The following is a 71,111-nucleotide window of genomic DNA, read 5'->3' as shown; positions in this document are numbered from 1 at the left end:
AAAAGTCCCATTCTTTCCTACAATGAATAGTTGCTTCTATTTAATAATCAGAAAATGCAGAATTTTTATGAAAGTACAAATTCTGACAAAACTTCCCATCTTCTACTTGTTTAATTACAAAAGAGACTTCATAAGTTGTAAGGAAACAGTGAAGGAAAGAAAGGCTATTCCCATCAAAGAACCCCTGGGGTGGAGCTGGGGAAGGCAGTGGCCATGCCTGTGATCCCAGCTGCATGAGGCTGAGGCAGGAGGGTGGAGAGTTCAAGGCCAGCCTGGGCGACTCAGGGAGATCCTGTCTCAAAGTTAAATAAAAAGGCCTGGGGTTGTAGCTCGGAGGTAGAGCACTTGCCCAGCACATGCAAAGCCCAGGGGCCAACCCCCAAGAGCCCAAAGAAGAAAGAGTTGGGAGCGACTGTATAAGTCTATAACCAGAAATCAATGAACAATGAATGGAACCCTTCTGGACCTAGAGTTTACCATCAGTTTCATGAATTTCCAGTAAAATCACAACATAAAAGTACCCTCCAAAATCTAAATTGGCCACAAATGTTCAATTCATAGAATTAAGCCTTCTCAGATGGTTGGAGCAGGTGCCAAGCAGCTTGCCAACCCACCAATACACTTCAGGCACTCAGGTATCAGTACATTCTCCATAATGATAAAGAAAGCCCAAATCCTTTCTTAAAGGCAATGTTTTCACAAGTATAAATTCCATGATGTACAAATGCTGGTCTGCCTCACATGGAGTGGACGAGAATGAACCACCCAGCCAGTCACCAACAACCAAGTTGCTCTTTTCTGGTAAATTTAGGTTCAGCCCCAGTTCCTCAAAGTGAGGCTCTGGGAAAAGCAGCATCAGGGTCACAAGGGAGCTCAGAGACAAGCAGGATTCCCGCCCCAGCCTAGGCCTCCTGAATCCAGGTCTTTTAACATGGCCTGGGAGCTATAGGGCCTGCAGGGCAAGGTCCCAGGCTGGTGCTCTGGGGGTGCTCTCAGGTGTACGGTGACACGCCAACGCTGCACCTGGGCATCAGGCACACACTTCTCGGTCACTCCCTTGGGATGCCAGATACAGCTCAATGCACCTCATTAATTCTTACCCTGACCACTGCTTCTTTGGACAGGGAGAAGCGTCCACTTTCTGTCATGCCTGGGCTCTCTCATACAGGATCCAAACAAATCCTCACCTAGTCCTGGTCTAGGTGCCTCAGGCCACGCCTCAAACACCTCCTAGCTGGTCTTGCCAGCCACCTGGCCACCTCCAACTCTGGGGCTCCCTGTTCCCATGGGGACAAATGGCAGCCCCATGTCACAGGCTGGGGTGCAGTGGCCACAGGGAGGTCAGGATGCAAGGTCCGGGGGCCTGTATTTTGTGTCTTAGATTTAGGAATGCACAGGTGTGGTCACACACACTTGAAAAGGGTGTGACTAAATAAACCATAGAAAGCAGGCTCCAAGAGAGGAAGGCCCAGATCCTTCAGAACCTGTGCCCAACAACCTATGGGCATCTGTCCCCACCCAACAAGCAGCGGTGCAGCCTGCTGGGGGCTGGCTGGGCTGAGAACACGAAGATGAATGCTGACAGGACAGGCCACCCAGGGATGCTGCCTGGGAGGGAGAGAAGAAAGTAAACAATGACAAGGCAGCTACAAAAACTGCTCCAGGCAGAGGAGGAGTTGGCATGGGTGCAGACTGAGCCTCCTCAGCCAAGCCAAGAGTCGCCCTGTGGGACCAGGGAGGAAGGGCTGTGTTGCAAGTGCATAGATGGCTGTGAATAGCCAGAGCTTAGTGGATGGGCATCCCAGGTCAGTGCGAGGCAGGAGGGCCAAGGGGCTGGAATGTGCTCAGAGCTGGAGGAGGAACATCACGGTGCTATCAGCGTGTGTGTCAGGACCAGAATCTTCCCTCTAGAAAGCTAGCTCTCAGTGGGGGACAAGATGGGAGGAGAGAGCCTGGCCATTTTCCGCTATTTTCCAAAAATTCTTTAAATACATTCTTCCCCTCGCTTTTTATTTCTTAACCGAGTTGCCAACTCATTTGTGATTGAAGATGTATCTGAAACTGACATCTGTCAATGTGATGCAACTGTCAGAACAGACGTCCTGAGCTCCCAGGGCTGTTCTGCAGGTGTTCATTAGGATCTTCTCACTTAACTATTTAATGTAAAAAATGTAAATCACAACCTTTTTCAAATGTGAAGGTGCTGATATCATTAGTCATCAGGGAGATGCAAATTAAACCATTAATGAGATACCACCCACACCCACCAGAGTGGCTAAAATTAAAGACTGACAATACTAAATGCTGGCAAGGGTGTGGGATGCGTGTTCCCAGGGGGTGGGGGTGTAAAATGGAACAACCACACTGGAAAACTGCCAAAATGAATCATTGAATACACACAACACTGGAAGAAAATATAGATGACGACTTGTATAAACTTGGCTTAGAAAAAGCAACTGAAGCATGATAACACAGCCAGAGACCACAAAGAATAAGACAGATAAATCTGACTCTACAAAAATTCAAACTTTCTCAGCAAAACACTGGAAAACAGACCAGGGACTTTCTCTTTCAGCCATAAGACACTAGTTTCAATCAGACCCTCTGCCACTGAGATCAAGTAACAGCACTGACTCCATTTGTTGAATATCCATTCAGAGGCATCGAATTTCCAACACAACCAGGCCTCACAGCCCCCTGACAAGGAAGAAGGTCACAGCCTGAAAATGGGCTGCCATTCTGGTCACTATCCCCAGGCGGCAGTTGTGAATTCACAGGGCTGTGAGGCTCAGAAACCACACAGAGAGCAGCAGGGAAGCATCAGAGCTCTGCTGAGCCTCCAGAGAGACAGTCTGAAGATCAGGGAGTTCACGGCTGCATGTGCAATACATGGCATACATTATTTTGTGCTAGGGTTTATCCTATTATTTTAAAACACATTTCAATTTCAAATAATAATTATAGTAACTTTTTAAAAACTGAACAATATGTTATAGAAGAAACGTGTTGATTATAGATGCAATGTTTTTAAATAACTCCATATAAGCATATAAAATATATAAAGTAAAAATGAAAATTTATTTTCTCTTGTTCCCTAGTCTCACAGATGTACACATTCTTAAATTTATTTGTTTTGAATACTAAAATTTAAGAGATAATTTCATCTGTTATTTGATTCATTACAATTAGAAATCATTGATGCTCCATTAAAAATGATAATTTACACAGTTCAATTGGGCTCCATTTTTCTTTCTCCTGCTCCTTCAATTTTCCCTAGCTACACAATTTTTAATAATATTGTTTTAAAATATTTTAATAGACACCAATGTTTTAGGTGACTAATTAATATCTGGTTCTTAACATGTCTTATTTAGGTGGTACCTAGTGATCCTTGATCATGAAAGCTTTATACACAAATGCCAATTTTTATTTATGAACATTTACTTTATATGATAGGGCTACATTGCTATACAATTACAATAAGTTTTGTATTTTCTTTCTATAAATTGATTACCTATAAAATTGATAAAATGTGATAATTTTGGTATGTACATATTATTTAAGTAATAAAGCATGTAGCACACTCGCCTGGCATGCGTGCAGCCCAGGTTCAATCCTCAGCACCACATGCAAACAAAGATGTTGTGTCCACCGATAACTAAAAAATAAATATTAAAAAATTCTCTCTCTCTCTCTCTCTCTCTCTCTCTCTCTCTCTCTCTCTCTCTCTCTCTCTTAAAAAAAGCATGTAGTGAAATTGGTCTCAAAAAGAAAATGCAATTCAATTAATAAATAATTTCTGAATAAAAAGAAAATCTTAAGATTCGAGGTTTAGTAGACATTCTTTTTAATTTAATTTTCCATTCCCTTGCATGTGAATTTTCAATGCAGTTTTCTGATATAACGTTATTTAAATTTTGAGGATATCAGGCTAACTTTTGAATCATATTGAACATTTTCATACATATCTCCATTTCTTATTTTGAAATCCTCCTTAGGACAAATTGAGGGAGTAGAATGAATCAAATACTATTTGAAAATACCTTTCATACTCAGTCTACCTATTACTGAATCCTATTAAAAAACAGTTTAAGCAAAAATGCTTCTAGAAATAAATATATGTATCTGTTTATCACCTTGCTCCCATCATTTGATTTCTTTTGAAAAATATTGGCTATATTAGTGAATATGTTATTTCAAGTTTATATTGTATTTACATACCAAGTATGAGTGACTATTGGAGATGACAAGGGGAGTGACTTTTGGTAAATGTATTTACTGTAACTTTCCCTTTGGTATTTGCCTTCACAATTGTAATATTCATTTTGAGAATATATATAAATCCTAGTGATGTCAGAGGCTTAAAAGCAGAAGCTAATTTCTTTTTAAATTGAAATGACTTAAAAGATAATTTCATTTTTTTTTGATTCACTACCTTTAGACGCCATTTATGCCCCATTAAAAACTGTAATTAACATTCTTCATTTGAAGTTCATTTTAACATTCTCCATTGCAATTAACATACTTCATTTGAGCTCCAACTATAATAAAATAGAAAGCTAATACTCACCAAGGAAAAATCATGAGTGATAATATCATGCTGACTCTTTACATTTATTTCATTACTAAAACCTATTTCACTTCTTTTAATAATGTTTATATTATATGTCAAATTGCTGAGCAGCCATGCCTACTTAGATATCCATCATGCATCACAATCTCAGTATTCTAAACAAAACTTGTCATCTTCTAGTAGTTTTTTCTTATTTTAGATTCTCTGTCCCAATGACATAGTTATCAAAATAATTTTCTATAAAGCCCCTATGTGTCATCCTTGACATTTAACCTCCGACAATCATCTATCTCAAGTTCAAGAAATTCTACTACTAAATAATTTCCAAATCTATCTCTTCTATTTTAGTTGCTAGTGTTTTACTCCAGGACCTAATAAATGTTTTTTTTTTTCAGAATCAGTGCAATAACATTTTAAAAGTAGTCCCTCCTCTTATTTTGTTTCACTTAATAATTGCTCCATATTGCAGCAAAACTAATCTTTCCAAACTAGAATGAGATTGTGCTTTGCTGCTTCTTTACAAATTCAAGGTAATTTAAAATGCATTACCATCATTTATTTAGTTCTTCATGATCTGTAGACTGGCTATGTTTATTGTGTACCAATTTCCAGGACACTATAAACCACCCCATCCCCAAAATATTACTTTCTGCCTAATGAATCTGATAAGTTCTCACAGGTAAGTTTGTGTTTTATTATACTTCAACCAAGTTTAAACAAAAATCTACTCTACAATCTTCTTCATCTTGTTTAGGATCACTATTCTTGTGATTTAAAAGGAAAATGATTTTATACATTTCACTTTTTGCATCTACAAAGTCAAATTGGTTTGATGCCTGCAGTTACAATGTAAATTTTCTTTCCATATTTTCATTCTTTCTAAATGAGCTGAGGAAAGCAAACATGGTAAACTTCTTAGAGAAAAAACACCTAGTTTGCATTTATCTAATGCAACCAATTTATTGTAAAATAATTTCAAGACAGAATTTCTTGATAATGAATTTTACCCTCAAAAGTCAATCACAAAAATACATCAGTGAAGGAAGCACCTGCCTATCAAGAAGCTGTTCTATATTTTCTTTCTATTATAACACATTTCTCTGAAAGAAACTTTTTAGCAACCCTAAATATTATTATTGCATACAATACCATCTCCATTAAGTTTATTATAAAGTACCATATGTTTTAGTTTGGTGTTTTAAAGCAAAGAGAAGAGTACTTTTTTAAAAAAAAAAAAGTAATGTTTTTATAAAGTAAACTTATGGACAATTAAATTTAATTTGTTATTTTATTTTCAAATATTGACAATTCTTGTTTCTCAAGAATTATATTTTTTCCATTTTTAAATTAACCCAGGGAAAAAGTGTATATAGTGGGGCTATACACTTTACTTGGAGTATATAAATACAACTCTAGAGTTCTTTTAAAGTCTATCTTCTTTAATATAAGTTCATTAGTCTTTTAATTCAATCAAATTTCAAAGATGTCAGAGCATAATTTTAATCAAACTGCATGCAAACTGAACTGAACTTCCCATTGAATCCCAAGAACTACCAACTAAAATTACTCATCTGGTTAAAAGCTGAGCTCAATTTCCAGCACATAGAAAGTATTTACTGAATGATGAATACAACCATTATTAGTATGTGCAACTTGGCAACCATTACCACTGCTACTTGATGACCAAGGAAAAAGATAAGGAAAAAGGAGAGAAAATATGAAGAAAAGGGAGGAAACAGTGGTGGCAGAAAATAAAAGAAAAAAAAGTAAGAAGCAGGGTGAGGAACAAGAAGGAAAAGGGAAGCAGGGATAGTAAAAGGGGACAAGAAGAGAGGAAACAATAAGTAGTACAGTCAGTGTTTCTTGAGACAAATTGTTTTGGGGATGAGGAGAATTAACAAAATTTAAGCTGGAATTTGAGTAAGTATTAATTTTTCTCCAGTATTTGCTTTTTTGGCAGTACCAACACAAGATAATGTGCTCAGGTTAATGCTTTTGTGTATGTACTTCATCAAACATATACTTTTCCATTAATTGCTGTATTTGTTTTAGCCAAATCAATATGGGGTTTTGGGTGACTCAGTGGTAGAGCATGTGCCTAAGCATGCACAGGCTCTGGGTTCAAGCTCAAGCACCATAAAAATAAAAAATGCTTTGGTAAACTAAAATGATGTTTGGAGGTCACTTATGCTATAAACTAAGTAACAATTACCAGTATTCAATTTTGTACATAAAAGAACAAAAATTTTGATGAGACTTCAAAACTCTTTCCAAATGCTGCCTATTGACTGCAGGTTTGAAATTTGTGACTTATTTAAAAATTGCATTTAAAATTTTTTTGTTTGGTATTTTCACACTATATGAAGTGTCCTTTCAAAGGAATTTATAAGGTCATCTTTCAGAACATATATTTTCATTGTACATGGAAACGTTTTTCATTGTAAAATAAGCAGATTTTAAACTGTACAATATTATCTAGCTATAAAAACCATATATACTATCACTGAATACAGAAAATGAAAAAAACCAAATGATTTAAATGAAGAACATGAAGTATAGTAAAGGTATCAACCTTTACAAATATATATATATATATATATATATATATATATATATATATATATATATATAGAGAGAGAGAGAGAGAGAGAGAGAGAGAGAGAGAGAGAGAGAGAGAGAAATCCCTTATATAATTAATATATACTGAATATAGATACAAGTTCAACATGCACACACATCTGTATATATTCCCCCAAGATAGCAGGTGTTCAACAAGATGTCCAACTTGTATAGGTTACTGCCTCAAAAAATGATGCCAAGAATCCACAGGATTAGAAAAATGGACTGCAAGATCTAAAACAACAACAAAAACACTAACAAGTATATTTTAAACTACTCTGTTGAGGGAGTGAGTGGCCAGCTTAGGGCAGAGAAGAGCTAGAGGCAACACAGGAAGATCAGTTCCAATTATTCTTTAGCTCTCCCCAACCCATTTCCCACCTCTTTGCATTTGGACTGTTATTGCCTATCCTTTTGCCCTCACATCATTGCTGTGGGGATATTCTTGGGCAAGAGTTCTTCTGGGTAAAGTTAAAGTAGGTGGAGGCTGACATGCTTTGGGCATTCAGTCCTTTACTTCTCTAATCTAACTCCCAGTGTTTGTAGATTGCAACCTGGCAAAACTGTCTTCTATCTACATTCCAACATAAAAAAGAACTTGGGGTGCCATCTTGACCATAGTTATTTTCTGCTGAGCTATTTCAAAATCAAATGATAGCTGTCTTATGATGCACTGCATGGGACTTTCTGTCAAAAAGTCCATGTCCATGCCCTGTCCCACACACAAGATTCTTCAGCTTTCTTACAGAGATAAACACTATGTTCTGGCCTTTGGTTCTTCTCCAAACCCAAAGAACCAATAAAGGTAGTGGAATAATTTTAAATAAATATAATAAACTATGATTCATGAATATATAAATGTAAGAAAAGAGAAAGATTACTCATGTCACCAGAAGTAAGTAATATTCTGGGCATCATAGAGATGGTAAAGACATGAGGTTTACTAATGCTCTTCTTTTCTAAGAGGGAAGATACAGCCACTGATATATTAGGGAAACAAGTATTGTTTGTGTCTCTAAAGAGAAACAGAAATAAAATTATTGTATAAAACTTTAAACACCAGAAGAAAATATTATAGAAGTTAATTAAAAGAGCACAGGAAGTACAAGAAATAAAAAGAACATTAAATAATATGGCAGAATAAAAACCTAGTTAGAAATTAAAACAAATGAAGATGGATTAAAGTAACCAAATAAAATACAAGGATCCATAAATTTCACAAAGGAAAATAAAATCGAACAATGTGTTTTCTGCAAGAAATAGAAGACTTGGAAATGCTGAAAAGGACTAAAAACATATGCCTTATAGATACAAATCAAATCAAGGGAAAGCTTGAACAAAAGTCTTATGTTCTCACAAGCAAGCAAAAGAATCTTGCTTTGGATGTTTCACAGCTTTATGTGAGTTTACAGGTGATTTTTATAAATGGTCCTGATCCAATCTAAGTGAAAAAGCAATGATCCAAGAAGAGGGTGGCTAGTGGGGGCGAGGAGAGAAAAAAATAAAAGAGGAAAAAAAAACACGTGAAATAAATAATTAATAATCAACATTCTGCCATCAGTACAGATGTAATAGTAGGCCAATCCTGCTTTCTAAGAGTAAGTCTAATTATAAAGAACCATCTGCCTTGTGGATCTCTCATCTTCAGAGTTTATGATGTCAATAATAAAATATGTTTTAAATAATTGTATTTAAATCTATCCAGTGTATTTAAGAGAAAATAGAAAGGGGAATTTTTTCTTTCAGCTTGCTAAGTGATGTTCATTAATAAAACATGTTATATGGAATGTAATGAAGGAGATCAGATAGAGAGAGTGCCATTGGGCAAGAAAGAAGTTGATGTGACCTTGTGGACTACTCTCCTTACAGATTCTGTTGATATTACCTTTTCAGGTAGGAATTATACTGTTCAATGATTTATCATAATGATATAAGTTGAAAAGTGAGATTTTAGAACAAAAATCAAAATTGTTGATCAGTAAAAGAAAAATGCCTTGAAAAAGGAGAGTGAACATATGGTTAATCTTTATACTTTTTTTAACTACAGAGAAATGAAATACTTCCTCTTAGCATGGATTCAAAAGAAATCACTGATGAAAATAAATGCCATGTTTAGCCATTGTACTTATTTTTTCTTCTGATTAATCATGCCACTTGAGAGTAAAAAAAGTATTTTGAATATATTAGCATGCATTAAGGAGGTCCTTTCTCTGAGAAATATTTTGGTGTTAGGGAGAATTTATAGCATGCAGCTGATGTGTTTAAATCCATGATCTGTCTTTATCAAAGTGACTTTTTTTTAAGAATGTATTTCTATTCACCAATATTTTAAAATTTTGTAAAAAAACCTTCAAAGAATATATATGTGTATAATACAGGACACCAGAATTATATAATGGTAGTATTTTGTTCTGAAAATAAAATTTTAAATAAACAATGAAGCAAGAATCAGAGAGGAAGATAGGCAAGGGTTAGATCAAGAGAATGGTGGGATTGAAATGTTAATGCCTTGAGAGCCTTTCTTTCTCCACCAATATCAAGAATAACCCTGCACCTGTTCCAACCTGTTGCTAAAATAACCTGTCCCAGAGATTATCCCTTCCTATAGAGAGTTGTTAATTGCCTTCCGGCCCTGATGGCTCCAACTTGGCCCCTCCATCCCATCTACTGCTCACATTTTGGCCATCACAGTGAGCAGCTCCTGGGCCTAGTCACATAAGCAGGAAGGAGAGAGATAAGGGGAAGAGAGCAGGAGAACAAAGGAAGCCTAAGTCCAATAAAAAAAGGCAGAATGGCCTCACTTCTAGAAATACCATCTATGGCCCCCTTCTCCCTCCTCAGAGAAGCCTATGCTATCCCTTGTTAAATAAAACCTGCTTTATATGCTTGCCTTAGTGTGAATTTTCTAATGTTCTACTTCAGCATGTGAGGGAGCAGAACTTGTCACTGGGAACAGGCAGTATCAACAACATAAAATAGAATTATTTTTTAGAAGACTTGAAACTGTAATTAACTGTTTGATTAATCATTTACAAATATCCTTTATCTAAAAATAAACTTTAATCTCAGTATGTTACATCTATATTTTAAATATATTTATAATTTTTTTTCAACTTAGCATATTTCCTCACTTTAGCATGTTTACATCCTCCCCCTTTTTTCTTTTTCTGTTTTAATTTCAAAATAGATTATATGATGTGGTAAAATGGTTTGTACATGGTAAGGGTTTCCCGCAGATATCCATCAGGATATTATTATTAATATATTATATAAAGCAATTATGTTAATTTAAGTGCCTTATTTATGATGATGATATGTATACTAAGAAGATATAAATAACCACATTTTTTCAGTGTTTTAACAACTTTCTTATAATCTCTGTCAACATTACCCTAGCTAGTACACCTCAACATTGATTTACATTACTTTTCTAAGGTTTAGTTTTCCTCATAAAATTGGGTTTGTGGCATATTATTTCCCCAATAAGAAGCTTTCAAGAACATGTAAGGAGAAAAATCCTACTAGATTGTTGTACACAGACTGTCTAAAGAGGCCCTCAGTATTGTCCTGCCCATCTCCAGAGTCTGTCAATATATGAAGATATCATTCTGAAGCTTATCTTATGTTTTATGGTACAGATCACCCTTAAGTAGGAAAGTGATCTAGAAGGCCTAACCAGTCACATAAGCCATTCAAAGCAGAGTCCCTTCTCTGGCTGAGACATAAATAAGAGATACTTGAAACATAATGAATGCTATCTGGAAAGATGCCATAGAGTCCCCCCATTCCATCCTCTCACTTTATCCCTGGAGGGGGCATTCAGGAGCCAAAGTGACTGACAATCGGGACTCAGGTCTCTGAGGTACCATGCTAATATCCCCCACTCACTTTTATCTGCAGAAGAAGACCAAGGAAAGACTGGGTCGCACCCAGGACAAGTCATGAGAATCGCATCACAGAATGCCCCTTTTCATTCGAATTTGATTTTGTGTTATTTTTTCCTTGTTCAAGAAAGTTGAGGGCTGAAGTAAGATTTTCAATTTTACTGCCTAATGAAAGTCTTGCTGGAAGGACGTGCTTGAAGCTGCAGCCTTCTCGTTAGCTGATGCTGTGTCCTCTTCTGGATGTGTGCTGGATGGTTTTTGTTTCTAGAAAGCCGTTAAGTATTTGATGATCATTCCTATGGCTACTGTAAATTTCATTTCTTAGGAAAATACAAGTTCTTGTATTTGAATACTAAATTTACTTCATAACTGATACATATATATATATACACACACATATGTGTGTGTGTGTGTGTGTGTGTGTGTGTGTGTGTGTGTGTATTTTTTTTTTGGCCAGTGCTAGAGATTGAACCCAGTGTCTCAGGCATGCTAAGCTACACCCCAGCCTGGGTAAGACAGGGTCTTGCCAAGTTGCCAGGGCTGACCAGGAACTTACCTTCCACCTGCCTTTGCCTCCCGAGTAGCTGTGGTTACAGGCATGTGCCACCCACGCGGCTTGCATAACTGATTTTCATGCTGAGGAATTTGAGGCAGACACTGAATAGGACCCGGACGAATAGAATTCCTTGCTCAGGACAATCCAGCTCAGCCACAAGCACCAGTCTGGAGTCCACGGAGGGCAACAGCCTGCAGGACGGGACCCGCTGCATCCGTGGAGCGTCCTCCTTGGAGAACTCAATCAAAACCAGACCCAGAACCACGGCCAGGAGCGGGAGGAGTTCCTCGGGCTGAGTAGGACATGGGAGGGCTCGTTCCCGGCACTGTGCCTGGGAGGCCTCTTGGTCTGCCGAGCCCAGGATGGTGGCTTGATTCTGAGTGTCAGCATCATCCGAAGACCTTCATTTTGGTTCATAAGACGGTCTTGCATTATATCATTTAGGGCAGAAATTTCACACTCCACCAAAAGCCCTAGAGACCAGCACAGGTGAGCCCTTTCCTTAGGCTCCACCTGCCGGTGCCCGCCCTGTGGAGGGGAGGAGGGACAGAGGCCTGCGCTGTGTGGCTGCTCTAGGGCTCAGAGTGGGCCAGGCACAGGGGCACAGGAGACCACTAGGATGTGGGCCCTCAGGAGTCCATCACACCACAGGCTCTACCCTCACAGGTGGGACTAATGAACCTCCAACACAGGTGTGAAGGATCTGTCTGTCCTTCTGCTGCATGAGGACATAACATTCAGCCCTTCCCAAAGATATAGCTACAAACGGTTATCTAGGAAGCAGGAACAGCACCCTGACCAGACACCAGTGCTGCCGGCACCTGGACATTGGACTCCAAGCCTCCAGAACTATGAAAACAAGTTTTTAATCTTTATAAATCCCCTAGTCTCAGGTATTTTGTTATAGCAACAGGAACAGAAATAGTGGTGGTAGTATATCATGGAGGGTGATTACCAACAAAATCTTCTCGGTTGTCCCTTCCACTGGGTACAAAGTCTGTGCCAAGCCAAACAAGTGGCACTGCAGGTAGCTGCCCACTTTGACATCTCCCTTAAGTCCACTCTCTCGTCCCCAGCAGCAAATGTACCCCCCCACCACTGCAGTGAGGTGGGGCCGATTTGTCCCCCAATCTCACCAGCAGTGCTGAAATGAATCCCTGCCCTGCATAGAAGATGCAGCCTGGTCTGACTTTTCCCAGGAACCGAGTCACTCCATTCTCAGTGGCTGGGACCTCACTGTCATGCCTCTGGGCAGGAAGAGCTCTCCCTCAGTATCTTCCTGACCTGGGCCTGGGGCCCTCTCTGTGGAGATCAAGAGTGACTGTGGGCCAGCACACTGGCCCTCGAGTGTGTCCCCCAGACCCACAGTCTCAGCATCACCTGGGAATTTACTAGAAACACCTATTTTCAGGCTCCAACTCAGATCTACCAATCAGAGGTCTGGAGGTGGAGCCTGGGATCTGTGCTCAGCAGGCCCTGCAGGGGCTCTGGGGGCTCTGAAGCAGGAGAGCCACTGCTATGGACCACAGCACCTTCCCCGTGGCCTTTGGCTTCTGATACTGCACTTCGACTTCTTCAGACTTCAGTCTCTAAGCTGGTTAAGTGACTTTTCTAGGCTCATAGGGCCAAGTGGTGCAGTGTCAGAACTAGGGTGTCACTGTGGACATCCCCTGGAGCTTCCTCAAAGGACTAGGCATGGACCCTCCCGATGACCCAGCCAGACCACTCCTCAGTATTTATCCTGAAGAACTGAAGTCACCTGACTACAGCGATACTGCACAACCGTGTGACAGCAGCACAGTTCACAACAGCCAAGGAGTCCATGAGCAGGTGACTGGATGAAGGAAATGTGTATATATGCACAATGGAGTTTTATTCAGCCACAAAGAAAAATGAAACTATGGCACTTGCAGGAAAATGCATAGAACTTGAGACCATTGTGTTAATAAAAAAAACCAAATTCAGAAAGTCAAGAGACATATGTTTTCTGTCATGAACAGAAGCTAGAGAAGAATAGGGTTAAAAAAGGTGGAGGGCAGATTTCATAAAAATCCAAGAGTGATCAGAAGAGGGAGGGACCAGGGAGAGGGAGGAGGGGAGGGAGTGGGGGAAGTGCTGGGGAGTGATATTGGTCATTGTTATGTGGTGTGCACGTGTGAGTGTGTAACAAGGAGTCCCACCAGTGTGTGTAACTATAAGGCACCAATAAAATACTGTGGAAAAAAACAGATAAATAAATAAACCAACCCTGATCTCTGAACGGGTGGACATGGCGCTCTCTAGCAGTCTCTAGAGGTGCTGTGGCCAGACTGCAAGAGCTGCCAGCCCCCACAGCTTTGCTGTTGCAGACCAGGCTAAGGGCCCTATTGGCCCCTGGGGTTCTGAAGAACACAGCCAGGACCACCCAACGAAGGCATATGGGTGGTTCCCTGCCCCCTCTTTATGGAGCATGCCAGGTAGCCAAAGACATCAAATGGGCACCTTTTTTTTTTTTGATAAAGAAATCTTGGTTGGATGAGGAAATCAACTGTGTGAACTGTAAAATTGACTTGGCTCTGATTCTTGCACCAGGAATGACAGAAATGCCCAGAGTACAGGGCTCCAAGGAGCCTGGGCTGGAGGGACCTCTCACCCCTCCCTAGTCACACCCTGAAGCCTTTTCTTAAGAGAAAAGTGAAGCCAGCTCGTTTCTAAGCTGGTTCCTCCCTAGGGAGCCACTCATGAGCATGAGAGACTTGCAGGTCTGGGTCTTCACCGTGGAGTTGCCAACAGAGAAGCCTGTGGTGACCAAACAGCTCTGAGAAACTGGTACCGTGCTCATTTGCCTGAAGTCATAAGAGCCTGTATCAGTCAGCCCCAGCTGCTATGACAAAATGCCCCCGCCTTGGGAGCTTAGTACACAGAAACTTACATTCTCTCAGTTCTGGGGGCTGGAAGGCCAAGGCCAGGCATTTGCAGGTATGGCGTCTTCCAAGGCCTCTCTCCTGGGTTGCAGGTGACTTCTCTCTTGCTGTGTCCTCACATGGCCCTTTCCCTGCACACAGGCATTCTGTGGGCCTCCTGTCCTATTAGATGGGACCCACTTCATGACCTCATGTAACCTTGTCATGTCTTTAAAGACCTCATCTGGAAAGCAACTGCACTGGGGTTGGGACTTGGACACATTAATGTGTGTGTGGGGGGGAGGCACAATCTAGTCCACACAGAGGCTGCAGGAGTGAGGGCGGGGCTTGGACTCAGGACACCTGGCCCTCCATGGCATGCTGCAGTTGCTGCCTCCTGTGGGCTCAGCCCCAGGCCTCCCTCTGCCTGGGTTAGTCCTGACCTATTCTTCAAAGCCCTCAGCATGATGACAACTATGGATCTGTGGGTGCAAATGCTCCTCCATTCCACCTCACACGGGGGCATGTCCATTGTCCCCACTGTATTTCCAGTGCTTGGCAAAACCCCAGCATGCAGTGGTGCTCCATACGTCCCTGTGCAATGAATTCACCCATTACTGCTTACTTATTGATAAAAGAAGACACAGAATCCATCTGGGCAACGTTCAGGATGCACTTAATTAAAAAGCACCAAGAGATCTGTTTAAATCCACAAGTGCTTCCCACCACCCCGCCAGGCGCAGCCGGCCAGGCCATCTTCTGTCCCTGACAAACACCTCAGTGTTTGACGGATGCCTGAAGACAGAGACACATGTGCAGGATCAGCGGTTCCATAATTGGATATTGCAGGCAACACACCAAAGGGCAGTATCAGTTCAGGGCAGTGGGGGCAGGCTCGGTACAAAGTCACACGGTAAGATTGGGGACACAGAGTGTGATGCTGGCACATGCTTTCTTTGGTCACCTGCACTTGCTAAGGTGGCCAGCCACCTTGCACAGTCCTGGTGTGTCTGCCTGGACACCTGATGTTGTCCAGCCATGCACACCTGGACAGACAGACTCTAGCCCTTCACGCTCCTACCAGGGCTTCCTACCTTTTCACTGGCTCACCTCAAATTCATCACTTAAATATCACCCCATCAGATTCTTGCTTTCTTCAGCTGTTAAATCGCAGCCTCGGCACTCACAGGATTTTCACACTACAGAACGACAGTTCTAATCTCCAGACAGATGCTCCTGTCTCACGATGGGCTGCCTCCCGTAAGCTCATCGTAAACAGAAAACATCACACGTCAAAAATGTGCTTCACACACCTGCTCTGCTGCCGAGGTCCAGAGCACCTGCCAGGTCGCTGATCACCCTGTGATGGAGTGGCATCCGGGAGCCCGAGCATCACAAGGAGGTATCGCACTGCACACTGTTGGTCAGGGAAAAGATCAAAGTTCAGAGCACAGTTTCTAAGGAACACTCACTTCTTTGGCACCATCCTAAAGTAAAAAAGCCCTAAGTCCATCCATTGCACACTGGGGACTATTTGCACAAACTTTCCTATCATCTTGACACACTGCTGCTGATCCAGCTGCCTGGACACCACCCAGGAGTCTGTTAGGAATATGGAGTCCAGGCCCTGTCCCATGTGACCACATCAGAGCTTGGGCTCCACAGCATCTCCAGGAGACCCAGGTGCACCCTGAAGTCTGAGCAGTGCTTACCTGCAGCAGCTTCACCAGAAAGTCCCCAAAATGTGGTTCCCCTGGTGAACACATCATCAGATCTCACTGCTACCCCTCAGGGGTGACCTTGTGCACCAGATTCTATGCCCCCTCTCCAGTGTGAACCTTAGAAATCCTACACCCCAGATGTCCCCAGGTGTGTTCCCCTCATACATGTAGATAACATCCCAAACCCCTTAGAGAACTAGAGAAAAGCTCCACCGGCCTGCTGAGTGTCTTGGGTGACAGCGACCAATGTCCTCAGAGCCATGCCAGCTCTCTCCACAATGACTTTTTATTTTCTGTTTGTGTTCCCTCATTTCCTACCTGTGTTCTCACATTTCAGGGCTGGTTTTCGAGCTTTGAAAGGTGAACAACATGGTTCATCAAGAGCGAATGGGTGGTGTGACTTGAATAATGACTTCCAGACCTCTCAGTGCCCATACTCTGGGTTTCAAAGAAGGAAAACCAGGGACATTAGCACCTGATTGTCACAGATAAGACTTCCAGGAGCATTTTCAGATACTTAGCGAGATTATATAAAGGACACAGAGCTGGCAAGTGTCAAACCTGAATGGAAGCCCAAGGCAGTCTGGCAGAGTCAGATAAAGCCCGTCAGGGCTGGGGTGCACTCAGTGTGGGTGCCCTCTTCGCCTCACAAGCCCTGGATTTGATCCCCAGCATTGCAAAACCAAAGTGTGCACTGAATTTAGAGAGGGTGCCCTCTCTGTTGTCACCAGATGGAAGTGTAGCCCCCAGTGTGGCCCCTTTAAAAGAAGGAGGTCAGAAGAACGGGTTGATTTAGGCTGAGGTGTATTTGCAGCCAGCAAAATCCCTGGCTCAGAACTGCTGCAGAGGACCTGGGCAAATTCATCCACCCATCTCGCAAGCTACTAGGACTGCGTGGGAACAAAGCTGAGGTGCTGACAGGTGGTGTGAGGTAGTCAAGTGGTTTCTCCTAGGAACCCTTATAGGCTTCTTCACCCCAAGGAGATAGGCAGACACCTTTGTGGAACATATCATCCCACACCAGAGATGTCCCCAGATACCATCTGAGGAAACCAGAGCTGCGAGGCTGAGACCCTCATGTCCTGTTGGGTCCTGGTGCTCCCTGGACAGGACTAGAGAAGTCCCCCTGGGAGACGCTCTAACACAAAGCTAGGATCCCTGACTTGGGATGGGACCGCAGGCATGTGAAGACAGGACCCACCACTTGCAACTCGAATTACCACAACACTCTGGGTCTTACCTGAACGATGAGTACGAGACATGGTACCCATCTCAGAGGGCTGCTCACTTGTTAATGAAGGCTCACCTCAATGCCACAGATACAGACGTCGATCAACTTCATCAGCATTATTACCTACCAGGCTCTGAGCCTTATGGACAGAAGCCAAGTCTAATTTGTCTTTGCACTTTAGTTCCAAGCCTGTCACCAGCACGTGGTAGGTACCTGAGGAGTAAGTTAATGAATGAAGAGCCTTCTCTTCAAGCCAGGGAGCTGGCCCAGGGGTTGCTTGGCATCCCTTGGCCCAGGGATTGGCGTCCTCTACACACAGAGGATTGAGAGGAAGATAATAGATGAAAGGAAGTCTGAAGTGTCACCATTAAAAATAAAATGGGTCTGTTGAGGAGGATGCTTTGAAGACAGGCTTAGAAATTCCATGGGTCCAAAGGAGATGAGGACAGGAAGGGCCAAGACATCCACAGAGGGAGGCCTCTGAGGCCAGGTGATTCAGGACAAAGAGCTCCATGACCCTCTGGTGCCTCAGAGGAGGCCCGGGCCACCACAGGGCCAGATGGGCAGGACATGTCGGGTGGAGGAGACCACCCCCATTCTGCTTTCCTTCCAGGTCTTTCCTGCCCTCCCGAGCCCTGAGATGGTCCTGGGTTAGCAGAGAGTGGATGGCAGTGTGAAGTGGGACAGCATGGGACAGCATGAGTCAGCGCGGGCTGTCCCTGGTTTATTATTATTATGGTAGAACAAGCAGGACCTAAACCACACATGGTGACCCAGCCTACTCACCCGCTGTGCTGCCCGCACCACCATCTGGGCCCAGAACCCTTCTGCGTCCCCACTGCCCAACTCCCAGCCACCTGCGAGCTCAGGGAAGGACCGTCACCCAGCCCACACGGGAGGCCAGAGGCTGGGCAGGGGACGAGGTGACCCACGGAGAGGGAAGCAGCTGCCGGGGACCAAGACCTTCTGGACGCAGATGTTGGCTCAGCTCTACGAACACGCTGAATGCCAGAGAGTGGTGGGCACCGCGGGGCTGCAAATCGCCACCGCGAGGCTGTGGAGTGCAGGGTCCGGAGCCGCCCTGGGGCCACGCTGCCCGGTCCCGGAGCTGCTTCTACCTGGGCTGGCCCCTCCCAACTCCCCACCCACCCTCCGGAGGCACTGACCCTGAGCTTCTTGGGGTCCTTGGCCCCGAGGTTCCAAGATGCTCGCCTCCAGGGGCTCCACGGCTCCTGCTTCCTAGCGACTTGGGACAGGCTGCTCCCCTGGGCTCCCTCCGCCATGGCAGTGGCACAATGGCCCGCCAGAGACCTGGGCTCCTCCTCAGTAAGAACTTCCAACCTCTTAGGACTATTCCCAGAATAAAATACAACATGCAAAACATGTTTGCAAGCAAAAGCATCCCCAGGGCAGCCTGCGACGTTGGGCTGGGGCTGCCCAGCGTAAGGACCAGAAACCTGTCCTGAGGGGGGCATCTGAGATGACCTTTATTGGCCTGAAGCCAGACTGGCACTCTCTGTTGTCAAAGCCAAGGCTGCTTCTCCCCCAGCTCCCCTACCACCTCTCTGGGCACCAGACACCGTTGGCCCCGTCCCCTGGTTTTCCACTGACCTTTCTGGACTGTCCAGCTGGCTCTTCCTCCTTCTCTTTCTGTTCCCCTGGTGTGTGCTGGCTCCAAAGACCTGCCCTGCTTTCTCCTCCTCTACCACTGTATGTCCTCTCCTGGGTGGGCTGCTCCCTCTGGGCCCTAAAGACTTCACACTTTCCCCAAACCTCTCATAGTATCCACCAACATGTGCAAAGCCAAAAGACAGTCTTTTCTAGTCCTCCTCCCAGGGTCTTATTTTGATGGACAGCACATTGTCTTCCGATTGTCCATCCATCTGTGACACCCACTGCCAGCTTATCTCCCCTACTGTGTCAGCATCCTGCTCCTCATTAGGACCGTTTCTGCCTTCCTGTCTCTTTCACTGTTCCAACATCCTCTTGTTCTGCTTGTCTATTCCTGCATAACAATCAACTCTAAATTTAGTGGCATTAAACTGCACTATTCTGCTGGCAGACTCTGTTGAGCCAGACTCCAGACCAGGCACAGTGGAACCGAGGTTCCCCAGTGATGGAGTCTTCAGCTGGAAGACAGGAGGACCGCAGTCATCTGAGGACCCTTCACTCACCCATCCAGCGGTTGATGCCACCTGTCAATGGAGACCTCACTGGGCGGCCACTTATGGGGCCTGTCCACATGTCTGACTGGGCTTCCTCACAGCATGGCCAGGTGCTGGAATCCAGCTTCCCAAGAGAACCAGGTAGAAACAATGACCTGACCTGGGAAGTCACATAGTGACATTTCTGCCATGGTCAAGAGAGTGCCCAGATTCAAGGGGAGGGAACTCAGACGCCACCTGGGCAGAGGTGGGAAACAGGATCTGCTATCACTGCACTGGAATGCCCACGGGGTCCCTGGAGGCAGGCTGCAGTGAGATTAGTGTGGAGAGACTCTCCCAACACCTGCAGCCAACACTAAACCTCTCAGAAAGAGGGCAGTGGTTCTCCTCTGTGCTGCCTGCTGGGCCCTGCGGGACCTGCCCACACCTGCCCCGTGTCGTTCTGACCAGACCATTGCTGAACTTGAACTTGCCCTGGATCCTAACTGCTGCTCTGCCCTCCCCTAGGCAGACTCCTGCCCAGGATTGCCCTAGAGAAGAGCAGTGGCCCATCTCACCTTGGAACACAGAAGGGAAAGCACTGCCTAGGTGGAACCTCCCTGGTGGAGGGAAGAACAGCCCACCCCAGAAGGCGGCCGGATCTCACCACAAATGAGCCCTGAACTTTGACCTGACTACCACCCCTCTGCATCTTCCCCTCCTCTGGAAACCTCCAGACATCCTCCGCCCAGGGGCCTGTCTTTCTAGAGGCCCAGGTACACAATTCCAACCATAAGACCCTGGCCGCCTGGAGACTCACCTGACCTGTGACCCATTAATGGTGGCATCAGAAACCAGGCCTCAAAATGTCAGGAGTCCAGTAAACACCAAGACTAAGGTGGCTTCAGTTAAAGGGAGGTGATTAGCTTTCCCTACTGAATCCCCAACTCAGCAGGGTGAGATGAAAACTCCATGCTTGCTGGGCAGTGCCAGGTGACAGGTCGAGTGAGGAGGGCAGGCCCCTCGGGTAACAGTCTCCCAGAGGCCTGGGCTTTTCCTCCATTTGGATCTTGGTACAAAGAGCTGAGCTGCTAGCTTTAGCTTGTGGCACTCAGCCTTCTGTGGTCCACTGAGGCCCTCTGCTCTGCCCTCCCACCCTCCAGGCCTCACCATGGGTGTGCATTGGGCTGTGCTTGGCTACCTTCAGGTCACACCAGGCGTGCAGCCCCTAGCGTCTCCTTCTGCCTGCTTTTGGGATAGTTTATGGCTTCCGCCCTGTTAATCCCCAGCCCAGGAGCCAACCCACGGTTGTCACTGACAATGTCGCCATGACCTCTTTCTACTGGTCTCGGGTTAAGGGCACTGTGGCACTGTGGGTCTCTGGGCATGAAGCCCACCTTCTTCCATCCCATCAGTCCCACCAGCTCGGCACCTGCCTTCACCAGCAGTGGTAGGTGGCAGGTGCTGACCCTCCCTCTCTTCCCAAACCTGCTATATCTGACTGGCGGTGAGGCACCAGGCCTGCGGGCGGTTTGCATTTCTGGGCGTGATGCTGAGCTCCTCCTCATGTTCCCCTTAGCCTTGATGCTTCCAATCAGTGAGGCTGCCCACTTCTCAGAGGATCTCAGGGTTCCCAGGGGCTGGGGCCTTGTGGTTGTTGCTGTGTAGGAAGCTCTCTCCCACACGGCTCTTAACCCTTGTTGGTTTGAGGACATTGCAAACATTGTTTCCGACCTATCACCAGCTGTTAAGTCCATCTGTGGGGTCCCTTGGCAAATAGAAACGGCTCATTCTGAATTTAGGCTTGAAGCCCTGGGAAGGTGAGCTCGGCTTGGAACAGACTCCTGTGATCCATTGATTCCCTCCCGAATAGCAGACCAGGGCAGTCTCACCTCCTCTCCAAGGCTGCCCTCCTCCCCCAGGAGCCCAACCACCCTCTGGCTCCCCGGCTGCTTTCATGCTATATTCTGGGATCTGTGAGCCTCTTCTTCCTTGGAGACTTTTCCTAGGGTGAGATGAAGACGGCTGTCCACGCTGGTTCACATCTAGTTAGGGATCCCTACTATGCACCTAGACCCACACACTTCTCCAGAGAAGCGGGCCAGCTGATCGCCTGTCTCCCCTCCAAGCCTTTCTTCCTGGATGAGCCTAAATGTCTCTCCTCTTCGAGCTCCACAACCCTAAGGGTCCTAATCTTGAGGTCACTGACTCTCCTAAAAGAGCAGTTTTCCTTTAATTGTGTCGTACAGTTGAGTCAGCCCCACCCTGCAGTGGGCTTGGTGGCCGGGCCTCCCCTGCTACCTGGGAACCCAGCAATTTCTCCACCAGCCTCTTTTGGACTGTTTCAAATGGGCTGGTGCCGAGCGCCCCCTGGTGGCAGGAGTCCGGCTCTGCGTGCTCTGCCCACTGCCTCCTGGTGTGCTTCCCTCTGGCTCTGGTGACCGGCTCCCTGCACCCCACAGCCCTAGATGCCTCCCACCTGAGCAGCCAGCACCTCGGTCCTCCTGGTGAGCACTTCTGCTGCTGCATGTGGCTCTCTCCCTCTCCCTGCTCCTGCTTAGAAGGCCTCACCCCTTGCTTGTAGGACACACTCCCATGGCCACCTTCCCGCCTCCCTGCCCTGGTCCTCCTCCTCTGCTCACCCCTGGACACCCCCCCACTCCGTGCTCTGCCGAGCTCTGCCATCCTCACTCCTCGGTCTCATAACTGTTCATGGCATCCGGACACACAGGGTTCACCGCCTCTCCCAGCCTGGTGCTCTCCCCTGAACTCCTGACCACATGTCATGTCCAGCTGCCTCCCGGACATCTCCAGCAGGGACCACTCAACCCAACATGTCAAAGTGGCCTGCACCAGTTCCCTCAACCTGCAGATCCTGCTCTCAGGGACAGGTACTGTCCCCTCCAGCCCAGTCATCTTCAGTTCCCCTTCCTTTGTGATCTGCGGAGGTTGAACAGGGTCCACGGGGGGAGGGTGTGTGTGAAATCCTACCCCCTGGTGCCTGTGAATGTGCCATCATTAGGAAATGGGGTCTTTGCAGATGTCATTAGAAAGCAGGTGAGCTTGAGGTCACACTGGAGAAGTGTAGTGTCCACACAGGAGGGGAACACACCGAGAACCAAGTCGGAGATAGAGCTGCAAGCAGAGGAGCAGCTGACCCCCCCAGCCAGCAGCAGGGAGAGGCTGGTGAGGGTCCCTGTCTCAGGGGATGCATGGCACAGCTGGCACCTCAAGTGGGCCGTCCCTTCTACAGCACCATGAGAAAACCTGTTCCAAAGATTCAGACCACCCAGCTTGAGGTCCTTTGTTACAGTAGCAGGACATTAACACAGAGGCTCTCATGACAGCTTCTGCCTGCTGCAGACACAGTGTCCCAGAATGCAGCTAATGCACCCACCCCACCCCGCTTCCACTCTCAGCAATGTGCACACTATCAAGGGCCAGCTGTTGCCCTCGAGATCCCCTGGCTGCCACTGCCCAGCACTGAGCAGCAGCTCCGACCACATATCACTAGCCTGGGGGGAAAAAATCCACATTCAAAATTTAAAGTTTGGCTTTTACAAAATGAGTGTTGCCTTCCCACTATCGTAAGTCATAAAATCATAAATTGGGCCCGTGTAAGTCAGGAGCCATCTGAGCATTCCCCTCTGCAACACCCCCATCCGCCTCTATTGAGGACAAGCACACCAGCTGCTGGCCTCCAGGCCAGTCCACATGTGTTCACCCCCACGGCTGGAACAGTCCCCTGCCCTGAACCCTGCCACCTGCCCCAGCCTTGTCCCTTGTGCCCTAGACTCGTATCCAGAGCGCCTCCAGGGCTTGCTGATTAAGGCTGGGGTGCCCTTCACCTCTTCTTCAGGTGGCCAGTTCCATCCTAGGTACCAGCACCTTAGTCCCCCCTGGGGATTCCCCAGGCTCCTGCATGCTCCATCTAGCATATACCACGTGCTGAGCTTGCAAGGTTTTCTCCACCCAAAGCTCCAAGTTCCTGGTGCTGCCCATAGAGGTGGGCACCTAATTCCTCTACCTTGCAAAGATCTCTGACCCTGAACTAGAAAACAGAAAAGTAGGAGACCTGAACTTCAGTCTCTAGAGTGGCAACAAGAGAAACTAGAAATCAGACTCAGGCCAGCGCTGCCCCAGGACTGGGGTCCAGGGCTGGAGCTGGTGGGTGGCAGCTTCTAACACCCCTTGCCTCCTCTCTGAGCAACGGAACCTGCAGGGCCCACCCGTGACTGCATTTCCCTACAGCTCCACCATGGGGCTACCTCACGATGTGCCCCCGACTCGAGCCCCACACCTTCTAGGACCCACCACCCAACATCCCAGACATCTTCAAAGGCACCCACCTACAAATACAGCCGTTGTTTGAAAGCTCAGCTGCTTACGGCAGTACTGTAGCAGGAAGGAGGTGGAAACAACCCAGAGTCCACCAGGGTCCACCAGGGGAGGAGTGGACACGCAGATGGGGCAGGCCCACCTGACAGATTGATGCCCGGCCCGAGGAAGGTATGGAACCCTGATGCACGTAAGAACCTTGAAAACAGCACATTGAGTGAAGGGAACTGGATCCCAAACACTGTGGGGCTCTGTTTCTGAGAGGCACCTTGGCCAGACAAACCTAAGATAAAGAGAGCCTCTCGAGGCTGCCAGACAGCAGACGGGGGGCACGTTACCTTTTACTGGGTGTCATGTTCCCATCTGGGATGAAGAAAAATTCCCGGAAATAGTGGTCGCAGGACTTTGAATACATGGGGGCCTCCATATCACACACTTGGAAAGGTTAAAACAGTCAACACTGCAGGTTGCCACCCCATGTTTGTGGGTTCTGTGTCCTTGGTTTTAGACAACAGAGCATCAAAACCACTCAGAGAAAATGTTGTGTCTGCAGGGAGCATGTACCCAGTTTTTCCCTTGTCATTATTTCCTAAAAAATACATTGTAACAAGCACCTGCAGGTGCTGTATTAGGTATCATGTGTCATCTAGGGAGAGTTTCAAGTACCCCGGGGATTCCACGTGGTTCTGCACGTGTACAGGACTGGAGCACCCTGGGTTTGGGTGTCTGCGGGGACAATCTACACCACAACACACACGAACCTCAGAAGCTAAGAAGCTAAGAAGCCAGAAAGGGTACACGTGGTGTGACACCGTGTAGGTGAAATGCCCCAGATGGGTAAATCCACAGATAAGAGGCCAGAGGGGTCGATAACTGGGGGATGGAGGACGGGCCCTGAGAGGTGCAGGGTGTCCTCCTGGGTGCTGAAAACGTTTAGGTCTATGGGGACGTGGGGACTATAACTAACAGCCATGTATTTGCAAACTTAAAATTGTTAAGGGAGAGACTTTTGACTGAAAAGTAGTTCACAGTGCATTCAAATTTTATAAATAACTATAAAGCTCCAATTTAAAATAAATAAAATAAAGTCGAGGAAGGGGATGGTGGGGGATGGAGAGATGACATACTGGGGACTGAGCGGGGCAGACCATGTTATACGCACATAGGAACCTGTCAGAATGAGCCCCATGCTTTAAGTGAAAAGCAAGTGAGGTAATGTCTGTAAATCAGCTTGAATTACCATTCTACAATGTGTGTGTATATGTGTGGGTGTGTACATGCATTTACTTGCATTTCAAAACACATTGTACACTATATATATATATATATATATATATATATATACTATATATATATATAAAATTTTGTCAATGAAAAATAAAAATTTTGGGGAATAGAAAGAGTGGAACATTGAGTGTTCGAATATTACTAAATACCACCGAATTGTGGACTTCAAATAGCTAATTTTATGTCAGGTGACTCTCACTTCAAGTTCAAAGGTAACAGATTGCTGGGCCCCACAATTCTGAGTCAGCAGGTCTGGACAGACTGAGGCTCTGCATTTTGAAAGTTTCCCCAGAGAGGCTTCCGCTGCCTGCCTCAGAACCCCCACTGTTCCAAGCTGGACCTGGACAGGAGGCCTCCCCTGCAGCCTGAACACCCTACCCCAGGCTCTCTCGCAGCAAAAATGCCCTGGAACAGGGGCTGACCAGCAGAGGACCACTCTCAGGTGACCCTTGTTCATTGCCTATGGTGCACACTGACTCTCAGAACAGCTGATCCTCTCCCGTGTCCTGCCATCACTGCCCGGCCATCCTCTATCAGAGGTGAAATCCCTCAGAATAAAGATGGACTCTCTTGGACTGGGGATGTGGCTCAAGCGGTAGTGCGCTTGCCTGTCCAACGAAAAGTAAAAAATAAATATTAAAAAAAGATGGACCCACTTGCAAGTCCTAACCAAATGAAGAAGGACAGCCAGCCGGGAGGCTGGGGAGGAGGGCCTCACAGGCACGTGCACCTGCTAATCAGAAGGATTCACAAGAGAGCCAGAGCCACCACCTTGCACAATGCCAAACCCAACCTTACACAACAGTGACGTGACCTTGGCCTTGAACCTCCAGGAGAGGGAGGGCAGAATCCAGAAACCTGCTGCTGGGTGGTTGTTCTGGGAGTAGCTGCCAGGGGGCAGGGTCTGGGGCACAGCTAGGAGGTCAGCCAGACAGGAACCAGCAAACTGGCCAGGGGTCCCAGGGCCCTGCTGGGGCCAGACAAGGCACAGTTCTGTGGCTTCCCCATCAGGACTCTCAAGATATTAGGTCCAAGGACTGGTCTGGGCACCGTGGCCAGAGGGTGCACAGGATGATCAGTGTCCTGACAACTTGAACCCACACCCCACATTTCTGGGCCATTTGTGCCCAGACTGCAAGTGGGCTCTAGGCCTAGCATCTCTTGTAGAGAGAGACCCTGAGGCTCCCCTGCGCTTCTGGGAAGATTCCTGAAATGCTTCAGAGCAAGGTGGGGGGGTTCTCTGTGAGTGTTTGAGGTCCCTCTCAGAGCCACCTCTTCATGGGGACTTTAAGGGAAAGAGGCAGGGGAAGCCCTGGGAGGACTCTGGCCGGATCATACTGCTACACTGTGTGCACCTAGGAACAAATCCCACCACTACCTACAACTACAAAACGTAAAAAGAAAAAGATGCAAGTCATATTAGTGAAGCTTGGGGAGGGAGGAATTAAAAAAAAAGAGGATATATGTCAAGGATTCCAACCTGGAGAAAGCGGCTGAGCCCTTCACCCTGGGCAGCGGGGAGGGGGCGAGGGAGGAACAGAGGAGGGGGGAAGGCAGGGAGGGGAGGAAAACCCACCTGGGGGGTGGCATTCACACCTGGTGGGCCTCGCTGCTCTCCTGAGCTGCGCCCTCCTTTCCGAGGCCTGCCCCGCCAGGGTCGCCGGCTGCCCGAGATCGTCTTTGGGCCCAGCCGGCTCTGGAGCGCACCGCAGCGGGTCCCGCTCAACGCCGTTCTCGTGGCGCCCTCTGATGTCCAGACCACGCAACGGCAGGAGGCCGGGCTTCCTCCGCAGGTGGACCAGGCGGGCAGGTGGACCCTGGGGCAGGCCCGCCTCCCTCCTCCTTCTCCGACTGTGGGCTCCCCTGCCCAAGCGGAGGGCGAGGCCGGGGTTCCTCCCCGAGCTGCTCTAGGGGACTCGGACCCGAGAGGCCTCCCGCGCTGGCCGTCAGGCTGGGGGTGTCGCCATGAGGTCCTCGTCCTTCCAACCTAGTTCCGGGAAGGGAAGCCCAGCAGGTGGATGGCGCCGCGCATGGGAGCCGCGGCTCACCCGAGGCCGAGGCGCAGCTGGACTATGAGCGCGTCCCACGGGCCCCTCCACAGGGGCTGGTGTCCCCAGCCGCCCGAAGCAGGCCTGGGTCAGCAGAAGCGCCGGCACGGGAACCGAAGTGAGGGACTTACCCGGAGGCCCGTGGGGAGGACGAATACCGCGGGTCTCCAGCGCAAGGGGACCCCGCGCTCCAACCCAGTAGCTGGCCACAGACGGGCACAGGGGGCGGTTCTGCGAACGGGCGAATCCACAGGGACAGAAAGAAGACCAGAGGTGGCCAGAGGTGGGGGTTCGCATGACTGCCTCGCGGGGACAGGTGGTGGCTGTTGGAGGCAGATGGCAGGGGTGTCCGGACAGCCTTGTACATGCAGTAAGCGCCAGGGAATTGCGCACTTTGTTGACCTTGAGTTCCTCTGCGGAAGAGACGCTCCTTAAGGCGGGGTTTCACTTACCTGTTGGGACTTACCTGTTCCCGAGTTCCCTGTCCACCTTGAGACCATTGAGTCCATGTGTTTCCTGGACACGTCCCACACGTGGGCACTCAGAACCTGGCCAGAGTGAAGTGAGGGGCTAGCTGGACCCCCTCCAAGCGGCACCTCTCACTCCCTGATCCACAAGCGCTCTGCAGTCCCCCCTCCGACAGCATCCAGGCTTCTGAGCTTCCTGCTGGGTCCAGCTTCCAGCTGCGCGCTTATTGCCTGCTAGGTGTCACCTGCTCCACTGAACTACCCCACCTCCACCTGCAGCTGCTCCCCAAGGCCCCTCCAGTGTTCCAGCCCCCAGTGCCAGTGTACTGTACTGGCAGGGTGTGTGTTACTATGACAAAATGCCTGAGGCAACTAACTAAATAAAGAGGCGTGTTCCATATTAGCTCACAGCTTTGGAGGTTCAAGTCCAAGACCAGGTGGCCCCATAGGCTTGGGCCTCTGATGAGGATGCCAGGTGGCAGTGGCAGGAGTACATGTGGGAAGGGCAGTCACATCTCAAGCCCAGGAGCAGAGAATAGGACTTGCTCCTTCTCTAAGGATGGTCAGTGCTCTACTCCGTGTATGCACCACCTTATCCCTGCTCCCTGAGGAGCCTCAGTGGCCTCTGTGTCCTCTCTGGGTCAACAGTGCTGCTCGGAACACGGGAAGCCACCCTACCATGGACTAACTTCATTTCCTTTAAGTATTTTTTATTTTTTGGCACAACTCCATCCTGTCTTCCACAATGACCAGAATAAGTGATGTTCCCACAGGCAGGTGTGTGAGAATGTCCTTGTCACAGCCCCCACACTGGTTCTCTCCTGTGGTTTGGTTTGCATTTCCCTGGTCAGTGAGGCTTAGACTGACCTCGTTCACCTGCTGGTCCCCTCTTGTAGGAAATACCTACTCAGGTCCTGGGCTGGCTTCACAAGGCCACTGGATTATTTAGCTACAGAGCTGCATGGCTCCCAGCCCCCAACTGCCCTAGTGAGGCCACAGGTGCCCAGGCTCACTCTCCACTCCCGGGGCCCCTGGCCTGCGAACGGCTCTCTCCGCTGCACAGAGGCTTCTCTGGGCAGAGACATCCGTCTAGTTTTGCTTTCCTTTTGGTGTTTTGGGGCCAAATCCAAAACTCACTGCCCAGGCCAGGCCCCCAAGCCCTTCCTTTGTCTTCTTGGAGGCATTTTCAGGCTCCCAGTCCCACCTGGGTTGGCTTCTGTCTGCCGCATGTGGACACCTGCGTTCTCCAGATCCCTTATGGAAGAGACTGCCCTTTCCTGTCCTCTCTTCCTGTCACCCTTGTCGCAGATTGTCCCACCACGTGTGTGGGGTTTCTTCTCGGCTCTCCTTTGTCCTGTTGATCTGTTTCACGGTGCTTTCACCCCGACAGCTTGACAGTTGTTTGAAATCAGGGAACACGACGCCCCAGTCTTTCTCTTCTTTCTCAGGATTCATTTTGGTTATTCAGGGTCTTTTGCAGTTCCATACAAGTCTCAGGACATTGGACAGCCTGGCACAGTGGCATGTGCCTGTAACCCCAGGGACTCAGGAGGCTGAGGCAGGAGGATCGCAAGTTTTATTTTATAAAAAATAAAAAGGGCTGGGATGTAGCTCAGTGGTCGAGTGCCTGGGGCTCAATCCCCAGTAATGAAATAAATCCATAAACGCAGCCCTGGTGTTTCAATGTGGACCACATTGAATCTCTATCTCACTCTGGGTTATATGGATGTTTTAACGACATCAATTCTTCCAATCCATGAACACAGGGTATTTTTCCATTTATTTGTTTTACATTTTTCAGTGTAAAGATATTTTATCTCCTTGGTTAAATTCCTTCCTAAGTATTTTATCCTTATTTTAAGGTATTGTAAATAGGTTTTATTTCTTTTCTTTTTTTATGTAGCTTGTTGTTGTTAGTGTGGAGAAATGCAGCACACCAGGGTCCCTCCCTCGGCCCACATGCAGGGACCCTGAGCTTGGAGGGGCAGAGGAGCCGCAGCCTCAGGAGAAGATAGTCCTCCTGGTGGACGGAGCTTTGGACAATGGTCCTCATGGTTTGCAGTGGGGGAAAGTGGCCCAAGTTAGGGCACATGTGACCCGTGGGCCTGGCAAGTGACCTGGCTGGCCCCCTGTTCAGGGGCTTGAAAGGGCTGAGGCTCCGAAGGTGTAGGACCAGGTGGCCTGGGGAGGGGCCTGGGGACAATTTCCTTTGAGGGAACAAGGCATGAGGATCTTATAACTCACCAAATGACCAAGGGGACAAAATCCCTTGGCTGAGTGACACCAGCCAGCCTTGATGGTTGATGACCTTGGCCTGGCACAGCAGGTGTGTGACCAGAGTGGCCTCGGTGAGAGCAGGCAGGGACCTTAGGGAGCATCTCCATTCCTAAGGGCTGGACACCCATCAACAGAGCTTAAAGCCAGCCCCTGCTGGGCCCTGCCCCTCTGGGAGGCCACTTGGCACCCATGGATGGCAATGCTGCTCTGCTCTGGAGGGGGCAGAGGTGGTTCTCCTAGGCAGACACACTCTGAATAGGAGGTGACACAGGGGATCGCACGCAACCATTAGGACAGCAGAGCGAGGCGCCCACCTTGTCACCAGGAGGCCTCTTGACATGAGGGCGGCTGGGCGTCCAGCACCAGCTTCACTGGGGGCCACCAGCTGCATGGGCTTGAGGAGTCTCTGAGGGTGGGAAGATGTGCCAGCACCGTGGGAGGCAGGCAGGGCACAGTGCGCCAGAACACCACACACGTGGGGAATCAAAGGCCTGTGAGACAGCGTCCCCATGGATGGACACTTGGGCTCTGGGAGCCCTGGATGGAGGCAGAGCAGTCCCCAGACCATCTCAATGGATCTGGGAGACCCTGTGTCCCTGACTGCCACTACTCCACCATGCAGGCCCTGCAGCCACTGTCACGGGGGTCCAGCAGCATCCTACTGAGCCCTGACTTAAGCTGCTGCCTGGGCGCTTTGGACCCAGGCATCCTGGTGTGGCCAACTGACCCTGCTTCTCCAGAGGACGGAGGTAACATGGGGCACCCGGTGACTCACATGAGTGACTTCTGCTGCCCTCTGGCTCCACTGTGACTGTTGAGTAAGAGGAATCCAGCCTGAACTGTGAAGGGGTCATGGGCTGTCCATTTCCCCAGGTGGCCGCCAGGCCCTCAGGAGGGTGGCTGAGGAGGGGCAGGCTCTGGAATGGACGAGGGGAAGGGACACAGTGAGCATCAGGGAATCAGGAGGTGGACTGTGGGGGACACAGATCCGCTATGCCCGGATCCTTCTCCAGGAGAATTTACCGACATGGCTCCCAGGAAGCAGGCCACAGTGACAGGCCTCTTCACGACCTGCCGTGGCCACGGAGGGCTGCCCCAGACCAGGACAACCCTCCCAAGGCAGCAGCCGCCCAGCTCCTCACAGCGACGCTGGAGGCCCCACTGGCCTGTGTCACAGAGGTCACAGGCAGCTGTTCCCTGCGCCTGGTCCTGCTCTGGGCCTGCACTTCCACAGGTGCCCAGGGCTAGTCCAGGGTCTGCTCCCATAAAATATGACTCAACACTGTGGCCCAGAGGTGCTTTCTCAAAATGGTGGTGAGATGTACATCGTGTGAACTCGCCGTCTCTACCCGTCAAGTGTCGGGTCTTGTGTGGGCTCATTTCTGGGCTGTCCATCCAGCCATTGGTCCACCTGTGTGTCTTTGTGTCAACCACTGTTTTCCTTCTGCAGCTTTGTAAAGCTAAGTTTGCATGTGAGAAATCTCAGGTCTCCAGCTTTATTGTTTTTCAACATTATTTTGGTTATGTAGAGTCCACTGAATTTCCATAGGAGTTTTAGGATGGTCATGAGTTTTGACATGTGGCATTACTGTCATACATTTAGGTCAAATACACTCTATGATTATTTCTTTGTTTCCTGGTTTATTTAAAAGTATATGTCTTAGTTCTCAGGTGCATGGAGTTTTACTAATTACTTTTAAAACATTATTAAATGCATTGTGGTCAGAACACTTATTCTGTTTTTGATCCTTTGAAATGTGTGGACATTTGCTTTATGACCCAAAGCTATGGCCTTTACTGTAAATGTTCTGTATATACTTGAAAATAACATATTTCCAGTCGTTGTTAAAGGTTTACACATCCAAACTGCTAGAATAGGTATTTAATCAGGAACTTACTCAAAGAGAAAAAACAAGTAGTTGGTGTGAGTTCTTGACACCCATTCAACCTAGGGTGGCGCACAGTGATTGAGCAGCCCAATACTGCCCCAAATATTTGTGCAGCCAGAGTAAAATGGTGACCCCATACACTCTCATTGTTTTGATCAATAGTTAAATCTTGACTTGGCCAAAAAAAAAAAAAAGCACACAAATACACACATACAAATAGCATACAGTTGATCTGACCTCTTCACATTGAACATTTGGTAAAAATAATTTTTCACTGCTGTAACAAAATACTGAGATAATCAACTTTAAAAGAGGAAAGATTTATTTTGGCTTACAGTTTTGAAGGTTTTAAGACTAGATCAATTGGCCTTTTTGCTTTTTTTGCCAAGGATTAGGAATAATACAAGGGTGTCTGCTCTCACCACTCTTATTCAGCATAGTATTAGAAACTTTAGCCATTGCAATAAGGCAAGGAAAAGAAATAAAAGGCATATACACAGTAAAGGAAGAAATTAAAATACCCCATCTTGTCAGATAATATGATTGTCTATGTAGGAAGTCTTAAGGATCCACAAAAACTTCTAGAATCAATAAGTGAGCTCAGTAAGATCACAGGATACAAGATCAATTCATCAAAACCACATTTCCAGAAACTAACAATGCATACACATAACCCATTTTAAAATACAATATCATTTATAATCATTACAAAGATAATGACATACTTAAGTACATAATTAATAAAAATGAGCAGAATCTATATACAGAAGACTACAAAATATTAATGAAAAACATTTTTTAAAAGACTTGAATTAATGGAAAGGCATCCCAAATTCATGGATCAGAATATTTAGCATAATAAAGATGTCAATTTTCCCCTGATTTAATCTATAGTAATGCCTTTTCTTTTTCAGTGTAGGGATTGAACCCAGAGCTTCGTGCATGCTAAACAAGTGCTCCACCCCTGGGCTATGCTCCTATCCTTGATTTAATGCAATTTCTATCAAAATCCTGAGTATATTTTGTAGACAGAGGTGTATTCTAAAATTTATATGGAAAAGCTCTGGCCCTCAAATAGCTACAATAAACAAAGAAGAATAAAGTGGGAGGATTTACTCTACCCCATATTGCCTTTTTCTATCATTACAGTATTCAGGAAAGTGTGGTATTGGCAGAAGGATAAACGGGGATCAATGGAACAGAATAGAAGACCCAGAAAGAGTTCCATGTTAACACACTTAATTGATTTCTTTAAAAATGCACTCAGCATTACTGATGGCACCAAATGTTCTCTGGGTCCCTCAACCTTTCTGCTTGATTTTAAATTTTTTTGTAGTTGTTCTTTCTTGTGGTGCTGGATGTTGAACGCAGGACCTCAGGCATAGTAGGCAAGCTCCCTACCACTGAGCTGTATTCCTAGCCCTGCTTAATTGATTTTTGACAAACGTGCAAAAGCCATTAAGTGGCATAGGACAGTCTTTCAACAAATGTTCCAGGAGGACAAGGATGGACATCCCTGAGCCAACAAACGGACTGCTGCCTAAGCCTCACCGCTGCCATCCAAAGGGATCATAGGCTTAAGCATGAAAGAGAGACTATGAAAATCAGAGAGAGGGAGAACAGTCTCTGCGTTTCGGGCTGGGAAATAGTTCCTGGGCCTGACTCCAGCAGCAGGATGCATGAGGAGAGAGAGACCAGCTGGGCCTCATGAGCACTGAGAACTTGCTAGGTGGAGGGTTCCTGAAGACGGCAGAGAGAGAGGCTGCAGCCTGGGGGAGGTGTTCGCAAACCATGTGTGGGACAGGAACTGAGTCCAGGCTGCAGCACCAGACATCAGAACCTCCAGAGGAAGAGAGCAAACCATGCAGAGGGAGGGCGGAAGACCCCACAGATGGTTCCCTGGCTAGAACACGGCCGTGGGGCAACCCTCCTTCACCAGGGGAAGGTAATCCAATCCACCAGGAAACGGTGGCCTGTGGGCCAATCGGGCTCACCACCTGCCCTTGCGGTCTTATGGTGGCTCAGAGGGTGGACTGGCCTGCTTGCCATTGGCAGCTGTCCCTGAACAGTAGCCATGACAAAGCCGGGCCCACTCGGCTGAGATAAACTGTCCCACCCTTTCCAGAAGAGCAGGCTGAGCCCCGGCTCCAGGGCTGCTCAGAGGACCCAAGATCTGAACATGCCTCCACTGTGTCTTGTACACTTTCAACTACTATCACTTAAAAATCACCTTGCATCTTTTCAGTTGTTTTTTAATGTTCAAGATTATCTCTTAGAACCAGAGGTCAAGATGGAGGTTTTAATTAGCCAACGCCAGCATTTTATGGAAAGAGTATTTAAGTGACTGTTTTATTCAGCACCACTGTTCTGAGATGTTAAGTGTTCAGTATTCTCCTCCGGGTCCGTTGTCAGCAGGGTCCATATTTCGCTTCCTCTGGTCACGTCTGGTCTTATGTGTGCAGAGATTCAGAAGTGGTGACAATAAGTCATTGTGAACTGTCCCCCGGGGCCGCGCCCAGCCTCTGCTTGTGGGGCTGGCGTGTGAGCACAGGCAGAACCCGGGAGGACAGCAGGAGGAGCGAGGACCTGGAAGTGCCTGGTGTGTAACCACCACCGTAGGGAGGACGCCTTGTGGTCACTTCTCAGTGTCTGTCCACAGGCTCCCACTTTCAGACCTTGCCAGGGCTCTGGGATTCTTGGTGCTGGTGCGGCCCTGCCCCCACCCTTTACGTGGCCTTTACAGTGGTGGCCTCTCTCCCCTTCTGTTTCAGAAGAAACCTGCTCCCCCCCCCATGTCCCATGTCCCCTCCCTTACCCCGTGTGCACCCACCACTCTACTCTGCTTCTGCGAGCCCTGCTTTCTCAGATGCGCCTGGGAGTGAGCGTGTGGTGCCTTGGCCTTGCTCTCTTGGTGTCACAGCTGCCAGGTTCCTCTGTGTGTCATAGTGACAGGCACCATCTTTTTCAAGGCTGAATAACATTCTACTGTGCAGATGAGCTGTTGCCTTGTGTGGTCATCCATGGACGGCTGCCTGGGCTGACCACGTATCCTGGCTGTCCTGAACAGTGCGACGAGCACAGGAGTGCCCATGTCCCTTGGAAATCCTGGTTTCATTTCCTTTGGCCGTGCGCCAAAGAGTGAGACCGCCGGGTCACGTGCACTGTCTGTAGATCTGGGGGACGGACAGGCTGTTTCTATTGCTGGCTGTGCAAGTTGGCGTCTCCACAGTGGCCTGGCAGGGTCCCCTTTCTCCACATGCTGAGCAGTGTCTCTGGTCTTCTTGGCCTTCCGGTAACAGCCGCCCTGACAGCCAGGAGTGCCATCTCCCTGTGGTTAAGTCCCGCCTCCCAGTGACCAGCGATGCTGAGCACCACTGTGTACTTTTCACATGCTCCTTGGCCATTGGTGTGACTTCTTTTGAGAAGTGTCTATTTAGGTCCTTGGCCCATTTTCAAGCTGCACTGCCTTTTGCTATTGAGTTGCATGAGTCTTTTTTATTTTGGTGTTAACCTCTCACCGGATGTGAGTTTGTGAATATGTATACACACATCATCCCATATATGCAGTTGTGTAGTATTAATCATAAGTGACACATAAGAAGCCAGTCTTATATATATTTTATGACACTCGTATATGGAATCATTTTCTCAGTTTTGGGACAGGGGACAGATGCTGCTACTACTGTATGGAAAGGCTACTGATTTTTATGTGTTGATTTTAAACCCTGACAGCATCTGCCTTTTGACTTGGGGACAAAGAGCAAGAGATGTACAGGTTCCTGGGGCCTGAACAGTGTGCAGGGGAGAGCCAGCTGCTAGTGGGACATTCTGCATACTAAGTCCCAAGTGACAGGGGCGTCCCTGTGATCTTTAATAAACACATATGTGTGTGTCCAGGTTCCTGAGACTCATGATGGTATGGACCGGACTCCAGGAGAGATGCCCTGGCCCTGGGCAGTGGGCTTTGGGCTGCACATACTCAGGTGACTGTGGCTCCATGGGGCCAGCAGAAGCCTGGACCTCAGAGCCGTGTGATGCCTCAGGACCTTGGCTGAGTGTTCTGCATGGGGAGGGTCTGGGTCCTCCCCCAGGTGGGACAGGTGTCGGGGTCCAAGCCCTCCAGTTTTCTGGTCTTGGTGGCTCTGAGCACTGGCCATGGTGATTTCCATGGGTAGGTTCTTCTAGAAGGCCAACCTGCAGGGCCTCAGATCTACCAAGGTAATGGGCTCCATGGCCACCCAGGGCCACCCAGGGCCACTCAGAAGAGTCAGTCACATGATTTCTAGGCAGCACCAGCGTCTCACTGGACAAGAGCAGCCAAGCAGTTTGTGCTTTTCTTTCACCTCAGCATGGAGTGGGCTCAGCTAGTGGGGCTTCAAGTGAGACTGTTGGGGGTACTGCCCGGGGTGGCATGGCAGTCCTCCTGGGGAGGCTCCAGGGGGTGGGCAGTGCTAGAAATGAGTCAGGAGGAGCGACAGTGGCTGCCAGCACCAGAGCCAAGGTGCTACCCCTGGAGTGACCGAGATCCCTGAGATGGGGCAGAGTTATGGAGGCTGGAGAGGGTGGCGGGGTGTGGTGGAGCTGTGGTCATGGCCACCAGGTGACCTGGGGTGGGACACAGGGACACTACGAGAGCAGCACCCAGAGCAGGCAAGGAACCTGACAGGACATGGGTGAAAGGCCTTGTGCTGGGAGGCTGCAGACGGCCCAGGCCACTGGCACAGAGCAGGACAGAGGGGGGACTTCCAGAGATGGTGGCTGGTGGGGGAGGGGGATGGAGCTGCAGAGTTTGGGGCCACCTTTTGACCCCAGCAGGTGGAGGAAGGAGGTTCTGGAGGGGACAGGGTGGGAGCACCCTGGGCGCAGAGGCCTGGGGAAAGCTCAGGAGGCAGGAGATGATGGGGCTGGGGCTGGAGTGGGGCTGGGGCTGGAGTGGGGCTGGGGCTGGGGCTGGAGCGCCCTGCTGGGCTGGGTTCAGTCCCCCGATCTTCACACAGAGACAGCAACAGACAACCCAGGTCCTTCTCCAATGCCCTGAGAAGTGATGGAGATCACAGTTCAGGTGCTGCTCTGCGTTGAGTCCCAGGGCATCTAAGTGGGCAGGGGCTGAAAACAATGCTAAGTAAAAAGTGAGTGGCTTTCACAGGGGACCTCAGAGGGGCCACACCTGCAGCAGCGTGGCTTCCTGGTGGACTCTGCGGTGTCCACGGATGTTATGGACAGAAGCTTCACTGGCTTGCAGGATGATTGCAGAGTGCTGCCAGCACAGCGCATGTCAGGGGGCCCCAGGGGCTTTTCCAAGTCTGTTTCTAGGTGCTTCCCCCCACCCCCGGACACTCCTTATTCTTTCCACCTCCTCAAAAGGTCAATTCCAGGAACCCTCACCCAGGGTACCCAAGTCTAGAGCTGCTTGGGGCCTTGCCCAGCTAGTTCCTGCCAAGATCCAGCATCCAGCATGAGGCTGGCCCATGGGACACCTCCACTCTCTGCCAAGTGGACAAATGTCCCTTCATGTCCCAACCACTAAAGTGTCAGCACACTGCTGCTGCTGCTGTTGGGGGTGTGGCATACAGCACGCAGCACCTTCTGTCACCCTGTGGGGGAGGATTACTGCTTCAGGGACGTCAAGTCTGGAACTTTGTTTTCAAGAACTTTAGTCTCAACCCTCAGCAGGTATCCACAACGGAGCTCACCTGCTCACCAATGACCGCCCCGCTGTGAAAGGGAGCTGTGTGGAGGTGCCAGGGGACACTGGGAGTGACAGACTGCAGCAGCTCAGTCAGGGCAAGTGGCTCCCTAGGAATGCAGACTACGGGGTCCTCTCTTTTGCTTTGGCTACAAAAAACTTCCTGTATTTTAAAAGCACCCTGGGCCAAGTTAATCTGTTGGTGGGCTGCTGTGGGCCACACAAGCCCCTGCTTTCATTTTTCAAAATGAACCTGAACAGTTCAGACTTGGACACACGTGGTGTCTGGTTCGCATGTGATCCCACCATGGGGCCGGCATGGCCGCCTGGGGCGCTCATTCATTCCTGGCAGCCCGGGGCGTCCACGGGGTTATTACAAGTTTGCGCTAAGTGGGTAAATGGTGTCCCTGCAACTGCAGTTTCTGCGGCTGATAAACTCAGCAAGCGTCTTCCCTGCAGTAGGACATGGCCTTGGTGACGGTACAGGCCCCGGAGGATTTGGACTTTGGGTTATGGACTCAAACGTGGGCAGATCACTTCACACGCTGCACCTCCTCTTCTCACGTGTCCAGTTGGGGTGACATCTGTCCCTATCTTGTAATGGCATCGAGATCATCAAGGGAGACAGTCCAGCTCAAAGCACTTAGAACTGTGCCTGGCAGCAAAGCACCCTCAGGCTCGGCTGCCACCTGCCACTCTTGGTCTGGGGAGGCGAACCTCGCTGCCCATCTCGGCTCCTGGTGGTGCAGGAACTAGCCACTGCATGCCAGGAAAGGACCAGGCAGACCTGGAAGAGGCAGTGCCAGGGAATGGACCAGCAGGATCAAGGGTCAGGCTGGAGGGTCAAGAACACAGTCCTCTCCCGGGAGCACTCTCTGTGACCTGGTGATTCTTCCTGCAGCATCTAGCCAGAACTTTCCCTGGGCCTCTCTACATGGCCTAAGCCAGTGGTTCTGAAACCCACTTAATGACCTGAAGGGTTTGTTAAAACAGGGTGCTGGGTCCTGCCCTCAGAATTTGAATTCAGGAGGCTGGAGCCGAGAATGTGCACTTCTAATAAGGTCACAGCTGCGGCCGCTGCCGGTTGTCCAAGGACCACACCTGGAGAACCAACAGTCTAAGAAATTATGACAAGGGTCAATCGGTGGGGGGGGGTCATGGAGGTGAAGGTAGAGCATCAGTCTTTGCCCAGTGGAGAAGAGGGGCCTGGGGGACTATGCCCTGGGACTTGCACTTGGAAGACCAAATCTGGGTTCTCTTTGGGCACTTTCATCCAGTTGGTGTGGGGACCTGGGGGAGATGAGGTCAGAGAAGGCAGCAGCGTGAAGGGTTGGGTAGGGGGACAGGTCAAGTCTGTGGGGCCGACTAGAGAGAACAGGAGGGTTAGTCCAGAGGCAGGCCTGAAGGCCAGGTCTTCAGCCTGTCCTGCCTCTAAAACCTGGGGGGACTTCCTCCATGAAGCATTTCCCAAACTAGGGACTGAGACTCACAAGTCAAGTACCGTGTGACAAACAGCAATTTTAAAAACCGAATTGAAACAGAATGGAAGAGTTCATCACACCCAACACGGCCATGGTCTCCTCGACTGGTTCTGGGCCTGTGTGCGTCCCTGTGCTGGGTCATGGTCTACGTGGGTCACAGCCTGAAGGCTCGGCTTACAGACCCAGAGGGGTGGCCTCTTCCTGCCGCAGCAGCTATCACAGCCTCTATCCTGGTGAGATGCTGACCCTAATATGAGGGGCATGAGGCTTCCAAATCCCCAGAGCAGCAAGGGCCGGTCAAGAGGTGGAGGAGAGCCAGCCAAGCCCTAGAGGGGCTCCAGGAGGGCTCTGCCCCAGGGCACTTGGGAAGAGGGGAGAGCTCCTGCAGTCATGGGTGATAGGAGCTGTCAGGGAGCACGGAAGGCCACAGAGAGCTCGGACACCAACTCAGGGTTCGGCTTCATCTTGGGTATATCAGGGTGCCATAAGTGTTTGAGTGGGACAGCAACTGGAGACCTTGGGTATTACAACACTGGGTGGCTCACCCAGTGCCTCCATCTCTAACCAGGTAAGAGACACCTGAGAGTTAGAGACCCTGGAATCACCATCTTGGCCTGTCAGTCTGGCCACAACGCCAGCTCCTCTTTAACTACAGTCTTCAAGATGCTGTCACTGGGAATTTCGGTGGGGAATTATTTTCCCTCTCATGGGGGCCATTGTTTCCCACAGAGAAACCCAATATCATGTCCATATTGAGGCCTTGTTACGCTCTGATTATCTCAGTTCACACATTAAGAAGCAGGTATAGGTCTGTCTGCTTGGGGACACTGAGGGCCCCAGACTGCTGGATCAATGGCTCCTTCCATGAGCTCATTATCAGAAGCATCCAGCATTTCAGAGTCCAGACACTGAAAACATGGCGGCCAAGCAGAGAGCAGTCATGCACTGTGGCCCCACTTTTGAATATGTAAGTTTCCTATTCTATCTAAAGGAAACTTTAGAAATTTAAGAGATCTTAAGAAATTAAAGCAATTTTTATTAAGAAAATTTCACATTTAAGAAATTTTCAGAAATGCACAGAAACAAAAATGGCAGCAGAATTTAGAAGACAGTGTATTCAAAAGCCCGTGTCACTTTTGCCCACCTCTTTCCTAAACTGAAACCTAATTCTCTTCATCCTGGGTGCCGACTCACAGGAGGCCTTGAACATTCCACAATGTTCATGGCTAATTGTACTGCGGAACTGCCTGCTCCCTTTTTTCATGCTATGTACGTACAGAACACCAACAATTGCATCTTATTTCCTCTCATCCACCTTGATTGAGGCAGAAAAATGATAAACAGCAAGTGCTGTTGCAAATATCCATCCAAAGTGGTAATTATTGCATCATTATATTCACTATTTTACTTGTCAGGTACCATTAGAAGGTAACAAGATCATTGTTAGTCAAAGATTGTGGAGATAATTAGAGCATCTATAGGTTAGCGGGGAATCAGATTGTGCTGGTACCCATCAACGCCAAGGTGCCGAACGTAATTAGAGAGAAAATATGCAAAGGTTGAGATGAGCGAAGCCCTGGGGATTAAATACTGTGACTGATTTGAGAGTGACTCTTCCACATCCTGGCACTGCAGATGGAGGCCTCAAGCTAGGTGTGTGACAGAAGACAGGCAGTTCTGCTGGGAGCAGCACATCCAGACGCCACTGGCTGCCTGTGAGGCCCTGAGCAGGGCACAATTTGGAGAAAACGCTCTACCGGGTTTTCCAATCTGCTGGGTTTTCCTCCCATTTCTCCAGCCTCAGGGCTGACCGTTAAGGCATGGGACAGTGGGAAGTGGGCTTCTGCTCACCTCTGGCTACTAACACCTGGGGGCCCACCAGGAGTCTTGTCAAGGGTCCAAGGATGTCCCCTAGCACCCCGTCACCATGGATTCAGAGTCCCCACGTTCAATGCCATCCACCCCCATGTTCAATGCCCGCCGAGCAGCCACCTGGCACCACCGCTAACCATGACTGCCGTTGGGCTTCTTTCCCAGTAAGACACAAACACCAATCCAAAGACCAATGTCATCGGGTTGATAAGAGAAAATTTAACAACTTTTTACATCGTGAAAAAACAAAATAGGTTTAGAGGACAGAGGAGTCTGCAGACCAAGGAGGGGTACACCATGACGTCAACGAGACACAGGGGAAATGCCGGGGAGCAGCACACGATGAGTCCAGGTGAGGTCAGAGGAACGAGCAGAGGGCACTGTCCTCACGGCCCCCCCCCAGGCTCCTTGCCGATGGCCACAAGCATAGGCTTCTGCTCTGAGTGTGGAAGTAGGGTGGGGACACACATCACTGGCTACCTGGGCCACATACGTCCTCACCAACATCCAGAAGTTCCTTCCTGTGAGTTTTACAGCATTTTGTTTAAAACACACAAATGAAAAAAAAAAATCCATAACCCATGTGTGTGGGGGAAAGGGCGCAGATGGCAACAGACACTAACTGGTGGGAGGCTAACTGAGCCGGGGAGGGCACCAGCCACCGTGGGAGAACCTCCTGGTCTCGTGCGGGCCGGGTTTGGGCTCGGGTTTGAGGTGCTTCTGTCCGAGAGCCTGGTCTTGCACAAGTGTGGCTTCTTCCCTAAGAACCGATGGCCACTGCACACAAACAAGCAGCTGGAAGCTTGGTTCACATTTTTTAATAACATGGCACAATTTACATTACACAAGAGGCTCCGCCGATGAGAACATGCTGAAGATTCAGTTGCTTCACTTTGCTTTTCACACAGGGTCTAGAAAGGACTTTGTTACATACAGGATAAACAGCAAAAGGTCTGTATAGAACAATCTCTTTACAATACTGAAAGCTACCACTACAGTTCCAGTGTACATATTCCTTGGATTTTTTAAGTTGTTGTCTTTAAAAAAAAGAAAAAAAAACAGAAAAAAAAGCCAAAAAAAAAAAAAACAACAAAACAAAACACTGCACAACATCTGGTGTTCACAAAATCTGAAGCTCACAACTAAACCTTCAGTTTACTACTAAAATAGATCTCTCTGCTTATTAGAAACAATGGTCTGTAGTTAACTTTTTTTTTGCAAAAACAGGATAACAACGTCAGATAGTACTTTAATATACTAGAAGACCAAATGGAATTAATTTTATTTCATACATGTATTTTATAGTCCAGTAGTCAAGATATATTGTATTTCTCTGCTAGTAAAGTCATATTCTCTCCAAATATGCAGACAAGTTTAATGTATTATAAAAGTATCATGAAGAGACATTAAAATTGATGCAAACTCAAAAACACACACAACTTCTCCTCTGCCAACTGTCACCTCTGTGAATCTCGATGGCTCTGCGAGGTTGACCTGTCCCGGCTACTCCTAGACCTTGTTACTGACTAGAGTACAGTGCGTCGTGCTGGGAACCCGCCTCACACTCAGTGGTTTCTGAATACAGTGAAAACATATCCATCATCTCAGAAAACGCAAAGCTTTCTTTCAGGATCTGTTTGGGTGTAATTAAATCACACTGCATAATGAGGAAGTGTGTATACATATGAAATAGGACACACTTAAAAAAAGGCATGGTTCCCACCAGAGGCATGTGAGGTCTCGTGACTGGCGGTGACCGATTCTGACAGCCTGCTCTGTCTGTCAGACACCGCTGCCGGCCCCTGATTTTGGCATCTGACCAATCCCACCCTCCCTGGCACTGGTTTGCCTTCCTGGGGCGCACCTGCCCCTGAAGCCCACAAGCCGCAACTTCAGATGCAAAGTTCCAGCCTGGGGTCCCCTCTGCAAAATAGGATGTTTCTCCATTTGAAAAAAAAACAAGCAAGGAAAACAGAGTCATATCACTTAAGCACTTGTTCAGGGAAAATATGACCTTAAGTATGTTGTAAATGGATTTGAAAAGGCTCCTTTGAGTTAGGCGGGCTTTTGTGATAAGCCCTAATGTTCATTGCATAGTTGAAGGGTTTAGCTGTCTCTAACAATACGGGGAACACAGCCTTAGCAGACCGTGCTCATTGATATTAGGTTTGCAAATAGCACATTTCAAGTAGTAATGTATTATGTTACTTAATCTTTATCTATTTACATTTGTACAAAGTAAAGCTTTCGTCTCACCCTTTGCATATATGAACCACCAGCTCATGAAGCAATCTCTTTACAGGACTATGTACACGGCCTTCCCTTCCCATCTGAAAGAGCTCTGCGTGATGGATGGTGTGGGCTCCCCCGTCCTCCTCAAATTGGTGTGTGTTGTCATCTTTACTGTTTTGGCTGAAATCAAGAAGTTTCATACAAGGAACAAAGAGTAAGAGACATGAGAACATATGACTTAGCTAAAGGATCTGAAAAATTCCAACATAGAATATACAAAAACATTTCCAAATCTGCACGGAGTCTGTACATGTTTTACAAGGGGAGCGGTGGGGCTGGCCACCGCGTCTGCGCGGGGTGCAGGAGTCCTCCCTGCTCTCGGGGCTCCCTCCTCTCGTCCCCTTACCGCACCTTAATGTCCTTCAGAGTGTGGGAGGGCAGCAGCTCCCTGATCTCCGCAGACAGAGGCGTAGTCCTGCGCGGGGACACGGGGCGGCCCCCTAGCATGGAGATGGGGGGGGGGCAGCGCACTTAGCGCCGCTGTGGGGGGTATCTTGTTGAGCAGTCCATTCTGGTGGCCCGCCGTGGGGCTGATGCGCGGGTAGTGCATACTGGGGAGGCCCGGCGTGAGGAGGCTGGGGTGCGGCAGGTGGCTGGCCAGGGAGTCGGGGTGCACGGTGTGCAGCCGCGGGTGCTCATAGCCCTCACGCAGCACGTGCAGGCGCTCACACTCGTCCAGGTGGCAGGCCCGCTTGGCGGGTCCACAGCCAGCGGCGGGTGGTGGTGATGGTAGTGGCTGTAGTCTTGTGGCTCGCTGTCCCGGAAGGATCTGTCGGCCTCCTCCAGCCAGGAGCCGGCAGCCGGTGCAGCGGGTCGTCGCGCAGCAGGAAGTCCCTGGCCAGCGGGTCCCTTAGGTGCACGTTGAGTTCGTGGTAAGGGTCCCTCAGCGGGTCTCGCATGGGGTCCCAGTGGAAGGACGGGTAGGGGAATCGCTCCCCGCCCGGGAGCGGGCTGGGTCTTATTTTTAAATTCATTCAGCCAATATGTATCTTTTATATGGAAAATTAAAAAATTTACATTCAGGGTGATTATTAAAATGCATGTACTTGTTCCTGTCACTTTCCTCTTTTTTCTTCTGGTAGTTTTGAATATTCCATGTTTTTCTGTCCTTCCTATCTTATTCATCTTAGAAGTTCGATAGTTTAATGTATTGACAATGTATGATTCTTTACTATTTCTCATTTGCATGTCTACTCCTCTAGTGGGATTTACTTTCCCATATTTGCTAATGATTGTATCTTCCTTCCTCTTCTGGGTATAGCATTCCCTTTTGTATTACTTTAGCTTTTTATCACTGTGAAGTAATATCTGAAAAACTCTTAAGGAAAGAAATATTTATTTTACTTATGATTACAGGGGTTCTATTCTGTGGTTGCTCAGCTCCATTCCTTTTTGCTTAAGTTGAGGCTGAACATTATGGCAGGTGGGCTTTGCAGAGGAATGTTGCTCACCTCCTGGCAGTTGGAAAGCAGAGAGAGGGACAGGAATGGGCTGGTAACAAGATACATTCCCCAAAGGTCTGTCCCCAAGGACCCTCTCCCTTGATCTACATCCCACTTGCTAAAATTTCCACCACCTTCCAGTAACCCATTCATATTATGAAGCCATAAGTCAATTAATCTACTTAGGCAACCAGAGTGCTCATAATTGAATCATTCCTAAAAGCTCCTCTTCTGAACACTACTTCATTGGGGATCAAGCTGTAAGAGTATGAGCTTTTGGGGGACATTCTGGATGCAAACCATAACAAGTATCTTCAGTGGTGCTGGGTGGTTATGCATTCCCTTAATTTATTCTTCTCCAAGATCATTATTTCTCCTGTTTTCTTAGAGACTAACACTTCTGGGTATAACTGTATTTTTTGGCACTCTACTCATTTATCCAGACTACTTTCTTCTTTTTAAAAATCACCAGTCAGAATAGATTATAGCTGAACATAAGGATCTCATTTTACCTTAATTACTTCTTTAAAGTCCCAATTGCCAAATAAAGTCACATTCTGAAGAATTGGTGGTTGAGACCATATATGACTTTGGGGGCGCATAACTCAACCATAATAGGAAGGTATGGAGAGTTTGGTTGTCTCTGGTGAACATCATGAGCCTCAGGGTCACCACAGTGTTTGTAGCAGTGGTGCTCATGGGACGTGTGGATAAGGGTCAGGTGTCATCCATTTAATGCTTCTTAAAGGTTACCTAGATAAATATTTCTTTGCTTCAATTCTCTTCTCATTAAGACCTACGCTAAACCATGGCATATATCTGCAACCCACTTAACTGGAAGGCTAAGGCAGGAAGATCTCTTGAGCCCAGGAGTTTGAGATCTGCCTGGGCAAGACTCCACCTCAAAAAAGTAAATATAAAATTTTTAAAAGTAAGCTAGACCAAATGAATATATACTCTTTTACTACAGACACTGTAAAGATTAGCACATACTATGACATACTTGGGGGAAAAAATCCAAAAGAGATTCAACAGTATTTGTTTTGTGTTCAGAATCAGAGGCCCAAGAATAAAGTGTCTCATGTCCACCTCACCCCTGCCACTCATCCGTCACTCTCAGTGGTGTAGACCACAGCAACCTGGTTGGTTGGCTCAATCCCCAGTTCCCACTGAGCAGATTCCAGGTTCCACTCAAAGGTGTCAACACAGCCGATGTTAAACCACATGTACCTCTGCAGAGACCAAGAGCAAGTTTAGGCACACCTCTGTGTTCCCCTGAGACTCGCCCTAACACACACACACACACACACACACACACACACACACACACACACCTGTCCACAGCTTGCATTCCCATTTACCAACTTCTCTTCCAACCAAGCCTCTTCTCCTAGCCCCTATCTCCACACATGGACAAATCCCACCCTGTGGCAAGCTCCAATGGTAACTACACAAACAGGAGACACTCCCTCATTTCAGATCCCACAAATTATAGGCTTTAAGTTCTAGATGAAATGCTGTGATAACTGCCTGAGGTCTGCCTTTGACCTTCTGCCTTTGTCTTTTTATTCTTTCCTCTTCCCAAACCTTGATAAGTGGTTTTCACATGTTACTTGGCAAAACTGAACCATGGTTATAGTCTCATAAGAGTTCCTATCCTGCTTGGAAAGCAAGACTGTGCACAGGTCAATGACATAAACCACCACATCAACAAGGATTGCTGGACACCAGGGGAAGCATCTTACTAAAAAAAAAAATTAAAACTGTATGTCATTGGAGGAGGGGAAGCCATGTGTGGAACACCCAGCCTGAAACCTAGCCCTCACCTCAGAAGATGCTCCAGGGGAAGGGATGATATGAACGAACTGTTTGTTCATGACCTCCAGCTGGTCCACCTGGGAGAAGGAACCAGATGGCGTAGGCCAAGAAGGACAATCAGGCAGAACCTGGAAAGTTCAGCCCAGGCCCATCTGCACCCACACACACTCACAGTTCAGTACAAGCTTTGTTTTCCTGAATTCATTTCCATTTTAATCAACAGGAAACAATTCAAGACTAGTTTCTAAAATCTGGTATATCTGAGCACTATCATGCCAGACTGGCTTAAAAACCCCCAAAAAACTGGAATAAGTCTTACAGCAGAGTCTAGCAGAGTCTTAAACCCAGCTGATTCAGACCCACCCTGTTCAGCCAGCTAAAGGCAGCACAGGGAAGCAGTGCCAAGCAGGGTGGAAATGCACTCCTGCAGGCTCCCCACTTGTGGTCACCACCACACACAACCACACAGCAGGCTAGCCTGCCCCTCAGAGAAGCAATCCGAGGGAAGCAACTTGAGGGCACAATGTGTATTCTTACATGCAGCAACAATATCATCACCGCTCCAAAAGCAAGGACTTAGGGCCATGTGACTAAGGTGAACATGTTCAATCCTACTAATCTTCCCACCACAATAACACATCACTGTCAGGTCAGACACTTGGAAAAGACTTCAAGGAAGTGCTGAGAGCAGTCCAGTCCATGCACATAAAGGCATCCTGGGCTCACCACACTTGTCTCACCCCCCTCACAGCCACGCCTACAGGTAGAAGATCCACAGACAGGGAAGGGCTACAGCAGCTCTGTCCCCTTCCACCATAGGGAGAGTTGCCAAGGGCCTCTCTGAAGATAGGCTTTGTCTGTGGCCACAAACCTTAATGGGAAACAGGAGTTTCATCAAACCAAATTTCAGCTCTTAATAATGCCTGGGTCCAGCCAACACTCTTCTGAGGGCAACAGAGGGAAGGCACTTACTCATACAGGGTTTACACTGAAGCCTAAGCAGTACTTCACCCAACTCAGCACCCCAAGGGAAAAACACACAAGAGAGGCTCTGCTGGTGCCACATGCTCCTCTTCGGTCACCAAGCCACAGTCCACTATCAAGGGGTGGTTGGCAGCAGAAAGTAAGGGGAAAGGAAAAAATCCCCAATCAGGAATGAGAACAAAAGTCAAAGATCAGGAGACAAACAGAACTGTTTTAGAACACATCATGATGTGCTGTTCTGCTGGGGTATCTCCTGGAAAAACAAAACTGAGCCATGAAGGACACCCACCAGCAGGACTGATTCTTGGGGCACCACCTGTCTCCTGCAAGGGCATACCATACCACCACAGCACCTTCCCAAGCAGACTAAGTTCGCTCACCAGACCTCTGGCCAGGTGATACTGAACAGAGTGTTTCCAGGTGATCTCTTTTCCAGGATCTCGAAAATAGAAGTAGAAAAATCCCACAGATACACCTGCACCCAAAATGGCCAGATTTCGGAAATCCTTGTCATCCCAGGGGAACTCGCCCTGTGGAAGAAAAGATAACAAATTTTGCAATTAAATGCAGGTGTTTCTTTCGATTATATGTTTGTTTTTCACAATACTGGAGATCAGACCTAGGTCCTGGGTCAGCTAAGCCAGAGCTCTACCCTTGAGCCATCATGAACAACGAAACTTCTCCTCTCAGATGTTGGAGTCACCAAACCCTGCCCTCCTATGGTACCCAAGGGGGACCAGGCATGTGGGGAAGCTCAGATGTTGCTCTCAGCAGGAAAGACCTGCACACTGTGAACAGCACACCAAACCTGCTGCTCACCAGAGGCCCCAGGAGAAGCAGCAAACCCACCAAGAGCTCTGCCTTTGCAACATCACATAGCATGTCCTCTTACCTGCAACTCTCAAAGTGCAGACAGAAATCTTGGCATGTTTTAAAAAGTTTGTTTCTTCTAATCTCTGTGTGTTGGAATTCGACCCCCAAGGTGATGGCAGTAAGAAATGGGGACTTGGTGATGACACCACAAGAGCTCCAATTTCATGGATGAGATTAGTGCTCTTACTAAAGGGCAGGAGGGAAGTCTGTCCCTTCCACCACAGGAGGACACAGTACTAGTCCCACTGAAGGAAGTCATGTTCAAGACATCACGATCTATTAGTTGAGGGCAAGCCCTCACCAGACTCTGGACCTGCCAGCACCTTGACTCTGTACTTCCCAGCTTCCATAATTATGAACAATAAATTTCAAGCTATTTAAAAACCATCCAGTCTAAGGTATTTTGTCATGGCAGGAACAGAGTGAGACAAGTGTGATGCAGTCTCAGTCATGCAGCAACAGCACCCCTGGAGAAGTGACAGGTGTCTGGGTCTGGCACACTCAGATGCACACAAACCTTCTGCATCCGTTTCCACCAGGCAAAGTCATCTTGCCTCCCTCCTCTCTTGTTTCCATCTCCTCCAGGCTCAGCATTCTTTAGTTCACCAGATTCTAGGAAAAAACAGTGTGACTTCAGAAAATAAATATATACACTTTTTCACAGAAAGAACAGAGTAACGTTTTCCACCATAAAATTTTAATTACCCTGGCGCCTTTCAGAAACAAACAGCAGACAGGAAAAGGAAGATGCCAGAAGACACTGCTGAGAAGTAGCTTCAGATACATCTAAAATCCCTCCAATTTGCCCTTGCTGGCTTCAGACCTGAGCTTTAATGACAAATCATTTTTAGCTAATAAACATGGCTGTAAATAGGGGAGAGGAAGGAAGAAAGAAAAGCAAGATGTAGGCTGGCACAGGTAGTCCCTACTCCAGAGAATCAGAACACAGGCCACCTCCCCTCAGGCAGAGTTCATCTCTCAGGAAAACCTGGACCCGTGGGTACATTTTGTGACAGTAGATAACATTAGGAGGTGGATTCCTGTGAGCCCCTTCTACAGCAATCATACAAGTTCCAGGACAAAACAAGCCAGGACACAGGTAGCCCCCTTCCATATACACTGCCACACCAACAATCCAAAACAATTCCATGCAAGACTAGAGAAGGCCAGGAGGACCCAAGGAAGGGCAGAATGATTCATGAGAGAGTAAAATTTTGCACAAATTTTAAGGACAAAACACAAGTTTTCAAAAAATGTTCTGTTCATAGCAAAACATGTGGGCACACCTCCCATAATGCTTCTACCCATCTCTTCCTACTTAATGCTCACAGGTACCTAGGCAGAACACTTATTTTTGATACCAGGGATTGAACTCAAGGGCACTCAACCACTGAGCCACTCTCCAGCCCTATTTTATGTTTTATTTAGAAATAGGGTCTCACTGAGTTGCTCAGCACCTTGCCCGTTGCCAAGGCTGGCTTTGAACTTGTGATTCTCCTGTCTCAGCCTCCTGAGCTGCTGGGATTAGATGTCCTCCTTGCACCCAGCAGCAGGAAACTTTTTGCAGGAGAAACAAATCTGACAAATACTGACTAAGCTGATCCCCAAAACCAATTCACATCTTCAAGCCATGTTGTAATTTATTTTTTTTATTTTAATATTTTTTTAGATGTTGATGAACCTTTATTTTGATTTATCAAACTGACCCTTTTACCTTTTTTTTGGCACTGTTGATTTTTCTGAATCTGTGTTTCTTCCACTCCTCTTAAAGAATTTTTCAAATCCTTAGAGACAAAATGAAGGGGAAGTACTTTGAGAGAAAAGTCCCACTCAGATAAGCAACACTACAGTCAAATCAGGATGGAGCCATTATCTTCAGTCTTGCTTCCTTACTTACCCAACTCAACACACAGCCCAGGGTCCTAACACTGGCATAGGACTGAAGAGCCCCTGCCAGATCTCTAGGTGCTTTTGAGAAGACTAAGCCAGGGCCCACAGCCTGCTCTGAAGAGCAGGGCTCTAACTGGTTCAATGTGCTCCAAGATGACTACAGCTTACATATCATATCATCTGTCTACTTTTCAAATACAAGGCTTGACTGGCTCTCAGAATCAGACATGCAGAATAAAGGTTTACTACCACGCCTTCCAAAAGATTCACCAAGCACCTTCCTTCTGAAAAGAGTTCCTTTTTCCAGTCTCTCTAGATATCAAAACAGTAAAGGCATGAAGATGATGTATTGTGGCTCAATATGCAAACTAGGAAAGATGGCAAGGGGGACCTCCTAGTTGTCATGCCCCTTGCTCCCTGCTTAGTCACTGTGGGAGGAGACACTCTGAAGAAGCTTCACTGGTCCCTGCAAACCTCATATTGCTAACTTAGAAAAGACAGGCAAGTACCTTTGGATGGTTCTGAACACAGCCACCAGGAAAATGGCACCAGTCTCCCCTGCAGAGCCAGCTTCTGACAACGGATCCCCTGGTGGCACTGAAAGAGGACGGAGAATTAGCAGATGACCTGCCTTTGCAACACAGTGCAGCATTTCCTCACAGTGGTTCCAAGAGACAGGATGTGGGCTGAGTATCAGCTTGCTGCCCTTCTTTATCTGCTTAAATATGCATTAAAAATCTAGTTGAGGGTTGGGGCTGTAGCTCAGTGGTGGAGTGCCAGCCTCGCACATGTGAGGCACTGAGTTCAATCCTTAGCACCCCATTTAAATAAATAAATAAATATTTTTAAAAATAGTCGAAACAGGACAAACAAAGTATATTCACTCCAGAAATGCATGATGAATTTTTACAGCTACTGCGTCCAAAAGCAGGGGAGGGAACTGACCATTTTTTTGCATAAGGCCTTAACCCTAACTAATGCAGCTCAAAACCAAACATGATTCTAAGACTCAAATCTCACAAAATTAAAATACTGAGGCTGGGCCTGAAAGCACATGCCTGTAATCCCTGCTACTCAGAAGGATAAGGACAGAGGATAACAAGTTGGAGGCCAGTCTGGGCAACTTAGCAAGATCCTGTCTAGAAACAAACAAAAAAAAAGGTTTAAGGTTGTTGGTTGTTACTCAGAGGTAGAGCCCTTGCTTACCATGTTTGAGGCCCTGGATTCAATCCTCAGAATTGGGGGGAAAGTGATAGAGTGCTTGCCTACCATGTGTGAGGCCCTAGGTTTGATCCCTAGCACTATAAAAAACAAAATAATAAGGAAAAAATACTGAAAGAATCTTATGATTTATGTTTGATCAGCTAGGAGGTTAATGTCTGTCAGGTCAAGAAGGCACACAATTTTCTAGAACCTCTGTATTTCTTCAACCTCAGGGAGGAAAATGCCAATTTTTACCATGAGCTGCTAACCTTACCTGATACATGATTTAAGGACAAAACTAGAGGCAATTTAGATTTTTCTTTAATTCAATTCAAAAGCCACAAGAAAAACTACCAAAGTAAAAGGCAACACACTGTTTAAAAAAAATTAAGCACATTCAATAACCCAGTATTAACTGTATTCAACAAAATTCTAACATAACTGAAAAATTTGGATTGTATCCAATATTTTATTATACTGAAACTAGACCCATAGGTGATAACACCCATGTTATTTCAGCTGTCAACATGAGGAAGAAGCAAGCTTTGTAGTCTATCACTCTAAAGTAAATCCATCCCCCAATTGGTAAAGTACTAATTGATTTATCCAAACATCCTATCAACAGCCTCAGTGGACTAAAAAATAAAATAAGCCATAAAAAAGATATTAAAATCAGGGTAAACCTAAACAAGCAAGTTCAGAAAGGAAAGACTGGTAGAAAAGGTGATGATGTCACATCATCAAGATTAAAGAGTATCAGGTAGACAAGGACTTCTGCTGCAGCAAGTCCTCTCAGCACCTTTTTTTGAGGAAGGTACATGACACACTGAACAACAAATATGGCTCTATGTTACCCTGATGTTACTCTGGAACCAAAGCTGCGGGTCAACAGGGAATCCAGACAAAAGGTACAAGACGTCACTACTGGATAGTGGCCAGATATGTCTTAGTGGCTTCATCCAATCCTTACAACCTAGCCTAAGAAAGTAGGTAGAAAAGCAAAAATTAAGACAACTGGTAGCAGGAGGTGTGCAATGACAATTATGGTTCCCAAATCTTCTCTGGTTTCTGTAAGACCATCTCAAAGTAGGAAGCAATTTTGGCACTAGTAACTAATTTCATAGATACTGAGAGGTGTATACCCTAGAGGTAGAAAATATGACCCTTTGGGCCTCCAAAACTTCATAAAACAACCAATTCCTCTGTTTCAAATCATGATTTAGTTCTGTGATTTGGTAGGAAACAACAGGTCAAATGTAGTTCTCACTGTAAATGTAAACATACAGATTTTTTTATTTGTTTTTGGCACCAGGGATTGATCCCAGGTGCATTCTACCACCAAAATACACCCCTAGGCCTTTTTTATTTTTTGAGACAAGGTCTCACTAAATTGCCAAGGTTTGGAACTTGTGATCCTACTGCCTCAGCCTCCCAAGTCCTTAGGATCACAGGTACATGCTACCCGCCCCTTGTTGAAATTTGGTTTCTGCCATTAATTTGCAGTTAATAGTAGAAAACTTGTTAAAATTGGTTTCTGCAAAGCCAGGACATGAAGCTGGGCACACCAAGGTCCCTTTCTAGTCATTCTTGTACAAGTCTGGTGACCCTTATAGGTCAGTTACACAACACAGCACACAGCTGACACCTTCCCAGGCCTACAAGGCCCTACCTTGGACTGCACTGCCTTTCATTAACCACTTCTTCACTCTTGAGCACACAGAACACACCGGCTGCACCTACCCTAAGGCAATGCCTTGGCTATTCCACCTGACAAGCCTGCCTCCCCTCCCTCCAAGCAGCAAGTCACATACATGCATCCCTCCTCCATTCCCTTCTCATTATTCCTCTGATTTTGCCTCCTTTTCCTTCATACTTCATATACTCCACAAGAACAAGGTATACTCGTTTATTGTCTGGTTACTCTTTTACACACCATGTAAACTCTAAAGGCCCAAGGAATGTGCAGGCAGCTTGGAGAATGAAAATGACCACATGGAAACCTCAAGAACATAGACTTCCCTTGAGGAGTGCTGAGTGCTAAAGTACATCTTTCAACTCTAAGGCAGATTGCTACAGCCTCTCCTTTTCACCCTCATACTCTCTGGCTACTGAATTGTCAACTGATAAGTTTGCCTAATAGATAAGCAAGAATGACTCAGCTTGGGAATGAATTCAAAGACCACCCAACTTCCTTTTTCAATGTAAAAACACAGAGGACAGTTCAGTGACTGAGGACTCACCTGTGCTATACCAAGTCACATATACTCACTATACTACTGACTCTGAACATGTTAACAACCAGAACAGCCCTCTACAATGTGGACATGCAACACAGGTCAAACACTGATTCCAGGGAGGGAACACTGATAATAGGGAGGGAGACAAAACTAAGGTGTGTTCTCCCAAAAGAATAGACAGAAAAGAATAGAGAGAAAAGTTCTTTTTTTTTTTTGTATCAGGAATTGAACCCAGAGGTACTTAACCAACTGAGCAACATCCCCAGCCTTTTTAAAATATCTAATTTAGAGATAGAGTGTCCCTGAGTTGCTTAGGGTCTAGTTAAATTGCTGAGGATGGCTTTGAACTCGCCATCCTCCTGCCTCCCCAGCCGCTGGGATTATAGGTGGGCGCCACCGCGCCCTGTGAAAAATTCATTCTTTAAGACATAACAAAAGAAAAAAAAAATCAACCCATGCAATCCTTCTATCTTACTGTAGTCTGAAAACCTAACTTTCCAGAATCAAAAACCAAAAACTGCATTAGTGTATTAGATCAAAACTCAATGTGGTTGCTATCCACTAGGATAGACAAAACAGAAGTAAAACAACTTTAAAACATGGAATACCCCATGCTCGTCCTCTTCTGTAAGATATGGCCACACAGTACCTTCTTACTAGACCGCGGGACAAAGCTCCAGCACCAGCCTTCCCGCAGGACCAGCCATTATGAGGGCGAAATGGCGGGCTCCACGAGGGTTCCTGGGACGGAGAACCCCGAAGCCGTTCACGACACCTTCACGTGCACCATCGACCTGGCTCGCAGGGCGACTCTGCGGGAGGAGCCCGGGTGGCACTACGTGGGGTCCCCAGCGGAGGGAGCGGGGGCTCACCGTCCGGGCAGTGACCGGCGCACGCGGATGGCGTCACCTGGACAGCGAGCGCGGCCCCCGGCACGGCCCCCAGCGCGGCCCCCGCCTGGCCCGCCTCCCAGCCCGCCGCCCGGCCCCCATGGCAGCGCCGGCCTGCTCACCTGCTGGGCGGTGCCGAGGGCCCTTGCGCCAGCCCTAGCCGTGGCGCCGCATCGCCACAGCATCGAAAGCAGCCCGGTCACCGCCCGACTGCCAGCCGCCGCCGCCAGCCGGTGCGACATCGCCCACCTGCGACCTCGCACCGCCAGGGCGCACGCCAACGCAGACAGGTCTTGGAGCGCCGCCGCCCCCAGTCCCCAGGCGCTGCTGGGCTCGCGCACGCGCAGTGCAGACACAGATGGGTCTGGGCGCGCTGCCGCACGAGGCCCCAGTGCGCAACGGGGCCCGCCTCTCGCAGGCGTCCGCACCATCGCCTGACTGTTAAGGGTTTGGACCGCAGCGCCATTCCGCGCTGCCCTGCATCCGAGTAGGCCCGGGCGCCCTTTTCCGGGGTCCTCCGCGGGAATCGGCGCCCAGAACGGACACCCCTCAGGCCGCCTCGCCCGTGCCTGGCGGCCGCCGGGCCACTGTGCAACAGCGACGCACCTCCAGAGAGGAGGACCGGCTTTGGTGCCCGTGGGGCCGCGCGGTGGTTAGGTGGTGGTTGTGCCATTCCTGGGTGCCCGCCGCTGTGCGGCCAGGCATTCGGACTGACATCGGAGGACCCCATGCGAGTGCTCGGCACCGGGGATGAGCCAGCCTGGGTCTGGGCGGCCTCTGGACCGCGTCTCCGGGGGCATTGCCCTGTCCCTCCTAGCAGCCTCGTTTTCCCTTTCCTGGGTTCTGTAAAGGCGTGTCAGGCAACCAGAGCCTTTCTAAAAGCACCTGAAACCAGTGTGCTTCCATTACATGTTGGAAGCCCAAGGGTTTAGGAAAAGGCCCCTGGATGCGACTGTCATCCCTAATACCAAAGGGAGCAGAAAGCAGTTACCCTCGACATCAGATTAGAAGTGTTAATAACTTGCAGCCAAAACGCGGAAGTCTCTACGATGGCGAGACTTTTGCTGTCTCTACAATGGCGGCCATCCGAGGTAATAAGAAGTCGATGGAGCCTGAGTGGTGGTGCCGCCTGTAATCCCAGCAGCTGGGGACGCTGAGGCAGGATCGCAAGATCAAAGACAGCCTCAGCAATGGGTGAAGCGCTAAGCAATTCAGTGAGACCCTCTGCCACTCGACCAGCGCTCACTTCATGAAAGAAGGTTCCGATTCATGAGTAAATTCTAGGGAGTTTTAGATTAAAGAGACAAGACTCCTATTACTTTTTTTTTAGGTTTTTTTTTTCCCGGAACCAACATCTTTTGTACATGGTGCTGAGGATGGAACCCGGGCCCGCATGCATGCCAGACCAGCGCGCTACCGCTTGAGCCACATCCCCAGCCCATCCTATTACTTTTAGTACCAGCTCCAGGACAGCTTCTCCTAGCTCCTGCCTCCAGCCACCTAATGCCGTATCCAGGTTTACAGGAGGGAGAGAACATGCCAGGGACTGGACTTTTATTGGGGAACAAAAAATTCAAGGGAAAATCCCATCCAATGAAGCTTAAGGGGGGCAGCATCCCAAGGTCAGGGGCGAGAATTGGGTCTTCCCCGAAGTGGCCAGGCACGCCTATGCACAGGCAAGCCCTCAGACCTGGAAAAGGATTGGGAATAGCTCTGACACAGCTGTATCTAAGTGCCTCTCATCCAGCCAGGGAGGTAACGCAAATCACGTGCCATGTTAGCCTCCCACAAAACCCTGTCTCTAATAATAATCCAAAATAGGGCTCAGGCTATGGCTCAGTGGTGGAGTGCCCCTGAATTCAATCCCCCGTATACCACCCCACTGCAACCCCCAGACAAAATGCCATAATAGAGCATGGAATGTTTGTTGATGATGTGGCTGGAAGAACAGAGCCAGCAAAATGAGCTGGAATGTCACCATCATTCAGAAGAAGGCTGAGTTTGTTTCATGTCTTACAGCATCAACAAGGTGGGAACTCTATAACTAGAGTGAGTAAAGCATGGTTTGTGAGATTCAAAGAATGCCACTGTCCGCCCCACTTCCAGAGGAAGAGTGCACCTCCTAGCAACAACTGAGACATATATCCATATGTGCTGGAAAACACCATCAAAAGTGAATACAACTCCAGCAGGTTTTTGATGTAGATAACAAAGGCCTATACTGGAAGAGAATGTCTGAAAGAACGTTTATTTCAATGAGAGAAAGCTGATCCTGGGTCGAGATGGATGCTACTGCTTAGTGGAAATGCAGCTGGGGACAGTTGAAGTCCTTGCTGGTGTGACACTCAGAATCTCCTAAGGCTCTGAAGGGGTACTCAAAGCCCAATTTGCCTATAATCTGGCACTGAAACAAAAAGTCTTGAGCTACCAGGAGCATCTTGAATGGTTTACATGCATTTTTTGCCCTGCTATTGAAAACTACTGTGCCCAGAATAATCTCCCCAAGAAAGCATTGCTCATTCTAGACAATGTGTCATACCACACAGTAAATATGAGTGATCTTTCTGATAATGTAAGAATAGAAGATCTTCAAGACAGTATAGCTGACTCAATCTAGCCCATGGGTCAAGGTGTAGCCTCAGCCTTCAAAGCTCATTACCTGAGAAGGACTTTTGAGTACACCCGAGAAGCAGCAAATGGCAAGGATAAGCTGTGATCAGAGAGTTTTGGAGAAATGGCATAATGGATGCTGTAGATAATATTGTAGTATCTTGGGAGAAGATCAAGCTAGCAATGATGAACAGTGTGGGGGATATTTGACTAGAGTGTGTTCATTCCCAGAGTTTTTCTCAAACAGATACAATTGCACAACTTCAATAAAACATTGTGACCCTTGCCAAGAATGTAGCCCTGGAAGAGATGGTAGAGACTGACATGAACCAGTTACTGTGATCCATGAAGAAGATCTTTCAAATGAGAAAGTGATGCAGCTGGAACTGGAGCAGGAAGCAGGACAGGAAGTGGGTCCTCCCTACATCAGCTGACCACAGAATTGTCTGCAGCCTTTTCTCATTTTGAAGCTGACTTGCAGGTCCTTACCAGTAACTGCTCTAATGATAAGTGAAAATTGAAAGTGTCAAGAATAATCAATGGCACAATTAGTTTCTACCAGGAATTATTTGAGAACCAGCAGGTTCTTTATCAAAATAAAAGCCAAAATCACAAATATACTTCAGTGTCGAGATCCAGATAGACCTCTGGGCTTCCAGATGTTTAATATGCATAAACTTTCTGCTGGTATTTCCTTTTTTTTCCCCTAGATGTAGACGGACACAGTATTTTTGTTTTATTTTTATGTGGTGCTGAGGCTCAACCCAAGACCTCACACATGCTAGGCAAATGCTCTAACACTGAGCTCCAACTCAGAAAGGTATTTCCTTTTTCACAATTTGAAGTATCAGATTTTGTCATTAAAACTGTATTTACATCTGTGAAAACATTTTTTTATTTACATCAGGAAAAAAAGAGAAAACTTGCAAAGAGGAGACTAGCCTTTTCAGACATTAGAGCACAAGATCAAGGCCCCATAATTAAAGCAGTGTGAAAGTCAGGCTTATGGATGGGAACAGAGAGTTCAGACATGGATGCAGATAGATTTTGCAAAAGATAGTTCAAGATAACTGGTTGACTGTTTGGAGGAACATAAAATTAGATCTATACCTCACAAAATATGCTCAAAACAGACCAGGAATCTGAAGAGAAATGTGAAACCATGCAAGTGTGCATGAGTGAATTTCTCTTCTTTTTTAGAAATGGGGTCTAGCTGTTACCCAGCTGTTCCTGAACTTCTGGGCTCAAATGAACCTCCTGCCTCAGTCTGCTGAGCCTAGAACTTGAGGCACACACCACCACTCCCAGAAGTGGATGCCTTTTAACCTAGGTATAGGGAAAATTTTTCAATGACTTGAAGCCCAGATTAAGTGAAACAAAATATTAATCAATTTTGGCCATATCAAAGTATAATCAAAATAAAACATTTCCATGGGAATGCAAACAAGGTCAAAAGGTATTGAGTAACTGAAAGAAAATATTTGCAAGATATTTCACAATAAATGGGCTAAATCCCTAACTTGCAAAGAATTCTTAAAGATTGAGAGGGAAAATACTAAAAATCCAATAGAAAATTGGACAAAAGACAATTCATGGGGCTGGAGATATGGCCCAAGTAGTAGTTCGCTTGCCTGGCACGTGTGAGGTACTTCAGCACCACATTAAAAAAAAAGATAATTTATAAATAATTTAGATTCTGAAATATGAAAAGAAGTTCAATCATACTTGTAATCAGAGAAATACAAATTAAAGCTACACATTGTTTCTCATTACCTTCTTGCATATATCAGAAAGTGTGTGCCAGGCACGGGCATGGGCCCATTAGTCCCATCTATTCAGAAGGCTTGAATTCAAGACCACCCTTTGTGGCTTAGTAGGAAAAAAGGAGGCACATGAGGACACAGAAAACAGGTTGAAAGGCTAGCCTAATCAGGGACATTATGATTTCAGTAAGGAACTCAATGAGTAAAGTAGAAACTCGAGGACATAAAAAGAGAAATAGAACTCTTCCAGATAATAGTCAACTTATAAATGTAGGTAGAATGACAATTAGTCAATCATCAATTGGTAGTGAACATCATTAGAATTGTTCTTCAAAATAATTCGTCTGGGGGCTGGGGAATGTAGCTTTGTAGTAGAACACGTGCCTAGCACATGTGAGGTCCCTAGGTGTGATTACCAACATCCACCACCAAGAAAAAGTCTGATGCACCTTTCAAAAATGTCAGTGTTTGGTCAGATTAAAGGCTAAAGAGACTGGGCAACAGAATGTAGTCTGATATTTGGGAGAAGGAAACAAGGTTGACTATAAAATAGAAAACTTGCAAAATCTGAATAAGATTTGCTATAAGTTTTATAGTACTGTGTCAGTATTAATTTCCTTTGATGGTTGCACTATGGCCATGAAAGGCAGTGTCTCTGTGGAGTGGGTATACACACATATGCACAGAAAAGGAAGAGTATAGAAGCAAGCTGTTTGCAGCTTGATGTCCAATGTCTCAGAGCAGAATGTGTGAAGGAAGAGAATAGCATGTGGCGCCAGATGTTAACATTTAGAGAATCCAGGAGGTGGCAAATGGGGAGATTTTTACAACTTTCCTGTTAAATTTCAATTTGCCAAAGTGAAAACATAAAAAGAAAAAAGCATAATCTGAAAGGGGGAAATTGCACTCTATCTCATGTCCCAAGTGCAACTTTAGCTACTGAGTTGTTGGAGGCAAAATCAGCATCCCAGTCCACAATTGCCCTGGAAAGCCCTTCCTCTTACCCTTCTAAGGGTGCTCCAATAGAAGGAAAGAAGTAGATGTGCTCTTAGGCTTCTCTGGGGCAGAGAGTTGTAGCATACTAGTCCATCTGGATGCAGTTACATACGGATGATGTATAAAGACACTTTCTAAAGCAGAGTACTGATATAATCTGGATCATAGCCCCTTTGAGATCCTGTTCAGAATTGTAGATCCCATCTCTGCAGAAAAAAAATTGCATACCTAGAGTTTTCAATTTAATTTGGAAGGGGATTTATGAATCTCATGAAGACCATCCATTAATAACCCCTATTCAAGGGCCTTGAGCTGCAGTGAGGGCCTTTCTAATGGGTTTGGCTTGTGAAGATGGATGATGTTCCTGAGAGCCAGAATGGGACTCTGGATGAACATGTCATGATTATATGATGGGCCAGTCTACCACAGCTTGTTGTTGAGCCAGTCCTGAGGATTTCAGAGAAACATAGCTGCTATTTACAGAGCATTTTCTACATGGAAGGCACAGTGCCAAATGCTTCCTGGAGATTTGTGTGGTCATCCCAGCTCATCAAAATGAAGGCTGAGATAAATTATGCAAGTTCTCCACACACCACCAGAGAAGGCTCAGGTCTGGATCTGTCTGACACCATCTTAAGCACTTCTTTTTTAATACCTTCATTTTATTTATTTATTTTTATGTGGTGCTGAGGATCGAACCAGGGCCTTGCAAGTGCTAGGCAAGCGCTCCGCTGCTGAGCCACAACCCCAGACCCACCTTAAGCACTTCTTCCAACTTCACCCGAAACCAGGTACATTTAAGCCTGCTGGAGGGGAAGGCCATGAGGTTTCCTACCCCTGATGTTAGCTTTTATGTCAAGCAACTCTGCTTTATCCCAGATTCACCACACACACCAGAGTCTAGAGAACATATTTAATGAGACACAGATGGTGGCATTACTGTGACTGGACCTTCCTCAGGCCATCTGTGTCCCACGCTATGGGTATCTTTGGATGTAGTCTTCTATAAGATGCTGGCCATGCAAATCAGCTTCTGGCTGTGGTTCTTCCTATCATGCTGTGACTAGTAGAAGGTCCCACACATGATTCTAATTAAAGACGACTGTCATCCAGAAAGGTAGAGAAGAGGTGTTAGGGGACAAGGTATAGAGGTGAGTTTAAAAAAAGCACAGTAGTAGTGGGAGGAGTGGGGAATATCTAAAAAGTGGGAGCCAACGCTTTGTCCAACAAATGCCAGCCTACAGATGTTTTCTAAGGACATAATACTTTGTAACTAGAATAACGTGATGTTGACTACACAGGAGATTCAGGAATAACCAATATCTACGTGACAGAAATGTGATGCAGTAGTGATAGACATGCAGATTTAGGGGTATTAGGAAAAGGGAACTTAGCCTTTGCCCCCCCCATTCAGTCCCAAAGAGAAAGAGGAAGCAGGATAGGGACCCACCACTGACCCGACCTCATGTCACACTCCTTAAAGAATTTCAACAGTGTCCCCTTGTCACTGTTCCACCCTGAGGTAGGTCAATACCACTTTCCCCATTTTCCAGATGGGGAAACTGAGGCAAAACACAGCAAGAACCTTGCCTCAAGCCAACTGGTGGCACAGCCGGATAAGGAGGGTGCTGTTTCACCCCCACCCCCCACCCCCAGAATGAGCCAGCAAGCTGGGTTGTGTCCTGCTGGCTGAAGTGTCTCTTGGGCTTAGTCACAGGTGATGGATAGTCATCACCTGCCCTCTGCCCACCACCTGTGTATGTCCAAAGCCAAGCACAGTCTAGGGTGGGGAGGAAAGGGACAGACAAAAGCAACCCCAGCTGTCCAGGGACAGATGGCTAGGAGACCATGTCCTGACATCCCCTCCTGCAACATCCCTGTCCCTAGGGCCTGTAAGGTGCAAACCCCAAGGCTGGGAGTGGCTTTCCCACTGAAAAGCCTGGGTCCTACCCACCTTCCAGGTCTGGACATTCCTGCATGAGCTCTACACCTCCTGCTTCATTCTTCCTCCAGCAAATATTCCCATTTCTTAGGCCTCAGGACCAAACCAAAACTTTCTGGATAGTCATCTCTGAGCTCTCTGGAGCTCTTCACAGACTGGCAGCAAGACAAAGCTCCAGGGACAAATGTGATCCCAAGGAATGCCACACAGGCCTATTGTACCCAACTCCTTTACCTGACCTGGAACCTCCTCCAGGGACCCAGTTCCTGCTACACACTGGAGGCCAGGACACCCTTCTTGGGCTGGGCCCACCACCACTCATCTCAGAGCACCAGGATAAGGGGGCTGGGCCAGAGAAAGAGCAGCAGCAAGCACACCCACCAGGAGAAGCCCCACAGCAGGAAGCCTCCCTTTCCTGATCAGGGAGGGCAGGGACCCAATGGACTGATGGCCCATGGACGACTTAGAAGAACCTCAGGTGGTGCCATGGACACAACCTTGAAGAGCCCCAGCCAGGGATGATCAGAAGCTCCCAAAGAGGCAAGGGACCAGAAGGGTTGGTCTTCAGGTAGAATCCAAAGCCTATTCCAGAGCAGATGGAACAGGCCCAAGGCTGGATGTATGCAGCTGGCAGGCTCAGGTCTCACTGGCCACTCCTCTGAAGCCCTCTGGGGGTCTTTACCTGACCAGTTGCAGAGTGGCTTGGACAGGAGCAGGGAGGGACATCTCTAGAACCCAGAAGCCTTGGCCCTAGGGGATTGGGGAAGGCTGTGTCACTGGGGAAGTAAGAGGTCCTTCCCTATCCCCCTAGAAAGTCTCACCCTGACCAAGGAATCCTCTAGTGGGGGTGGAGGGTAGGGGATACACTGTGACCCCTCACAGCAGCACACCAAGTTAACAGCCAGGTGCAGATGCCCCAAGTCCAGCCAGCACCTGAAGATCATCAGTCCTGGTGGGCACTGCTCACCCACTTCTGGCCCAGCAGGAGTGAAGATATCCAAAGGATGCACCCAAAAGGTCTTCAGGGCAGAAACAGCACACTGGCTTTGACAATGCCAGTGGGGTGGGTGCCAGATAGGCAGGTGGTGTGCCCAGGGCTCTAGGCATCCAAGTCTGGATTGGGCTCCTGGAAGAGTGACTGCTTCCTCAAGTTGAGCCGGGCACACTTGGGGCACGTGGTTGAGTTGTCATAGTAGCAGTCCCTGGGGGCAGAAAGACAGGCTGGGACTCTTCATGTAAAATTATACCATGGGACTCTCACAGCCTCCTAAGTTAGCTTCTATTAACCCTCTACAAACACAGAAACAGGCTCACAGATGTTCAGTACCACAGGATAGGAGCAGGGTCTTCATCCATGTGTCACTAACCTTGAGGCCCACGAATGTGCCTCTGCTAAGGTCTGCACATTACCCAACGCTGCAGGCTCCTAGTTAGTGGGGCTCAGCCAGGCAGTCACACCTAGGCTCCACACTTGTAGCTACTTGACTGTCTCTACCTGTTCATGCCACTCTGGTGCTTCTACCCATGGTTCTAAACTGTGTGTCAAGGCATGCCAGGGCACTTCAGAGAGTGTGTGGGGCTCTACAAGCTCATTTGCTTCTTTGAAGAGAACACAGCAATATTTGAAGTCTGTGAGGCACATGCAGACTACTAGCTCAAGGCAATTTTGTGACTCCCTAGCTGTGTAGAGCTGAGATGTCATCAGTTGCTATGAGAAACAGCAGAAGCCCAGCAAAAATCAGTGTGGGCAGAACATGGGGAATAGTGTCCCACTTGACTTCAGGGCCCAGGATGTACACATGTATCATTAGTAGAAAATGATACTTATTGAACAACAAAATTCAAAATGCTTTTCTTCTAATTTATGTGTATTATTTTTCCAAACAGCCACTAAATAAATCTTTAGGACATAAATCCTGATAACACTGTTTGGACATAGGTACTTAGGAATTAAAAGTGTTAGTTTTTTTTGTTTGTTTGTTTTTTTAAGTAACTGAGGCACTAAGGGTTTCAGGAAGTAAAGCTTGGGAATATTTGGCCTGTACTGACCTGAAGAGTGAATGCCACTGGTGCAGAAGGGAGCAAGTGCAGGGCCATCTGAGCTGCAGCAGTCCCTTCCCAGCTCCGTGGGCATTCATTCCTAATAGGATTTTTAATTTAGTCAGACACCAGGATCTAACTACATATCTCAGAATCAGCCAAGGCCCAAAGGTCTGTTTCCCTTTCTCTCGGGGACAGCAGTGAGGCTCACACAGACCAGCCATAGCTGAGGGCAGACAGAGTCACAGCTGAACTCAGCAACAAGTCTGAAGTTGGGTCCAGGCCACACCCTGTGGAAGATGGCTGAGTAGTCGGCACACACACATGTGTGGCTGTCAAATGGGAACAGCACATCGCCCTCTCTGCAGAGCTCACACAAGAACCCCTTGGCCTGGCACCACTGGTAGGAAGGGGAAACAGTGTGGAAATTGAAGGTGGACAGGTAGGTGCCAGCTCGGGCTGTGGATATGCTGGACCCAGCTGCTGCTTCTGCCAATCCAAGCTTTCGAGTCTGGAGGGCCAAAGAGCAGCTTCATGGTCCCTCTGGTCCAGACCCCAACCATGGAGGGCTATGGAGATCCACCTCACAGTCTAGCTTGATGTGCTTGGCGAAGAGTGTGTGGGTCTCAGTGAGTGAGCAGCCCAGGCGGCCCACATGGACATCCAACAGATCCTGGATGGAGTACATCTCATCGTTCTCCACAAAGTGCTGCCGGTCCTGGAGCTGTGAGCCAGAAGATGTTACCCCAAGCACAGAGCAAGGGCCCTCCCCTCCACCCAGGCCACTCCCATTGTCAGGGCTCAGGGTGCTGAGGAAGGTACCTGTGTGTGGGCTCAGGAACAGAATCCAGGAGCCTGGGGACGCCTAAGAGGGTCATGGAGCCAAGGCCATGTTTCTGGGTCTATATGCCCCTCTGATGCCCCTTTAGCCACAGTGGTGGTCCCACTACTCCCCTCTTTCAGTCCTTCCCAATTCTGGCTGTCCCTGTTCCTGGTCCCAGTTCCCCAGCTTGGCACCTGCCCCACACTCCCTGTCCCCTTCCCTGCTTTCTCTTGTCCACTGTGCCTATCTCTGACATACACTCATTTTTCTTGAATTCCTGACTGATGGTCACTCTCCAAGGGTACAGAACTCTCCTGCTTGTCCTATTCACTGTTTTCAGAATCCAGACCAGAGTCGTGAATGTTGGTTGAAGAATAAACAGGTGGTTGATTCTAAATATTTCTTTTGGTTGCAGTTGAACACAAGACCTTTGTTTTATTCATTTATGTTTATGTGGTGCTGAGGATTGAACTTAGGGCCTCACAAATGCTAAGCAAGCCTTCTACCACTGAGCCACAGGCACAGCCCTAAACAGGTGAGTTTTTTGTTTTTGTTTATTTATTTAGTTTTCGGCAGACACAACATCTTTGTTTGTATGTGGTGCTGAGGATCGAACCCCAGCCTCACGCAGGCCAGGCGAGCGTACTATCGCTTGAGCCACATCCCCAGCCCCAAAGAGGTGAGTTTTAAAACTTGTGTTTGGGATGGGGTTGTGACTCAGCGGTAGAGCGCTTGCCTAGCATGTGTGAGGCCCTGGGTTCGATCCTCAGCACCACATAAAATAAAATAAAGATATTGTGTCCATCTACAACTAAAAAATAAATGAAAAAATAAAATAAAACTTGTGTTCCTCCTGGGCTGGGGTTGTGGCTCACTGGTAGAGCGCTCACCTAGCATGTGTGAGGCACTGGGTTCAATCCTAAGTACCACATAAAAATGTATAAATAAAAATTAAAGATATTAAAAAAAAAGACAACTTGTGTTTCTCCTGTGGGAGGAAGCTGGGCCAGGTTCACCCCCATGGAGACTCACATGAAGGTTGAAGGACATCTTACTCATCTGTTTCCAAAACTGAAATATTCAAAGAATACTTCTGTGGGTAGACTACCTGATGGCTTATTATCAACCTGGTGTTCCGGCACAGTTTGGGAGGCCCAGACTGCTACAAGCTAAACATACACAACTACCTGGCCACAGAGAACACAGGTTCTTTCTGCCCTGCATCGGTACCCAGGTCATGGGGTTTTGAGAGGGTTAAATAAGATGGTGCAGGATCCATAAGACACTGGGGGCGCTCAGACGCCTGCACTCCAGGCCTGGCCACTGGGGTGCCTTGGGCTTAGCACTCCCTTCTCAGGGCACAGCCTCCGCTACACCTAGTGGCAGCACAGCAAGAGCTGCTTGTGCGCATGCGCCTGCTGGCAGGCGGGACTCACCACGGCCGCAATGTTCTCACGGTAGTGCTTGTAGATGAAGCTGTCCTGCATGGCGATGGTGGCCAGGGCTTCCAGGACGGAGGCGCTGAGGTAGAACAGGGCAACGACGCACTGGTAGGCTGCGTCCTGGGAGTCAGAAGGGGCAGGCATCAGAGGGATGGGAGGGAAAGAGTCCAGGACACAGCGCCTCTCCCTACTTGTCCCCATCTGGCCTGGCTCAGGTCCCTTGCAATCCGCGGCTGCTTCCTCTGACTCCCACCCGCCAGTCCCCAGCCTGTCTCCTCACAGAGGTGGTGTGACGAGTGCAGCCCAGGGGAGCTGAAGTTCCTCATCTTGGGGACCCAGAAAGCACTGAGATGAAGGGTCCCTGCTTGCCCTGCAGGTGGCTCCAGCAGGAGATGGGGACAGCTTGGAGTCTAATAGGTGGAAGCTGGCTCAGGGCCTGAGATGTGCAGAGTGGTCACAGACCTGGCTCCAACACGGCCTCTTTGACCAGTGAGAGGACAAGGCCATTTCCATTGTTCTGTTTTTTTTCCATTTTGTTGGGTTTATTTATTTGTGTTTTTTTTTTTCCAGTTCCTGGCATATTTCAAAGCAAAAGAGTTGAAACGCTGCTGTTTTTAGTTGTAATTTAGCAGAGATTTCAAGAGTCCAAGCAGGAAGCCTCTTGAGAGTGGGTTCCTGGGCCCTTTCTAGTGGGCAGATATCCCGTATGAGGGTGCTGCTGGTCTCCAGGGCCTCACAGTGGATCTTTTTTTTTATGTATATCCTTTGTGTATTTTAGCATATTTTACTTTTAAAACAAATTTTGTACAATATCAATGTATTTCGGAGTAGTTGAACAGTGTTTTAAAAAAAACAAAAAAAGCTGAGTATATACTAAGCCATAAGACTCAGTTTCATGCTGTTATCATCAGACTACTGAAGAAAAAAAGACCTGAATTACAATAACCCATCTAGAAAAATTTTCCAATTCAAATTAGAAAGGCTTCAATTTACAAATCTTTTGAAAGGGCAATATTAATGCAATTCACATCAGAACATTCAGTTAATACAATTAGCAAACAAACCACAATTTTGCTATATGACAGAATTTTCTACTGGTCTTTCAATTCCTTCAGTCTTCTGATTGCAGACTTGACTGTGACGGCAGAAGTGGTGTTATAGGTCCAGGCACCACCAGCCACTGTTTTCATGCAGGAACCACAGTGCCAGATCCCCACAGCCCGTCTCTTCATCTTGGTTTTGCCACAGAAGGAACATGTGTACTTGGCATGCTGGCTGATTTCGATTTTCTTCACCATTTTCCGGAGGGAGGCACCGTAGCGGGTCCCATATTTACCGACGATTCCGACTTTCTTAGTGCGTTTAGCCATGTCGCCGCGATTTAGGCCCGAGACCGAAGAGCCACAGTGGATCTTACACAGAAGAAAGGCCACATGCCATTTGTGTTCCCAGATCCTTTCTGTCAGCCCTATGTAGAAGCCAGTGGCAAGAGAGCCCTGCAGCATGCGTGGCCTGGCCACTGGGGAGTCATGGCAGGGGCCAGCCTCCGGGACCCTGCTCCCCAAGGTGAAGGCAGCCCTCTTGGTAACAGAGGTGCAGGTGGATAAGGAGGGGTGGGGCTGTGGTTATGGGTAAACAGTGGTCACAGGAGATAAAGCTGAGCAGCCCAAGAGGACATTGACCAGCAGCACAGACATCGACCTTTGCTTCCACCTCAAGCCTACTAGCTGCAGGAGCCCTGGCTGCTGGCTGAGGCTGGGCCAGCTCGGCCTTGGAATGTGCCAGGAGACATCTCCAGGGCAGCCCCACCATGTCCCAAGAAGCCAGTTTCCCAGGGAAAAGGCCCAACTCTCCCGCTTCCCACCAAAGCCCTCGGCTGGCACTCACCAGGGTGACCCAGGACATCTCCCCGCCGTGGGCGCCAATGATGTACAGGACAAGCAGGGCAGTGGTGGCCACAAAGCAGAAAACAGACACAAACATCACCCAGCCCTGGATCAGGGGTATGGGCACCAGGGAGGACGTGATCAGGATCCATACCAGGCCCCCGAAGATCTGCAGAGAGGAGCAGGAGTGGAGTCAGACCAGAGGGGTACACAGCCCCCAGGGCACAGCTGCAGGGGGGTGCTGGGGGTGTAGAAACAAAAGAAGGAGGCCAAGACAACTGGGTGGGCATATTCCTTGCCAAAAAACGACCCTTTCATCCCCCAAAGTCCTGGACTAGGTCTCCAACCTCAGTCTTTTCAATCACCCTCAATATCACTTTCCTTTATTTTTTTTTAAATACAGTTTAATTTTTTTTTAGTAGTAAGCCTTATATCACACTAACATGCCCGGCATCGTCAGACACACTTGACAAATATTAGCTCAGTTATCTCTCACAACAACACTGGTGGAGGAAGACCCATGTAGAGAGGACATGGACATAATTTGTCATTTCTAAAAAGAACTTAACATCATTCAGCACTGTCACGAGAAGGCTGTCCTGAGAGTCTATCCTCACTTACATGGCTATGAAAATGTCCTTTCTTTTATGAAATACTTACAATCAGTCGATTCTTCTGATCTTGGCAAAGCAAATCAGCTGCACTATGTTACTGGGTTTTGTTGTTTTGTTTTAAGATTTGACCCCTTCCACCTCCAAGTTCAGGAAGTGCTTTGTTGGAGCTGGGGTTGGAATGGAGATGGTCCAGGTCAGTCCTGTCTCCTTGGATGGCCAAGGACAGGTGTGAAGGCTGCACACCCTGGGGTTAGCCAGGGGGCACCCCAGCTGATGTCCCCAGTGTCGGTGAGCTGTTTTCAGAAGGGAGCACGGGGACGGAGCAGAGGCCCTAACATCTTCAGTGACCCCACGCTGGGGCTGTCTCTACCTCTCCTTGATCCTCTTTACCCCAGTGGCCATCAGCCCAGCCTCATCTGCCTGACTCCCTCCAGGTGAGGCCTGGACTAGGACACGGGAGGAGGTAGCTCTGGAGGTGGAGGTCTCCAAAGACCTGCAAAGTGTGGCACTGTCTGAGCACCTGGGCTGAGTTTCCAGTCCTCCATCCCCTGCAGTGGCAACCCTCATGGTGCCTTGACCCCATCTTGTGTACCTGCTGCCCACCTTCTAGGTAAGAAGTACCACCATCTCCACAGTGTCCTCTAAGCCTCTTGGCTGGGGATCATCAGGGACAGTCACATTGGGTAGAAAAATCAGTGCAATAAAGTATCTGGGTTCATCTAAACAAAATTGTTCTGAATTAACCAAATGTGGGTGTCTCACTGCCTGATGACACGCAGCAGGGCCAGTGGCACACACTGGACAACCTAAAAAATGAAAGTCCACCGGGCATGGTGGCACATGCTAGTAATCCCAGTGGCTGGGGAGGCTGAGGCAGGAGGATCATGATGAATTCAGAGCCATCCTCAGCAGTGGCGAGGTGCTAAGCAACTCAGTGAGACCTGTCTCTAAATAAAAATACAAACAGGGCTGGGATGGGGCTCAGGGGTCGAGTGCCTCTGGGTTCAACCCTGGTAACTCCCCACAAAAAAGTGAGAATCCTCCAACCACCTGGGAGAGGGTGTGTGCAGATTTCTTATCGTTGTGTTGAAGATCGACCAGATGACTCGACCTCTTCCTCAAAGGCACTGACCCAGGGATATGAGCAGGTCAATGGCTGTGCAGGACAGGGATGAGGAGGAGAAGGAGGAAGGCATGGAGGAAGGAGAGTTGGTCAGTCATGTCCAGCTAGTGGGCAGAAAGAGGCATCAGCCTGGGACCCCCTCTAGGTCTGGTCACCTGTGCCCATCTGAGGAGCTGGATCTAAGGTTCCTTGTCCATATGCTCCCGGGGGGTCCTGCACATCTCCTCGGGCCTCAGCTTGAGCAGAAGTGTACCTGGTTAGTGGTGATATGGCCCTTTCCCCAACCAGGGGATGGTGGGAAGGAAGTCCCCCTTGCATGTAGCTGCTGACTCCTGGGGGCCCTAGGAGGACCACTGGCTATTCCTCCTGGGTTAATGGGCCTTGGTGTTCTGGTGAGTGGTCACAGCTAGACTCAAGTGCCTCATGAACTATAACCCCCGAAGGAGCACCTTGGGTCACCCATAGTGGGCGAGCACTCCTTTATAGGCCTGTGGGACCTTGGGACTGAGGTGCTCGTGGTGGCCAGTGGACTTAGCATTGAGGAACACTGTTGCTCTCTGGGGGTTTTCTGATTCACGTAAGAAGGGTGCAGCGTGGAGCTGGGTGCCTGGGCTTCCCCTGAAGCACCGGCAGGCAAAGATGAATTGGATCGTGGCTTGTTTTTATGTTTATGGTGGCAATATTGTAATTGTGGCTGAATCAACTGTAAGATTCGTTCAAGGTCACTTGGCACCCAGGTGGCACCTGGAAACAGCACAGTCGGAAAGGACACTCAGCTCCCAGTCTGCAGTCATTTCAATTCACCTCTTACAACCAGATTCTTCCCTGTGTGGCCTGAGGTAGGAATGGTGGTCCGCAGTCAAGGGCAGGACCAATGACTGAAGATCAGAGCAGGGGCCCTGCTCCACATGCTCACCCAGGTCTCACACATGCTGGTCGCCATCTCTGGCTCTGAGCTTCCAGCAGCCACACAGAAGGAACTTGGGGATGGCCAGACCTGCCTTGGGTCTGCTTCCCAGCCTGACGAAGGCAATGTCCCAGCTTCCTGGGGAATGCACCGTCCCCCCCCCCCTCTCTCTCTCTCTCTCTCTCTCTCTCTCTTGCCCACAAATGCAGGATCCTGGAGTCCACAGTCTGATCCTCTGTCTACAGCTGTCCATAGACCAAAGCCCAGATTGGGCTCAGCCCCAGCCCCCAGCCCCTGGGCAAACCACAGGACTCTGCCCTACCTCATTTAACAAATGGCCCTTAATAGATTGGGTTTTTTCTTTGCATGGTTTATCTATAG

At 48.0% G+C, this 71,111-nt stretch overlaps 3 protein-coding genes across 4 annotated transcripts; all 3 read right to left on the bottom strand.

Annotated features, from left to right (window-relative positions):
- Positions 1-41,758: 41,758 nt before the first annotated feature.
- Positions 41,759-55,042, bottom strand: LOC144374833 (mitochondrial inner membrane m-AAA protease component AFG3L1-like). Of its 2 annotated transcripts, XM_078037595.1 has the most exons (7): positions 54,707-55,042; positions 50,764-50,851; positions 50,082-50,148; positions 48,882-48,978; positions 47,872-48,021; positions 46,516-46,584; positions 41,759-45,921 (listed from the first exon to the last, which is right to left on the bottom strand). In XM_078037595.1, the coding sequence occupies exons 1-7, from the start codon at positions 55,013-55,015 to the stop codon at positions 45,793-45,795; spliced, it is 909 nt and encodes a 302-aa protein (XP_077893721.1). In that variant the 5' UTR covers positions 55,016-55,042; the 3' UTR covers positions 41,759-45,792. The 2 variants fall into 2 exon arrangements, with proteins under 2 accessions (XP_077893721.1, XP_077893722.1); XM_078037596.1 differs by lacking the exon at positions 46,516-46,584.
- Positions 55,043-62,994: 7,952 nt separating this feature from the next.
- On the bottom strand, positions 62,995-68,540 carry LOC144374828 (myelin and lymphocyte protein-like). Its single transcript, XM_078037591.1, has 5 exons — positions 68,526-68,540; positions 68,088-68,255; positions 66,195-66,320; positions 64,496-64,659; positions 62,995-63,097 (listed from the first exon to the last, which is right to left on the bottom strand). The coding sequence occupies exons 1-5, from the start codon at positions 68,538-68,540 to the stop codon at positions 62,995-62,997; spliced, it is 576 nt and encodes a 191-aa protein (XP_077893717.1).
- LOC101966922 (large ribosomal subunit protein eL43) lies at positions 67,270-67,603 on the bottom strand. Its single transcript, XM_078037597.1, has one exon. It carries the CDS (start codon positions 67,568-67,570, stop codon positions 67,292-67,294), a length of 279 nt encoding a protein of 92 aa, XP_077893723.1. The 5' UTR covers positions 67,571-67,603; the 3' UTR covers positions 67,270-67,291.
- Positions 68,541-71,111: the final 2,571 nt, after the last annotated feature.

Source organism: Ictidomys tridecemlineatus, unplaced genomic scaffold (genome assembly GCF_052094955.1).
Source record: "Ictidomys tridecemlineatus isolate mIctTri1 unplaced genomic scaffold, mIctTri1.hap1 Scaffold_90, whole genome shotgun sequence".
In the NCBI taxonomy this organism is placed as follows: domain Eukaryota; kingdom Metazoa; phylum Chordata; class Mammalia; order Rodentia; family Sciuridae; genus Ictidomys; species Ictidomys tridecemlineatus.
This window is presented reverse-complemented; position numbering and strand designations above follow the sequence as displayed.

Coding starts and splice junctions, on each gene's coding strand:
- LOC144374833 (XM_078037595.1), bottom strand. CDS start 55,015: ATGGTGCGGACGCCTGCGAGAGGCGGGCCCCGTTGCGCACTGGGGCCT. Junction 46,585..47,871: donor ATCACCTGGCCAGAGGTCTG/GTGAGCGAACTT, acceptor TCCTTCTCCCAG/GTGGACCAGCTGGAGGTCAT. Junction 45,922..46,515: donor CCCCTGGAGCATCTTCTGAG/GTGAGGGCTAGG, acceptor TGGTCTCTGCAG/AGGTACATGTGGTTTAACAT.
- LOC101966922 (XM_078037597.1), bottom strand. CDS start 67,570: ATGGCTAAACGCACTAAGAAAGTCGGAATCGTCGGTAAATATGGGACC.
- LOC144374828 (XM_078037591.1), bottom strand. Junction 64,660..66,194: donor GTGAGAACATTGCGGCCGTG/GTGAGTCCCGCC, acceptor TCTGGCTCACAG/CTCCAGGACCGGCAGCACTT. Junction 63,098..64,495: donor GATCTCCATAGCCCTCCATG/GTTGGGGTCTGG, acceptor TTCTGCCCCCAG/GGACTGCTACTATGACAACT.